This window comes from Perna viridis, chromosome 13 (genome assembly GCF_037379345.1).
Source record: "Perna viridis isolate PV_CMFRI_1.1 ecotype Kerala chromosome 13, ASM3737934v1, whole genome shotgun sequence".
Classification (NCBI taxonomy): domain Eukaryota; kingdom Metazoa; phylum Mollusca; class Bivalvia; order Mytilida; family Mytilidae; genus Perna; species Perna viridis.
In genome coordinates this window covers 28747629-28805529 of record NC_142457.1, presented here as the reverse complement: position 1 = coordinate 28805529, position 57901 = coordinate 28747629, and the positions used below count along the sequence as shown (strand labels likewise).

General features: G+C 33.8%; 1 protein-coding gene across 3 annotated transcripts; it reads left to right on the top strand.

Moving 5' to 3' along the window:
• Window positions 1–9244: 9244 nt before the first annotated feature.
• On the top strand, window positions 9245–42670 carry LOC148600229 (peroxisome proliferator-activated receptor gamma-like). Of its 3 annotated transcripts, none has more exons than XM_088557335.1 (8): window positions 9245–9477; window positions 18143–18321; window positions 19945–20055; window positions 23143–23287; window positions 25311–25492; window positions 26475–26681; window positions 29270–29468; window positions 29983–30104. In XM_088557335.1, the coding sequence occupies exons 1-8, from the start codon at window positions 9414–9416 to the stop codon at window positions 30012–30014; spliced, it is 1119 nt and encodes a 372-aa protein (XP_088413461.1). In that variant the 5' UTR covers window positions 9245–9413; the 3' UTR covers window positions 30015–30104. The 3 variants fall into 3 exon arrangements, with proteins under 3 accessions (XP_088413461.1, XP_088413460.1, XP_088413459.1); XM_088557334.1 differs by lacking the exon at window positions 29983–30104 and adding an exon at window positions 33881–42670 and having other exon boundaries at window positions 9247–9425; XM_088557333.1 differs by lacking the exon at window positions 29983–30104 and adding an exon at window positions 33881–42670 and having other exon boundaries at window positions 9259–9477.
• Window positions 42671–57901: the final 15231 nt, after the last annotated feature.

The window sequence follows — 57901 nt, the reverse complement described above, 5'->3', positions numbered from 1 at the left end:
TTCGTCTTTACGTTCTGTAATTTTGTCTTTACGTTCTGTCGTTTCATGATTACGTTATGTCAACATATATTTACGTCATGTGGATTTATCTTTTCGTGCAGTGGTTTTCTTATAACGTGAGGTCGTTTCATCTTTACGTTATGTCGATCTCTAAATACTTTATGTGCATTTTCTTTTCTTTACGTGCAGTGATTTCTTCTTTACGTGATGTGGACAAAAAATTCATGATGACGTGTGACCCCGGAACTTTTCGATCCCGTGTAAACTTCAAATCAGTCCGTAAAAGGCAAAATAGACGTCACAACGCCGTCTATTCTAACCACTAATAAGTAAAAAATGTTACTTCTTTACCTTATAATAAATAAAATGGATAACCGAACAAACTTTTTCTGTGCAAATAAGTATTGCAATGCAGAAAAGAAAGTCAAAACAAGCCTTTTAGTACCCAATCTTAAGTTTTGGGAAAACTCCATGATTTTTCTATACTTTCATACTCATATGCTATTTTTGGGGTATGAAAACCAATGATGAGATTAAAAAAACATCAAATAAATACTGTTTTCAGTTCCCAGAGTGTGAACAAAACCTGTGTCTTAATGTGTTTTCTCATTTTTGCCATGTATACAGCCTTTTTCACTATATGAATGCATGCAGTAGAACACAAGGCAGAATTATCTCCGATCTGGGAGAGCAGACCCAAGTATTAGATTTGCTCTAGAATCAATATCCTATGTTCAATTGTAATAAATCTGGCATTTTTTAATTCCATACAAATAGAGCTTTCCAAAAATCACAAGACATACACCACTTAAAAAGTCCCCTTCTTCTTAAGGGTGCACTATACAGTTACATTAAGGCGCACTGTTTCGCACACCAAGTTACCCCGGTCAAAGTTTATAAAACTTAAAATTAGAAGTTGAAATTTGGTAGATATATTGTTTAAATGTAGTTAAGCATTTATACATAGACAGATGTAATATATATAATGGTAAACAGGTGTAATTTAAAGGAATAATGGTATCCGGAACGTTTCAGTCCCCTGCCGTATTAGGTTCTCTCCTCAGCATCAGACGACTGATTTTCAAACCTTATTTCGCACGAACTTTTGGAAGTAAAATTGTGAGAGAATGAATCGAAAAGGCTCTTATTATTTTTACCCTTTTTCCAACTACTCCATACATGCTTTCATCCTGTGGTGGCGTCTAAGTGCCTGATATTTTATAAAACATAGTAATTGGCTGTTAGTTTTGGAAAGGCACCCCTGATTTGTACTAAAACTCAGTAATATTTTTTCAGTATGTTACCATGGCTACTGGATTTTATAACAATAATCACTAAATTACTTATAAATGACTTGAACCTCCACACACCAAGGATTTCAAAAAATATGCACTTTTTTATGACAAAACACTAGAAATTTCTGTGCGGAATGCCTCAAAACAGTTTTATTTCAACAAAATGAGACCAAATATTCAGAAATGACCTAACTGTATTGTACTACCTAAACTCCACAAGAATCCATACAAACAACGTTACATTGCTGGATCTGCAAAATGTACCATCAAACATCTTGTAAAACTTTTAACTTCTATACTCACAGCTGTCAAAGAGAGTCTCCGGTCTTACCACGACACTTGTTACTCCCGTAGTGCATTAATTCAATGTAAATCCTGAAAAATTCGAAAGATCTTTTGGAGACCCTCAATTCAAGATTATTATCAGAATATAATAGCATTAAAACCTATGATTTTTGAACACAGTATACATTTATTCCCCATCCTCAGTTCAAATCCCGACTCAAAATATACATCGTTGTTTCTCCAAAAACCAAAACCAAAACAAAAACAAAACAAAAACGGTATACCTAGATACAAATATATAGTTCTTGGTAGAGATTCCTCAGACTTTGTTAAAAACAATTCCAAATCATCTTCCAAATATACAGAAGTAGATGTTTTCAAAATACTGGAATTTATGCTCGACAACATATTTGTCCATTGTGGTGGGCGCGTTTTTCAACGAACGGTCGGCATTCCAATGGGAACAAATTGTGCTCCTCTACTTGCTGATCTTTTTCTTTACTATTATGAGTCTGACATTATAGCTGATCTGATCCGAACGAAAGAATATCGTTTAGCTAGATCTTTTAATCTCAATTAACGCTATATAGATGACACATTATCTTTAAACAATTCTAATTTCGGGCATCTATTCAAAAGAACTTGATATAAAGGATACTACAGACACTGTTAAGTCAGCCTCATATCTTTACCTACACTTAGAGATCGATGGTAAAGGAAAACTATTGACCAAACTTTACAACAAACGTGATGACTTCTTTTACAGAATTGTCAACCTTCCTTTCATCTGTGGCAACATCATATCAGCACCTGCGTATGGAGTTTTCATATCACAACTCATACGTCACGCCAGAGCTTGTCGAAATTACGCAGACTTATTGTACCGCGCTAGACTTCTAATAAATAGGCTTTAGGAACCGGGTTATGTTGCTACAAGATTGAAGTCATCACTAGAGAAGTTTTAAGGTCGTCATCATGAACTCATGGATCGATACGGTGTATGCATCTGCACCATGAAAACTGATTTGTTCAGCGCGTCATAGTTTTCCTTTCATCTTTCGTCTACCCCGGACTTGACTTGTTATGAGCAACTCGGTGGGTGTTTCTAGAAAAGCAGAGGACGCTTCACTACCGGTGCACCTGGTCCATGCTCCAAATTTTAGTGGAGTCGAGTAGCTCATTTACTTTTGTTACTTTGTATGTATGATTTTAGTTACTCTGTTCTTTGTTGTGTATGTCTGTTTTCCATGTCTGGTCTTTGTTCCTGGATTACGTTCTTTTGATTTCCGCTAGAATCTTGGTTCCGTTGGTTACTCTTCCAAACATATTTACAGTTATATCATGTTTCGTACCGTGCAAAAAAATGAATTGTAATATGTCAAATAGTAGAGGTTTTTGATCTATGGTTTTAAAAGTGCATGTTCTTGTCAAGTGGAAATTGTAGTTGTGTTAAATTGTGAGTATGGTATTTTGGAATCAAAGTGTTCTGTGGAAATTATGGCTTTCAAACAAAAATTAAGTATCCCATGATCAATGTCTGGTTTCTGAAAAGAACAAATCCTTAAGGATATTCAAGACTCAGGGCGTATTTGGTACTTCAGCTGTAAAATATCTCCATATCCGGCTACGGATATGAACGTAACTTATAATATACCAGTTTCCAACTATTTTCTGAAAATATCAGCGTATTCAATGAAACAACTTACTGACACAACGAATTTTGTACCGTTCAAGTCAGAGACAATTCAATTTTTAAAACCAAAAGGTATCGTGTTTAAAAGGTTTCTCAATCTGGAACTAGTGGCCACCAATTAACGCTTAGACCAACTAAATATTTCGTCGGAAGTGTCTCCATATTGTCCATTTGTCTCTTGTCCAAGTTTTCAACCCACATGACCAATATTTTCTGCATGGAAATAATATAAAATAATCTCATTAAGGAGGTAGGCCTAGGGTAATGGGCATAACTCTTAAAAACAGTGATATGTTTGTATCATATTCAATTTCACCTTTCACTTGAGACAGCTAGAAAGACATCAATCCAAGTTACTTTGATGCTTGCATGAGATTGATATAAAGAGCCTGAATACAAACGTTCCAATGATTTTAAAGAGTTGTCTCCCTTACCTTAGGTCTACCTCCTTTACCGTGCATATTAAAATATGATAATCTTATTTAATTTTTGGTTTAATAATGATGTTTCATGAGTCGATGAAATACGTCTTCTTGCTATTTATATAGGCCACGCCAAGAATTACTGATCATTAAGTATTGCCCTTTTTATATGTAAAATAAGAGAAATGTATGTATAAGAAATAAATGTTCATTTTATACCCATATTAATTGGCGATGTATTATTTGATACTCTCCCGAAAATGTGTGCGTCCATTCGTCCATCCACATGTCCATCAGGTTCGAGTTAGGCCATTTTGAAAATATTGCCATCCCCCTTTTTTCAATAGTACGTAGTGGGGTATCACTAAATGTTCCATTAAAGCCATTTTTTCGATGTCATTGGCGCGTAAAAGAATTGACAGTCGAAAATTTTGGACATGAAGCGTTGACGCACTTCATTGAAAATGTGCTATGGTCAACGCAATTTACACGCCGATGAAACAAAAAAAAAGCATTTTTCACTTTGTGTATTTTAATGATTTAGTTTTAATAATGCATTTAAGCGTCTTTTTGCTCTCCAGTTTCGATGATATGATATGTAAGAACTACAGAAAGGTTTTGTTTAAAGCCTAGTACATTTGACTAAAATGTGTGCATTATTTCTGAAGGTTTTACAGTTTTCATTGTCCCCTTACGCAAAGCAGAAATGCCAGGCATTGTAATTATTGAGATCAATTTACTGTTGAAAATGTAATTAAGTATTGAGCGCACATCTTTCACTTGATAGAGCTTACACGTTTTGGATAATATTAGTATTTCATTGTACAACTGTGAACTATAATAATTAATGGAATTCATTTTATTTTTTGATGGTTATGCTTCTTTCTTCTTGTAAATGTAAAAAAATAATGTGCTGTACTAAAATACACAGGTAAGATCATTACCCATGGTAAACGAAATCAAGATACAGAATAAAGGAACCTAAATGAAAACAATGCATAGAAAACAATGTATTTCATGAGAAAGAATTGGAAGAGTCGGGCGTTCTTATGAACACCCAAGTTTCTGGTTTTTAGGAAAAGGGGAAAACAATATATGACAAATGAAAGTGAAATTATTCTTATTGTGGAAATTGATGCAAATGAAATTCACACTCCATTTTGTCCCATGGATTTTGATTGTAAGGACTTTTATGATTTCTTAAATTTATAACTAGACAGGCCTGCTTTGTAAACGGAATAGATATCTTGATTTCTGTATACTTCAGAGTGTTTATTTGCTCGTTCGTTGGTCCGCACCTTTTGGTTGTACAATGTATTAACTAATTAATACAGATGGATATTAGAGGGTATCACCCCTCTTTTTGGACCTTTTTTTTTTTTTTTTTTCATTTTTTAGAGTGTAGTTTAGACATAGGCACACAAGTCCATGGACTTAACATTTCAAAACAGCCGTACTTTGTATTTCAAATTTCATGGAATTTGGACTTTACCAAAAAAGTAAAATTGTACTTGGGACTTCACCCAAAATATAGAGTATACTTTAGACTTGAAGGGGGAGGGGTGATACCCCCCTATTCGAGGTATACCGTATTGTGGATGTTAAATTCAGACTTAAGCGACATCAACTTTCTATTTGATGGCTTTGCTTATATTTTGATAGAGCTCTACTCTATTATTAAATACATCTTTTCTTTGAATGGGTTATAAAGTGTTTAATAGGCAATTCAAAACGGTCATTTTATAAAACATCACATGTATGAGCGTTCATAAACTTCAAAGTACTACTGTTACTAGTTAAAGGAGACAGACCTAGGGTAACGGACATTACTCTTCCAAATCAATTGCACGTTTGTATAAACCATTTTACATAGATATTATGTAAACATCTACGTAACCATGTTTAATTATGTGATATATTTTACTAATTAGTGCAGATTTTCACGTGGAAAATGAGGATCCATATTTGTGGTTAAGGATAGTTACATTCAAAGTATTCTTTGTATTAACTCCACTCTTTAGAATTAGGGTCATACTGCAATTACTTTGTTCGTCAGTCTGTTCGTCAATTACACTTTTCGTAACAGATTTCTCAGCTACTGCGAGATGACTCTTAATTTGTCTCCCCTTTTAAGGTTCCTCGCTTATCTACTTTTCGTTTACCGATCGACATAGTAATTTTTCAGGTGGTACATATACATAATGGACATTTTTGTAGATGCATTCTTTTTCTGTCAGAGGGAATGCTTAGATATTTGATATTATACCTTTGCATGATGTATTGTACTGTGTCTCCCCTTTTCAGGTTCTTTGGAAGCTCATTCACTTCCTGTTATCCGATTGAATGAGTAATTTTTCGCATGGTACATGTACATAAGGCCAAATAAAATTATTTCTAAGGTTTTCTGTTACATGTCAGAAACAAAACGGGTCGTTGATCGGAATTTTTTCGAATTTATGTACAATTTTTCTCCAGATTTCATGGAAAACAACTAAAAAACATCTTATTAACCACCCTGACTTTGTGGAAACCGAAAATTGACTACCATATGTAAAATGTCGGGTCGTTTGGTGGTACTTTTTGTTGTTTGTTAACTTAAAAAAGTCGGTCGGGGATAAAGGCACGAGTCGGTCGGGTAACGGGAAACAGAGGTATAATTTTATTTGGTCTCATGGAAATTCTCAGCTCCTTTGAGAGTGCTAGAATGCTTAGATACTTGGTGTAATGCTTAAAAAATTGTATGGTGACTTTTACCATGATTGGGTTCGGGTTTTCTAGCATGCAAAATTTTGTTACACCTTGTGCATCATTAGCAATATATTATAACAAGTTTAATTTAACTTTTAACCAGAAACGGATCCAGAGATTCTTAAAAGCGGTTGTCTCTTGACTGGGCTAAGAAGGGGGGGGGCGGCTCTGTCTAGTCCGAATTTCCTCTGACCCAGTAACCCTCCTCTTTTTATTTGTATATTGATACGTCACCCGACATATCAATATCCAAATAAAAAAGAGGAGGGTTGCTATGACAAGCCAAAGTGGACAAAAGTCATATTTTTTAATATTAAAAATGATTTTTTTAATATAAACTAGAGGCTCAAGAGAGCCTGAATCGCTCACCTGGTTATCCATTTGCTTATTTGAAAAACTTGAGGAATGAGACAGCCTAAGTTAAAATCAACTAAAATTATTCATAGCATTTTCATGACCTGAACCAGAATTTTTCTAAAGGCAACAATTTTTGAATTTTTTTTTAGAAACCTGTCTTATGACCCCTAAGTTCCATTTTTAGTATAGACAGCCATATCTATTCATGGATTAAGAATCACAACAGTCATTTTGAACGCAATACACTAAAGAACTATTATGCTTATTTTCATTCAATGATCTTAAATGGTTTTAGAGAAGAAGATTTTCAAATTTGTACATGTGAAAAAAAAAAAAAAAAAAAAAAAAAAAAAAAAAAAAAAAAATGCAAAAAAAAAAACTGTTTCAGGGGTCGTATCTCCTACATTAGTGAATGCATGGTTTTGAAAATTTCGGCGTAGGCAACGGTTTTTGAGTTATTTGCAAAAACTGCCATCTGATCCCTATGTTCTATTTTTAGTAATGGCGGCCATGTTTTTTCGTGAATCAACAATACCATCTGTCAATTTGTGTGGGATATCCTAAGGAACATATATGTCAACTTTCATTAAATTCTGTGCAATGGATTTCGAGAAGGTTTTCAAAGTTGCACTTGCGTAAATACAAAAAAAAAAAAATCTGTTTCAGGGGCCGTAACTCCTACATCAGTTGACCAATCATTTTGAAAATTTTGGCATAGGTCCGCTTCATGATGCTGAACAATATTACCATACGCCAGAAATTTGCTGAAGGCAATGGTTTTTGAGTTATTTGCAAAAAACTACCATCTGACCCCTATGTTCTATGTTCATGAATCAACAATCCCAACGGTCATTTTGGGTGGGATACCCTAAGGAACATATGCCAACTTTCATTTTGCACATGCCAAAAATGCCAAAATATCAACTTTCATTGAATTCTGTGCAATGGATTTTGAGCAGAAGATTTTCAAAGTTACACAAGCGAAAAATGCAAAAAAATGTTTCAGGGGCCGTAACGCCTACATCAATTGACGAACTGTTTTGAAAATTTTGCATAGGTCCGTCTCATGATGCTGAACAATGTTACCCATGCCAAAAATTTGCTAAAGGCAATGGTTTTTGAGTTATTTGCAAAAAAAAAACCTGCAATCTGACCCCTATGTTCTATTTTTAGTAACAGCGGCCATGTTTTTTCATGGATCAAAAATCCCAACGGTCATTTTGTGCAGAACACCCTAATGAACAATTATGCCAAGTTTAAAACCTGTCAGTCCAGTAGTTTCTGAGACGATTTTTGAAAATTTGTCGACCACGACGACGTCCATGACGACGAAGACGACGAAGACGGACGCCAAGTGATGGCATAAGCTCACTTGGCCTTCGGCCAGATGAGCTAAAAAGACGGCTTTTGTCCACTTTGGCTTGCCATTGGTTATAGGATCAGAGGAAATTCGGACCAGGATCTGTCACGACTCATTGATTTCCAATATAATCCACTATTTTTTCTGACCTAAAAGGGGTCTGCCCCCTCCTGATCCGCCTATCTCAACATTTGATATTGATGTGATAATCTGGTTAAATCGTCTGAATGTCATTGACCTAGCTGACTCGAGAGTATTGACCTCCTACGTCCCTTGATGGACAGTGACCTGAATTGACTTCAGAGGTACAAAAGGGGAGTTTGATATGGGATCCATGAATAACCTTGAAGGCTATTCATTAAGGCTGATAAAAATCAAAGGGTGGAGATCCAGAAAGGGGATAGTTTATTTATATTATCTGAAAATAATTATATCTAAAAAAAAAGAAAAAAAGAAAAGAAAACATGATTGGTAGTTTTTCTTTAAAAATAATTTTACTGGTTGTAATCTCGTCTTTCACATGAAAACCTTTAAATGCCCCTGTCCTTAATCAAGAATATTTGATCTCCAAACAGTTTCTTTTGGTCAATTTGTGAGTGTATATAAGTCGACGAATTACTGGAACATCTCAAACATGATTTTCCCACCCAGACTGACTAGGGAGTTAAAAGCATTGTTATTGAACTTTTTCAACATTAGAAGTAAATAATTGTGTAAAAAGTCAAGCAAATGGAAAATTTTGAGAAAAGCTAGGTCAAACTGCTTGGGTGTCTTGATATGACCACAAAAGTCTACATTAACAGATTAAAACTGGTTAATAAGCGATTATAACAAAACGATTATTTCAATACATTTATACATATCATTTTGTAAGGAATGAGAACTACAATTCATTGCCTACAACAACGACATGATCTATGTAGTAATTAATCAAAGATAGAATAAACCATCAATAATTCAAATTTTTTTATTGTTGATTGCATCTTTAGACAAAAAAAAATCTTATGGAAACTTTACCTTCGAATAAATTGATTTGAATATTTTGATAGTACATGCGTACTAAATAATAGTTCATTTCAGGTCAATGTATGCTGTTATGACGTCATAGAAGGAAGGAGGAGCTAAAGTCAATTTCTACTATAGTCTGTTGTGGAATAGTAGTTTTTGTCACATTGGTCTTCATTTTGGTGTCAGATTGACACAAGATCAAGTGATGAGTTGTGGTGACATACTTTAGTCCAGCTATTGTATGAATGAACAAAATGGTTAGTTACATTGTTCCTGGAGATAATGATCAGAATCTATATTCTATGACAGGTAAGGTCGCAATGTTTAGCAAAGTAGAAAATAATTTATCTAATCAGTTAAGATAATTTGATACATTTTTAATTAAAGTTGATATATACTTATATTTCCTGACTTTTGACTACTTCAACATTGAGAAGTTTCTCATATGATTAAACAAATTCAGGGAATTTAGTCAATACAGTTTGTTTGTTTATTAAGTGTTATAGTTTTGTATTTTCCAGTGCATGGACTGTTGGGGATCAGAATGAAATTTTATATATATATATATGTACCATCCAATATAGATTTCTATATACATGCATCAATTTGACTTGAAACACATTTTAGGGAAACAGTATTTTCAGAAACTTCCATATTTAACAATGGATATATCCATTCTTCTTCCAAAACTATATTTGTTCTTTATTTGTGTAATAGAGTGTGAATTAAGATTAAGACCTTGACTTGAATTATGAAAAGGACTCCTTTAAAGTTTAAAATGTCTATGTGAATATAATTATGACAAGAACCCTTTTATTATGTGAAACAGACAGGGTAATTACTTTTTACATATACATGGTATTATGAATTCAGGACTTGAGTCTGTTCAAGAAATTTAAGCAGACAGAAAACATGCCTTTCATAAGGAGTGATATATAGCCTACTGTGATAGGACCCTTCAGTGGAGTAAATCAGATCAATACCTTCCTATTAGGAGTTATTTGGGCAGGACAATGGACTATGCAAGGCCTAGGTCTTCTTTATTGAGCCAAGCAAATGTGAGAGAGTCTTTACTGCTGTTTGTGACTTATATCAAGTTAAGGATAAGTTTTTATGGTTCGGACATTGTCTCCCATTAAAAGATATATAATCCTGCTGATATGACTAGTACTTCTTTTTTGTGATTAGCCCACAGGGCAATGCGATTGAACTTCAAAGCCTGTTCAAGGAATGTAACTGATATTGCCAGTTTAAGTTCAGAAGATAGGATAAGGGCCTCTTTTGAATGTCAAGTTATGAAGCAAACAGGAACACCATCCTCATTCTATACAACAGTGATATTACTTGGCACTTCATCAATGCTTTTGTAAGCCCTGTCTGTGATAAATCATTCTGATAGTTATGTGAACTTTGATGTCTCTGAAATTGCAATGGAATATGAGTTCAGATGCTAAGGAAGATCACATACAGCAGTAGAAATTTGCTGTTTCAATATTCATGTGTCAATAGTAGAATCCTTGAACTGATCTGCACACCTATTTCACAGATTCATGACTGATTATTGACTGATTGCTGATTGATTGAAAACTGATTTGATTGGGGATAACAAATGATTGATTCATGTAAATTTCAATAAAAAATTTCATTGGAAAGAATTAGATACATGTATAATGCTTTTGTAAATTAACTTTGAATTTTAAACATGACATTCACAGTTTGTATCTCATTATAGAAAGCAAATATTAAAGAAAAGTAATTGAATTTACTTACAAATCTATTTTGTTTAGTAAATTGCATTTTTAAAATATCAATATTGAACAAACCATTCCATAAGTATATGTACAGGTCAGCAGTCATAAGTGTTATACCAAAAGTGATCACTGAGTGTACAAATCTGTTTGGTGGATTGATGACTGATTGGAAACTGATCAATGATAATTTTAGTTGCACAAATTGGTTCAGGTACTGTTTAGTGCAATTTTTAATTGTGAACCTGATTTTACAAGATGTCTTGTAAGGGTAACATATCTCTGTTGTCTACCTGAGAAATGATGTGTTTGAACCTAGGAGGAGAACATAAGTTTTTTTTTCTCAGGAATGTGATTAGTGGTATTTTTCTCTTCTAAAACATCAGTCCACAGGAAATTGAATAGCAGAATTTCTCTCTCCTACAAGTCATTTAAAATCTTCAATAACAAAATGACATACAAAATTATTAAGAGGATGCCCACTGAATTCATTGTTCCAATGTAATGTATTTATCATATTTATGTCAAAAAGTATAAAGTTTGTTTTAAATCAACAATGGATGATTCAGAAAATGTTTTTAAAGCTTTGGACAAAGCAACAAAATTTTGTTCAAATTAAAGAGTTATCTCCCTTTCTTCAATGAATTTCAGTGCTTTCTATAAAATTTATAGCCTATGTTTTTTTAAAATGGTTGAAGTTGATTAAAAAACAATTTTCAACTTTGAGAAAGAATGCATCAGTGAAATGAAATAGGTGAGTTTGTTTTAAAACCAAATTCACATGTGCAAGCCAATGCCTTGTTTTTGCATGTACTCCCTCTTCAGAAGTTTTGGAGAATCCTAGAAATAATGTGACACATAAATGATGGACTACTATCTTTCTTACACTGAGACAATAATTTGTTTATTACATATGTATACAAAAATGACATATAAGATAAATCTGAATTATGGTCTCATTTTGATCTACTTTTCTGCCCACATCAGATGTTCATTATGATTTGAAATTCCAAATATATCTGGCCATAAAGTATGAAGGATCAAGATGTGTTCAGTGGATGTCTGGTAATTTTTCAATGAAGTTGCCTTTCAATGGACCACAGGCAAAGAGACCACATTGAAGATCATTAAAGAATGATAGAGGCAGAGCATCTGAGACATGTGCTGTATATCAAAGTCATATGATGAACTTGTGATCCAGCTAGGAGAAGACTATTAGTAAATTGTTAATTTTGACAGTTTTATACTAATTCATCAAATTAAATGGTGCTTTAAAATTATTACACATTCAGGTCACATTGCCCCCCACATATTAAGTGTCAGACTGACATCACTTACATGAAACAGAGCATATGTGTTCGCTAGTTTACCTTTCTGGTTAAAAATAGCTGTTTATAGATACAAGGGACCATCTCAGCATATGTTTTAAGAGTTGAAATGAGGACAGGTTATTGATTTTGATTTCTGTGCTCAAATGACCTTGTACAAATGATACAGTCTGTAATCTTTGCTATCTATATTAGACTTGTATAGCTAATCAAAATGATAAAAAGCTGAAGATTGGTTAACCTATGAAATGCATAGGCAAAATTTTAACTTTAATTGGGAATTTGTTTGTAGAATCAGAAGAAGTTGAGCATCCTTTTTACTCAAATTTATAAATTTTTTGGACTATAGCTGAGTGTATTTTATAAATCAGTAGTCTAAAGCCCAAGGCTTTTATTACTCCTTATATCTGCTTTACTGGAGGTCTGCGGAGATTTAGATTTGAATTCATTATGGATGAGTTTTAAGTACATGTAGCTAGGGCTTTCATTATCTTTTCAGTGAACACTGGCTTATTAGAGAAAATGGACTGTCTACACTTTCAAAATGTACCAAAGGGGGAATGGGACCAATTGTGATTTTGAACATTTCATTTTCACTTTTCGAACGGTAAACATTTGAACAGTAGCCGGTCCTAAATGAAACCTCTGTCATGCATGCATATGATTTAAAAATGGCTTTAATGTAAACATTGTTTTTATCTGGAGAGGAAGAATATTACTATGATTAATCCAGACTTTTAAAAGCTCTCATATTAACTTTAGTTTTGGTGAACTTTATCACATTTTTTGCTTCAGTAATTCCAAGATCAATCTCAATCTGAATACAGATTTGCTTGGTAGAACATTTATTTCAGTTGATCCTTATGGTAATAATTAATGGCGTCATACATGGCAGTGTCAGAGAATATGACACAAAATATATAATCATTTGATTCATGTAATAAATAAAAGAATTGAATACAAGTGTTGAGGACCAAAGTCCAGATTTTCAACCTTTTTAAAAAAGTTCATGGAGAGTACCGGTAAATAAACATAAATTGTTTTATGAAATCTTTGAGAAGTCTGAATTATTTAATAGTAATATTCATTCTCTTCAGATAAAAACAATTTTATATTAAAGAAATGTAAGCCATATATGAGCCATTTTGAAGTTTGATATTTTTTCATAGATTTTTGTACAACCTCAAAGATTATATAATACATGGCATGATAATATAAACTAAACTTTGTACTCCTATAATTTCCATATCATATGAAAATGATCCCAACTGCTTTTGAATTAGAAGTAAAAAAGGAAAAAAAAAAGCATTTTATAAAATTGAAATATTTAACTCAAGTGTAAGCATATGTATACCATAATGCACTGTGCCAGAAAGGTCAGACTGGGTGTGATATGGATAAGGTGAAAAGCAACAAATACACCTGGCGTTGATTTCACAAAAAGTCATTTTTGTGAAATTGATCGTAAATCATGATATCACATAGCTATTTTAGGTTGTGACATCATTACTTACAATCAATTTTACACTTATGACTTTTTGTGAAATCAATGCCAGGGTCTAAACAGTAAATTAAGTCACTATAAGATCTACAACAAATGTAAACTCTACTTTAAGTAAGCTCTGAATTGTCCCAACAGCAATGATAAATACAGGGTATCAGATTTATGGCAATTATTAACAATAAAAAAAAAATATCTATAGCTTATCTACATGTGTTTTAATCTCTTTGAAATTGTTTCACTTAGGTCCATACCACCAAAGTAATGGTGGGACTGACTTTAGCTTAATAACTATAACCGTATAACAGAATTATGTGCCAAAAAATATATTTTTCTGCTTTTTGAACAATAACTTGAGTAATTGTGTATGGATTTCTATGAAGTAGTACTGAACAAGGGTTATATCCCATACCTTTTAGGAATTAAAGTTAGCATTTTCTGCATTTTGTGCAGTACCTTCTCATCTATACGATTTACGATACACCATAAGATGTGGGATACACAGTATAGGATGCAAGGATCAATGTTATCAGTAGTCCGGTAGTCCTGTTCCACCTTAATTTTTGGAGAGGCCTACTGGAAAATTTTCATGATAGTCCTTTGGGCTATCTAAATATTGTCCTATTTTTCACAATATCTAAGAACCGAACCGTCATTACCATCTGCAGACTTCCTGTTTTACCTTTGAAGTAGTCCTATTGACCACCAAACAAATGAAGTTCATGTCAAACCCTGTTGGATTAGGAGAACATGATACTGTAAAAGTACTTTAATTCATGGATATGACTTTTGGTGGATTAGGAAAGAAACACAAGTTTGTGGATTCATGAATTTGTGGTTTTAAGGTTTTCAGTATTTTTTTTTTACATGAGTAAAGATTAAATTTGTTAGATGATGATAATAAAAAAAGAATGATTGGATACAAATGTGAGTAACCTGTCCATTGTAGCCTATTGAAAGTTAAGGTACATGTAAAGTTGATGGTCAATTTCTATTTTACAATTTATAAATTGGTATGTTACACATGTTATAAAAGCTGTACCCTTTTTATGTTTAAAGATTCGTGTAAAATGTAAACAATCTATATAAAATATGGCTTTAAAATTATATATTGACCAGTTAAAAATTTTTATAATTTTAACATTTCCCATGTGCAATGCATGATGTGCTATGCATGATTTATGTTAAATGATGTACAATACAGGACTTATCTGACTGAAAGGAAAGTTTAGAATCTTGGTTCCCTTGATTACTCTTACAGGATTTGAGTACTGTAAAGTCTGTTTATTTCTTATCTCTAAATACAAATTCTAAAGTACTAAGAACACTTCCATTAGGGTCAAAACCTAGTCATATATTTTATCAAAACTCAAATAAAGAGCTGTATGCTTGTCCTACCTGCTCAAGGTTACAATTACCCATGTGGTTATATTAATAATATATGCCTCCTGTAAAGCTTTTAAGTACAGATGGGTCTGTCAAATTGTTTTAAATTCCTTAGAAGGAATTAGAAAATAACCTTTCAATTTTTTAAAGAAATTTATGGCCCTGTAACTGAAAGTCAAAAAGTATCTTAATTTAATCCTGTCCACCCTTCCATTTGTCTGTGTGTCCATTCATCTGTGCAGGTAGTGGATATATGGTTTGTCCATTCATCTGTCCAGGTAGCGGATATTTGGTTTGTTTTGCTATCTCCTCTCACATTTTTTGAGCTGTATACAGCTTTGAAATTTTGTGGAATGTTTCTACACATGATGGAGATGTACAAGGCCAAAGAAGGTTGATTTTCATAAATTATTGCCATGATTAAAGATAGTTGAACTTAGATTTCAATATTTCATATGGGTACAGAGATGTCAGTAGTAGCAGAGGTAGACTGATGAAATTTTGCAAGAGTTCACCCATTTGTGAAAAAAAAAGAGTAGCCTTCAAAAGATGAGCTAGTAGCCATCTACTTTTACCAGCTGACAGCTTCTATTGACATCCCTGGGGTAATAGGTGTTACTTGATTTGTCCAGCTATCTCAACCTACAGATTCTGAGCCATGACCTTGAAATTTTGCAGGATGTTTATTCACATATTTGAGATGTGCATGCAAGGCCAAAGATATATTATTTCATAAAGTTTTTAAAAAATTAAGGATTTTTGCACTTATCAATACACAAACCTATTAACTGGAAAGGACATCTCGGCCTTCATTATCAGGAGCTCCATGAAGGACTTAAGCGTAGAATTATAAATGGGAACAACTGACTGAGTCATTCAATGTCTTTACTGGAGTCTGATGAGGCTTCCTACTTTCCCCATTTCTTTTTCTTTTGACAATGATTGGATATTGAAAACAACAATGAACCAATCACAGAACACAGATGATCTTTTCTTTTTCTTTTGACACTGATTGGATCATAAAAACAACAATGAACCAATCACAAAACACAGATAAATCTTTTCTTTTTCTTTTGACAATATTTGGATCATGAAAACAACATACCTATCACTAAGTCCAAATACCATCAGCTACAAGGAGTTATGGGAAATCACACAAAAGCTTCCTGTAGACTAAGAACTTTTGCAAAGATGTGGAGGTGAATAAGCCACACATTAAGGAAGTCACACACAAATATAACATGGCAGGTCCATGGAATTGTCAAGGAGAAAAGAAAAGAGGTAATACCTTGCAACAGCTGGAGAAGGGATTAGGAGGCAGAAATTAAAAAAAATGGAGAAGAGCTGGAATAAATAAGGACAAGGTTGCCTAGAGGCATCTTGCTTGGGGGCCAATGAACCAGAAGGGGTAAAAATTAGATTTATGTGGGAAAGTAATAGGGACTACATGTTTTTTTATTCAGATATCACTTCAATTTATATATGCCCAATTTTTGATATAATACATTTTGTTATCCCCTCCCCTCTGTAATGCAAAGGGGACATATAAATACTGGTGCCCGTATGTGTGTCTGTCCATCATAAAATATATGTAGTTGATTTTATTGTGCTACCATTTTGGTTTGACAAATTTTACTTGAGTTATGGGACTTTTGCTCTTCAACTTTTTTGCGGTTGGTTAGTTGCGGGGGATAAATTTGTATGCCAAGCTATCTTGTTATGATAAAAGTGACATACTTATCTGTGCACAGGTTGTATGGTAACACATGTTATCTATATATCACTAAGTTCTAAAAGGTGATATCAATCAGTTTTACCCTGCCATGTTTTTTGTACTAATTTTCTTATAGATTTAGTTTACTAAAGCTGAAAACTTGTCCAGTACAGGTCGTCTTTGTAAATTTTGACAATTTAGTATATTACTTATTTATGAATGCTTTGTATATGTAATTTATTTTGATATATTCTAAGGAATAAATATGTTAGCAACATATTAATACACATTTTATCTCCATTTTTATATTTTTCTTGATTCTTAAGACTTATATATACGTAACATTTTTTTGGTTTAACAATAAAAGGCATTTTTCCTTTCGTAATTAGTTAAATTGTTATCCAGTAATATAATAATACTGATTTTCCAACTGACAATTCAATATGGATCTAAATATTCTCCATAACATTGCAACACTTGATGGCTGTTATCATAATTTTACTTGCTGGATAATGTGACAGTGAAGAATTTGATAGTTCTGTGATCACACTCATTTGATAAATTGTTATCCAGTAATATAATGATACTGATTTTCCAATAGATAATTCAATATACATCTCCTTAAAATTCTCCTTAACATTGCAACACTTGACGGCTGTTATCACAATCTTACTTGCTAGACAATGTGAAAGGGATGAATTTGTAAGTTCTTTGATCACACTCATTCTGTCTAGAAATTTTCCTGACTTGGCAGTAACTTGAATAAAAGTATATGGATGGCTTTGATATTACTTGTACTACAAGATGTAATTTACGGCTAGAACTTTTTAGGAACAAGGGACAACTTCTCCATAGCATAAGATTTCATCTGGACAGTAATATGTCTTGTATAGAGTTTTTTCTTTCCTTCTCTACGTTACACAAAGGGGTACCCATCTCATTACCCAATCCTCCTGCATTACTAAATGGAATGTAATGAAACTTTCACATAATCTTTATTGCATATTCTGTGCACCTCCTATTTCAGATTTTGATTCAAATTGGTTTGGATGTGCATATTATCAAATGGGGATTGTGGGTATCAAGTTATTGAGCATTGATGCATTGCTCACTGTAGTTTTCAAATTAGTTCCCATTTTTTTAGCCCTTGGACATGTTAAACAATATTGTGACTTAAAAATGCTTTGAGGGATTTTATAATATATGTAGAATGTTAATGTTGATGTAAAGTTTTTGGTCTATTAACACCAGAAAAGATAGTTGATGTCCTACCGTTTATTCTGCTTTTTTATTACAGAATTTGACATGGATCAGACTAGTACTGAATACTTTGGTAACTTATTACTTAATCTCCAGGAGAAAGCCCCTGCATCACCACATACTGAATCATCCTGTCCACAAGATATAAATTCCTGCAACCCTTCCACACAAGAGGATGTTGTGATGTCAACAGAAAAATCAGTTAAGCAGAAAAAGGTACCATAACTATTTATAATATATATTTTTATATGACCACATTTTTTGCAGTTGTATTATGTTATGATGCTGTTGTCATTGTTGTCGTCATTGTCATCGTTCTCTATGTCATTATTATTTTTTTTAATTCTGTGTGATAACTTTAGTTGCATAGTGAAATAAATGTCATGAAATTTTGATATGTTGTTACTTGTTGCTAGAGGGAGTGTTCTATTAAAAATGGGGTCACTCAGGCCTCTAAAAAAGTGGCCAAAAGTGATAAAATAGATGTTTATTATACCCCTGCAAACAAAGTTTGGGTGTATATAGGATACACCCTGTCCGTCCGTCCATCAGTCTGTCCCCATTTCTTGTAAGAGCAACTCCTCCTTAACCTCTTAAGGGATTTTAATGAAATTTTATAGAAAGGTTGGGTATCATATGTAGATATGCATGAAGGAATATAATTACTGTTAGTGTAAAAGAGAGATAAATACAGAATATTAGACAATTGGTTTTTGATACTGGCTTTATCACAGGTATCTCAGGTTGAGCCTGAGATTCCTGTGAGAAAGCCAGTATCAAAAACCAATTTCCAAATATTCTATTTACAGGTAATTTATAGGTTATTTTCATTTTTTGTGTGTTAGAAAAATGCAAAAATCATTATTTTGACCATGAAAAATAATACTTTTAAAAGACCTGTTCTATTGGGATGAGCCAATGTCATTCAACTCCACTGATACGTTACGATTTTTCATGCATGCCTGTTTTTTTGTATCAGGGCCAGTACGCTGTGACAAGCATTATCGATCTGATTACATCACAAATAACCAATAAATATAGAATATTAGGCAATTGGATTTTGGGTCGAGCCCCTAATGCTTTCAAATTAGTCAATTAAAAAAATAAAAAAAACATGGATAATAAACAAAGTCAATAGTGATTTACAAAATCTGACGGTTATCTTTCCTACTGAAAGTGTTCTACCACTAATATTTCTTAATTATTAACCGCTGCTATTAAAAACTTTTATTGATAATTTGTGACAAGTTAACCATGATTTTGTAAACAATGTCTGTGTACTTAAGTGTAAGTGTTTGTAAGATCAGGTAAAATGGTAAAAATCAGAAACATGCATGTCAATTAAAACCCCGCCAATCTGATAATGTAATATCACTCAAGGATACTTTCTCTCTTTAAAAAAAAGACCATTATTTGATCTCTGCATCATTGGATTTGCTCAGAAATTGTTCAATTGAATCTTAGAAAAATGAGATTTTTGACGTAGTTATCTGCCCTTGAAATGTTTATTTTCAATGCATTACAATCAAACTGTAACTGTAACCATTGTCCAGCATGATTTGGAAAATTGTGTCTGCTTTCCTTGATTCTGATTGTGCAAATAGTCAAATTACATTATCAAAATGATGGTTTTTTTATACCATGTTTCACTTACTGCCTGATTCTTACAGGGACTAACACTTAATGCCCAAGCTATTAAAGGGTTTAGTTGTTTAAAGTTGTACTAATAAATCATTTTACTTTTTTTTTTTTTTTTTTTATAAAAACACACATGTATGCATACTAGTTGTAATCATTGAAGTTTCTTCTACAATGTTTGATCTATTTCCTGTTTTGCAGCTACCTCCAGTAAAACCCCTGTATACGACTGAGCTTGCTGTGTTATGTAGGATCTGTGGTGACAAGGCTTCAGGGTTCCACTATGGGGTGCATTCCTGTGAAGGTTGTAAGGTTTGTATAATTTGGTTTTATACCTTTGTATGTCTGACACTTTTTTATGCTCCTGTAACGTTCAGTTGGGGGACATACTGTTTTACCCCTGTCCGTGTGTCCATAATTCATCTTCATGAATAGTTGGATTTAGTCATTTTGTCACCATTTTGAGCAAATAGGATACATGTCTATTCCAGGTAATTCCTCCTACAGTATTTAGGTTAGGAAGTTGATACTTTGCAGAATGATTATATATATAGATAGAAAATGTGCGTATTATCAGGGTTTTGATTTCTTTCAATATTTGACATTTTCATGAATAGTTAGACTTAGTCATGTTGTCTGATCAAAAAATTGTCGCCATTCTAAAGAATTTAAGCATGTAAGTATAAATTGGCTTTCATATATGTCAATACATGCGGGGGTATCAATCTTCAATTTTCTCATAAATGAATTTTGACAACCAGACATTATGCGGTAGCTATGTTAAAATGGAGTGCAGGGGCAGCCCTTTGTCTAGTTTCAAAATGTTTTGATCAGCAACTACTTTACTTGTCAAAAAACATATATATATGGGTGTGGTATATAGTGGGTGTGGCATATAGTTGGACATAATTTCAGATTTTCCTTTTTTTTGTTAGTTTTAATACTATGGTATTGATAATATAAAATGACTGAATGTTTTCTTTTCTGCTACTTGTCACAACTACTTGGTATTTATGTCTGTCCCACTTTGTTGGGGAGACATGTTGTTTTTGTCCTGTCTGTCAGACTGTCTGTCCCACTTTGTTGGAGAGACATGTTGTTTTTGTCCTGTCTGTCAGACTGTCTGTCACTCCTTTGTAAGCACTACTCCTTGAATACAACTGAACTAAATGGCATAAAACTGTGTACTGCTTGAAGGCAGGAAGGACATGACATGTAGTTTTGCATGTTACCAAGATGTTTTATACTATAAATATTCTTTGATTTATGCCCCTTTGAACTTAAGAATTCCCAAAATATACAACTGCAGCAGCTTTTCCTCACAACTCCTCTGAAACTACTGTACATAATCTAATGAAACTTTATAGGTAGCACAGTATGAAATAGGACCTGTAGCCTGGCTAATACACTTTGTGTTCCAGGAATTACAGATGCTTCTTTTTTACTTATTAAAGTTATTTTTTTTTATAGTAACTCAATTCATTTTCATTACCTTTTTGTCATGTCATGGAATGAGAGAGAAATATGTTTTTGAGGACAAAACCAACTTTAATCATACACTAGCTTAGAGAGGGAGTCTACTTACCTTTTCCTTCATTCAGTTTATCTGTCAGTTTATTATTCTGTCTATTTGTCTGCCTGTCTGTCACCCTGTTATATGCTCCATCAAACTTTTCTAGGCATGTACAGATATGGAGTTGCTGAGAAATAGACAAAGTTAATAATTTTCTGCTAAACTTTTGGCAAAATAAAAAGCTTTAATGCATTTATGAAAATTCATTTTTAGCTCAACTGGCCGAAGGCTTATGCCATCACTTTGCATCTGTTGTTAGGCATCTGTTGTCAGTTCGTTGTCCATGGACACATTTGCAAAAATCTTCTCTGAAAATACTAGGCTGTTCACTGTTCAGAAAGATACTTATCATGATTATTCTTTAGGGTATTCTGCAAAATATTACTGTTGTTTTTATTTTTATCTGTGAAAAAAACATAGTCGCCATTACTACAAATAGCACATAGTGGTCAATCTCTAGTTTTTTTTTTTCTCAAATATCTCCAAAACCATAAGGTTTAGTTGAATTCTGAAAAGGGTTTAAGTGCTCAGCATGATGAGATCTATCTGTGTACAAATTTTTGTTAATATCCATTGACTGATGTAGGAGTTATTGCCCTTTTTAGCTCATCTGGCCCAAAGGGCCATGTAAGCTATTGCCATTTGCATCACTTGGCATTCATCGTTGTCGTCTGCCGTTTTTTTTCAATGCTCTTCTCCTCTGACATTACTTATCCAATTAGAACTGAACTTGGTATAAATATTTCTTCGGGTGTTCAGCATAGAGCTGTTGTGGGGATTGTTGATTACTCAAAAAACATAGTTACTGAAAAAAGAACATAGGGGTCAGACAGATTTTTTTTTGCATATATCTACAAAACCAAATTTAGCTAAATTCAGACTGCGTAAAGTTGTTTAGTATGATAATTTCTATAAGTGGTCAAATTTTCATGTAAATCTGTTATGCCATGTTGGAATTATTGCTCTCTTCCAATGTTTTTTTGCTATTTTTAATGTTATTTCTTTCAAAAATGTTCTCCTTTGGCACTACTACTAGACCAATAAGAACTAAGCTTGGTATGAATGTTCTTAAGGGTGTTCTACATAGAACTGATATGGGGATTTTTAATCTGTTGAAAAACATGGCTGCTGTTTCTAAAAATAGAACATATATGGGACAGTGAGAAAATATTTGCATTTATCTCTAAAACCATTAGGTTTGGCTAAATTCTGACTGTGGGTAAAAATGTTTAGCATGATGAGATCTATGTGGTCAAATTTTTGTGTTGATCTGTTCAGCCATGTTGGAGGGACATTTTGTCACTTTTTTTCACTAATTACATGTACAAGTAGATTCCGCTTAATTGCATAGCCTATTTGCCAGTAAAAATTATGCAAATAACCGGGCTATTCCTATAACCGAAATTACGATTTTACCGGAAGTGTGAGTTCAGGTAAGACGATGATACTGTGGATCAACCAGGGATATCACTGTTCAACATTTCTGATCTGGTATTTAATTGTTATAGACCTTCACATTGTATTGTTCTTTTATCAATAAATAATAATGTACTTCAAAATTTTTTTTCCTCATAAACTACTGGACAGATTTTATGAAAATTAATATAATTGTTCATAAGGTAATTGAGCATAAGGAGTTTTTATCCTAGAAAAAAACCTAATTGATTTTACAAAAATAGAATGTTGCTTTATAAAACAAGGTGAGCAATTCAGACTCTTTAGAGCCATTAGTTTGTATTCCAAAACGCATGTGGGTTATGAAATCTATAAAATTATTGTAAATAGAATAAGTTTTTTGCTTAAACTCTGATTGATTTTAATTGTAGGGATTTTTCCGTAGAACCATTAAGAAAAGTCTGGTCTACAAGCCTTGTCGTGCAACTAAACAGTGTAAACTGTCAATGGGATCTCGTAACAAATGTCAGTATTGCAGGTTTCAAAGATGTCTGCGGGCTGGCATGTCACAGGATGGTAGGATTTATATTATAGTGATATCACATGGGTATTCTCATATTAAACCTGTTTAAAGTCCAAGTACACCAGTATTGGGTTTAAGTCACCTGTTTTGGACTGAGGCTCAGCTGATCAAAACCCAATTCCACTGTATGATGACTTTGTACAGGATTAATATGGAAATACAGATTTTGGACACACTTCATAGAAATTCAACTTTTTCTTTTGAGAGAAAAAATACTGGTCTATATACATATTTATTGGTCTTAATATGAATTTTAGTGTTCTTTATACAGAATTTACTGGTCTTGATATGGATTTTAGCTGCTCTACTGGAAGTTGATAAATTCCAACTACAATCTATATTTAGACCAGTAAATTCTGTATAAAGACCAGAATTTTTTTCGTAAAAACAACAGTTGAAAGATGATTTTCTATAAATCGGTCAAGTTTTATTGTATTTAAACACATTAGTTAATAAATAAGTTCATAGTCATATGATATTATGGCAGTGTTGTGAAATTCCATATGATAGATAAAGGTTTGAATGATGGGGTGTCTTAGTAGTAGACTATTGTACTCTAACATACTAGGTCAATCAAACTTTTATCATATAAAAATTAAAATAACCATAATTTATTTACTGTCCATTAATAAAACATTATGATTGATAATTCTAATTGGACATTGAAAAAGTGACAAAAACAGATTGTGCTCTATTATCACAATTACATAATTTCTTTTAAACATAAGTATCATTCCATATAAGAATCAAGCAATTGGTGGCACATTATTTTTCTCATTTTGGCCTTTTTTTTCAAATATATTCAATACATGTAGAAAACAACTGAAAAGGTATTCAAATGAACCATGAAGCCTCTGTGATGTAGGTATTTTTTGACTGCTCATATAGGAAAAAGTGAGGGATAATTTTCCTGCTATGAACATAACATACACTTCAGTGGAGGGTATGCTGTATAAATACTTGAATAATGCAATAAAATCTCAGCGTTTTTTCTTCTTGTGCGACACCTTACACACATTTTGCCTGATTCTTAGATAGAGTACTTAAGTTACAAGTACAACATTAAGTTTAACTTAAAAAAAAAATCAGATATTTTGTTTTTTCAACTCTCAGTGATGAGAACTCCCTCTGACATCCTGATGTGTTTTTATGACAAGTTATAGCTAAATCGTTTCAACAAGTTTGGAATTTACTTATGGTTTACTATTTTTGAATTAAATTATACGTTAGGGCGTTTATTGTGTTTCTATATAACTGCTCTTTTTCCATTTTTGAAACGAAGTGAGGAATCCCCACATGAACAATTTCATTGACTTTTTAGCTCTCCTAGCCAAAAGCAGAGTGAGCTATTGCCATCAGTTGGCATCTGTTGTCTGTTAACAATTTAAAAATCTTCTCCTCAGACACTACTCTGTTGTTATGAGTGCTTCTAAAGGTGTTCTAAACAAAATGACCATTTGGATTTTTGATCCCTGAAAAAACAAAGCTGCTGTTACTGAATAGGAACATACTGGTCAGTGAGCCATTTCCAACATATTTCTCTAAAACCATTAGGTGTAGCCAAAATCTTACATAGGATAAATAGAGTAATAGTGTTCAGCATGATGAAATTTATCATTGGTCAAATATTCATTAGAAACTGTTTATCAATGTTGGGAGTTATTATCGGTGCCCTTTTTTAGGCTGCATATTTAAAAAAAAAACAACAGTAATCCTGTCCAAATGTATACCTGACTCCTTAGAAAGCCCTTTTTTACATTGGAAATGTGAAGGAGGATAACTTAAAATACCAAAATGTTTTCTTTGAATAAAAAATATCTTTCATATTTTTTAACTTAAAAGAGCATTAATTTACCCAGGATAATAGTATCAATGAAGTTAATCATCAACCCTGCTTTATGAGATAGGGGATGTCTAGTTTCACAGATCAGACATTACATATTTCCATATTCCAAAACTTAGAATTTGGGGGTACAAATCTTTTTTTTTTTAATTATAAACATGGTTAATTTTCAGCTGTTAGATTTGGTAGAATGCCTAAAGTTGAGCGAGAGAAGTTAATGGCTGACAAAGAAGAATTAGAAGAAAACAGTACAACACGTATCCTAGAGTTACGGTCCTTGGCAGATAGTATTAAACAGTTGTTTAATCAGCATCTCATTGAAGTTTTACATAATTTCCAAAATGATGAGAATGAGGTATGATTTATTTCTGATGACACATAAATGGCTTTACACAGCAAGCTATGATTTATTTCTGAAGACACTTGAAAGGTTTTACATAGCAAGCTTTGATTTATTTCTGAAGACACTTGAAAGGTTTTACACAGCAAGCTTTGATTTATTTCTGAAGACACTTGAAAGGTTTTACACAGCAAGCTATGATTTATTTCTGAAGACACTTGAAAGGTTTTACACAGCAAGCTATGATTTATTTCTGAAGACACTTGAAAGGTTTTACACAACAAGCTATGATTTATTTCTGATGACACATAAAAGTCTTTACACAGCAAGCTATGATTTATTTATGAAGACACTTGAAAGTCTTTACACAGCAAGCTATGATTTATTTCTGAAGACACTTGAAAGTCTTTACACAACAAGCTATGATTTATTTCATTCATTTTTTTATTTATGATTATACTAGTTACTATGAAGTCAGTGATTCGCCCATGCCAGCAGTGTATTGATGGAAAAAAGAGTAGTTGGAAAATAAGGTTTTTTTTTTTTTTTTTTTTTTTATTTCCAACTTGCTACATTTTGTGCAATGACACAAATTGAACTTACATCACAAATATTGTAGTTTTGGGTACTTTGAATTGCATCCGAATTATGAAAAAAAAATCACCATTTGTCAATTTAACAGCCAATCTAAAAATAATTAGAGATTAGGAATCAGTTTCATTGATGTATGGTTAAGCTGTATGTTATTTATGGCAAAAATGTCTTGAGTTTTACATGGTTTAGTTAATACTTTATTTTTTTTATTCTGTATCAATATTCTAACAAGGAGATATTATCATTCTGTATCAATATTTTAACCAGGAGATATCATTCTGTATCAATATTTTAACCAGGAGATATTATCATTCTGTATCAATATTTAACCAGGAGATATTATCATTCTGTATCAATATTCTAACCAGGAGATATTATCATTGTATATACATTTTTTAACCAGGAGAAGGCAGATATGGTAATGACTGACATAGAAAGTGACGAAGATTTTGAAAGATTCAAAATTTATCGTAAATACCAGGAGCTTTTACTTCCTCTAATGGAAGGTACTATAAGATTTGCTAAACAGTTGCCTGGATTCACAGAACTGTCAACATATGATCAAATAACATTGATGAAACAGGCCTCCATGTCTGTATCTCTGGTTGCTGTGAGTAAAAAAAATATTAAATTAATTATATACTGTCTAAAATTTTTGAATAAATGACAAAATAAGGTTCAAATTTGGGACCTGAAAGTACCCCACCTTATGTATAAAACAAATGCACACAAACCATCATAAAATAGGCATATGCTTAAATAAATTATTTATGCATATGTGTAATTTGAATTATGTCTATGCATAAATAATTTAGCAAAGGCAAAAGTTGAAGTTTGCGTATGCATGAATAATTTAGCAGAGGAAAATTTGAATCAAGCATATACATAGATAATTAAGCATTTGCAAAATTTGATTTAAGCATATGCATATATCGAATTAAGCATATGCTTACATGCCTATTTTTTTAATATTCTACACAATCATGCATGTATATATATTTGAATCTTACAATCATGATCCTTAATGATTTGATATGATGATTTATGAATAGGCCTATGTATTATATAATAATAAATTTGTAGACAAAAAATCTTGTATTATATCCCCACTTGCAAAGTGATAGGAGTGTCCAGCCCTTTGTACTTACTGTCTTCCATCTTTCCTCCCTTTCATGGGGAACCTATCTCTTATTCATTTTTCCTCCTATACTCCAATGAATGGACTTGAATGAAACTTTCACAAAATCTTTATGAGATGTTCTCACTTTCTGCAACTCCTATTTAAGATTTTGATCAAAATCAATTTTAGGGGTTTCAGATAACAAATAACAGATATCTACACTCCATCTGTCTGTCATGTTGAGGGGTGTTTACACTCCATCTGTCTGTCATGTTGAGGGGTGTCTACACTCCATCTGTCTGTCATGCTGAGGGTTGTCTACAATCCATCTGTCTGTCATGTTGAGGGGTTTCTACAATCCATCTGTCTGTCATGCTGAGGGATGTCAACACTCCATCTGTCTGTCAATCTGAGAGGTGTAGACACTCCATCTGTTGGTCATGCTGAAGGATGTCTACACTCCATCTGTCTGTCATGTTGAGGATTTGCTACAATCCATCTGTCTGTCATGCTGAGGGGTGTCTACAATCCATCTGTATGTCATGTCTAGGGGAATCTAAATTCCATCTGTCTGTCATGCTAAGGGTTATTTACAATCCATTTGTCTGTCATGCAGAGGTTTGTCTACAATGCATCTGTCTGTCATGCTGAGGGGTGTCTACAATTCATTTGTCTGTCATGCCTAGGGGTATATAAATTCCATCTGTCTGTCATGCTGATGGTTGTCTACAATCCATCTGTCTGTCATGCTGAGGGGTTTCTACAATCCATCTGTCTGTCATGTAGAGGGTTGCCTACAATCCATCTGTCTTGTCATGCTGAGGGGTGTCTACAATTCATTTGTCTGTCATGCCTAGGGGTATCTAAATTCCATCTGTCTGTCATGCTGATGGTTGTCTACAATCCAACGATCTGTCATGCTGAGGGGTGTCTACAATCCAACTATCTGTCATGCTGAGGGGTGTCTACAATCCATCTGTCAGTCATGCTGAGGGGTTTCTACAATCCATCTGTCTGTCATGCAGAGGGTTGCCTACAATCCATCTGTCTTGTCGTGCTGAGGGATGTCTACAATTCATTTGTCTGTCATGCCTAGGGGTATCTAAATTCAGTCTGTCTGTCATGCTGATAGTTGTCTACAATCCGTCTGTCTGTCATGCTGAGGGATGTCTACACTCCATCTGTCAGCCATGATGAGGGGTTTCTATACTCCATCTGTCTGTCATGCCTAGGGGTATCTACACTATATCTGTCTGTCATGTTGTGGAGTGTCTAAATTCCATCTGTCTGTCATGCTTAGGGGTGACTCACTCCATCTGTCTAACATGCTGAGGGTTCTACTCTCCATTTGTCTGTCATGGTGAGGAATGTCAACACTCCATTTTTCTGCCCTGCTGAGGGGTTACAACGTCTATCTGTCAGTCATTCTGATTGGTATCTACGCTCATCTCTTTGTCATACTGAGGGTTGATTACACACCATCTGTCTGTCATGTTGTGGAGTGTCTACACACAATTTGTCTGTCAGGCTGAGGGGTATCTACATTCATTGAATCTGTCATACTGAGAGACACTACACTCCATTAACATCTGTCATGCTCAGGGATTTTTACACCCCATCTGACTGTTATGCTGAGGGGGTCTATACCTCGTCTGTCTGTCATGCAGTAAGACAAGAAATCTAACTGGTGATATCTTGTCTCATCCAAGTGTAAGTACCCCTTTGTGGTTTGGAGCGTTACTATAAGTAATTGTAAATTAAAACAGAAAATATTTCATAGAGATAACAACTTCACCATAGAGTTATAATCAGCTGTTTTTTTCTGCAGACGCAGTTGGTATAGTTTCGCTTTTCACCCTTTGTCCTTAAAGACGCTCTTCCATGGAAACACGTCGCAATTCTGTTTCTTGTTTAGACAAATACTGGTAACCGAGTGGCATTCAAAAAAACTATGGAAAATTGAAATTGCGTGCCATGTGCTATTTCCTGAATGAAATGTAAGAAGAACAAATTTTATTGTGTCTTTTTCTTTTTTAAGACAGTACTTGTTTTTCCTCATAATATGTTTCCTTTTTCAGATGATGTCTTTGGTGGATGAATCAAGTTTCAAGATTCCATCAAAGGAGGAAAATTTTGTCCTTAGTCGAAACATTATCCAGGAAAGTCGGTTCATTAGAGCAGCTTATGGTCAGATGATCAGATATTATGATAAATTGAAAAAATTTGACCTGTTACCATCAGAGGTTGCATTGTTCTGTGCTACTATATGTTTTTCTGGTAAGTTAAATCTTTTCTATTTTTTTTTCCATTTACAAATAAATCAGTGGGTTTTATTCAGACATACTTAATATCTGAACATGAACAGGTGCATTAGGTCAAGCTGGTGCATCAAGTCTTATTTGATTGGCTGTTGTACAAACTGCATTAATACATTAGTGAGTTTCATTAGAAAATTTCCCTTTGAAGCCATATTGTGTGCATGTGCATGAGCAGAAGATCAGTTGGGTGCTTTAAGTCACTTAACACAACATTCTTAAAAAAATCTTGCATTGGAAAAGGCAAAAGGAGTCAATGAGTAACTGATTTACAGGTATTGGTCTTATAAGGTCTTATTTCTTGCTGCCAATCCAGGCTGCTCTTACTCATTTTCAAATCTGACATCTAAGATTCCCTTAAAGATGTCTCTGAACCATATACTGTTAAAAAAGTGTTGTCATCATATCAATTGACATGTGATTCCCCATTATTATCCATAATGCCTCTGATCTGACAGTTTTTTTCTGTTTTAAAGATAGGAGTTCCACACAAATAATAAAATGGTAGGGAGATAATGGATCACCCTGGTGACAGCCTGGCTGTAAATCAAAAGAGGTTGATATGTGTCCATTATTTATAACACAACATTTAGCATGTTTATATAATTCTTCAAACAAGTGTCAAATGGAAAATCCAAAGTTAAAACTTTTTAGTGCATTTATAACAATATCTCATGCTACAGAATCAAAATCTCAAAGTCTATAAACAAAAGTAAACCTTCCTTATTATTTTCTTCCAAAATAATGCATCAAAAGATCATTTAGAAGTCATATATCTCTTTAATCTTTCCCCTCTTTTGGAATACATGTAATCACACTCTCTGAGGCCATAAAAAATGTGTGTTTACTGTCACATGCTGAAAAAAAAAATAGGGTTAGTAAGTTGGTTTTTTTCGGGGGATGGGTGGGGGGAGTTCAGTTGTAGTTTCTTCTTCATAAAGTGCTGGCAGTGCTGACACCAGAATTTCAGAAAATTGCCAATAAACAAATTTCGGGTCACGGTGATGAAATGAGAGTTGGTTGGGTGACCATAAACACACATATTTTTTTTGGCCTGATATTGAAAATCTGAAAAACATCCCTCCTCATAACTAAAACTCAGGGATCTGTATACAAATGGAGCTATATCTCCCCAAAATAATTCATAGAATTCACAAGTGAATCCATCTGACCCTTGACTCTTCCCGTTTGACTTTATTTTAATTTTTTTTGAGTTCAGACACAGTTTTTGATAAGAAATTTCTTTCTTATAAAACTACGGAAGAACTTGAAGCATTTTTCTCCATTCTCATACCAGTTAGCCTTTGATCTAAATGTAAATATTACACCATCTACTATCTTCTCCCACAATTTAATTTTTTTTCTGATAATTTGACCTTCACCTCATCTGATGGATTAATATAAAACTCATTTTCTAAACATAGATTATCATCCTCAATATTTTTCATATGGTTTTTTTCTTCTTTAGATTTTACAATACTGTAAGAAATTGAAATGCTATGTATTTTCATCTCTAAAATTTAAAAATAAAAAAACAAACAAAAAACAATTGATCATTACATTTAAAGCATCATTTATATCACCAGAAGTTTTGTATTCAAGTAAACAATCCTTAACTAAACCATTATAATCTATATCATATAAAAGTTGTGTTTAAACTTCCAATAATCTCTGCCCCATTTAGCTAATGACACAGAGAAAGAAAATGCAATAGCAGAGTGATCAGTCCTGTATCCAGGTATTATATCAACATTCTTTAATAATGAATAGAAATCTGCTGACACCAAAAAATAATCTATTCGACTTTAAGAATGTTGTCGCTATGTAACTTTTCTTACCTGAGGATTACAAGTCCTCCATGGATCTACTAATTAAGATATTTCCATAATTTCTTGAACAACCTAAATTCTTCTCAAATTATGTCCATCATGTAAATTGTTCTGTGTCTAATTATTTCTCTTGTACAAAATTTCAATCACCACATAATATAAAAGATGAATTTTTAAATAATTGGAATATTTTGGAAAATATTACTAAACACTTCATATTCATCATTGTTGTAAGCATAAAGGGATCCTAGTGTTAATCTTTGGCCTTTTTAAGTTAGATCCAACAAAATATATACACCACCAGAGTCAACTAATGTTTCATGGATGTCTACATCAATACCTTGTCCTACCGGTACACCTGGTCCATAATCCTAATTTTTAGTGGAGTCTGAGTTGCTCATTTACTTTTGTTACTTTGCATGTATTATTTTAGTTATTTTATGTTCTTTGTTGTGATTGTCTGTTTTCCATGTCTGGTCTTTGTCCCTGGATAATGTTCTTTTGATTTCCAGTAGAATGTTGGTTCCCTTGATTACTCTTGCATGCATTGTTCTGCTAGCTGTATCTTACAAGAAGCTGATATCAGAAAGCTGTATCCCCACTCTTACAGAAAGCACCCTAAATCACAGCATATTCCCCATCTATTTAAAGCCTCACATCAAAATTGAAATCAATGGATCCATTGGGAAGCAAGATTTTGTAATGAAAACTTTCTCCATCATCTCATTTAATAAACTAGAGACTCAAGAGAGCCTGAATCACTCACCAGGTTAACCATTTGCTTTTTTGAAAAACTTGAGGAATGATACAGGCTAAGTTAAAATCAACTAAATTGTCATATGCAGGAAATGCTTTTAATAGCATTTTTATTACCTGAACCAGAATTCTGCTAAAGGCAACAATTCATGAATAAATAAAAAAAAAAACTGTCTTCCATGTTCTATGTTCCATTTTTAGTATAGGGAGCCATATCTATTCATGGATTAAAAATCACAGCTGCAGTCATTTTGAACACAATACACTAAAGAACAAATATGCTTATTTTCATTAAATGATCTTAAAAAAAACCAACAAAAACTCTTTCGGGGGCAGTAACACCTAAATCAGTTGGCGAATGGATTTGAAAATTTCAGCATAGCTAAGTTTGTCTCATGATGCTGCACAATATTATCATCTGCAATAATGTCGCTACAGCTACAGTTTTGAGTTATTGGCAAAATTTGCCTTTTGACCCTTATGTTCTTTTTTAGTCAAGTGGTCTTGTTTTTCACAGAACAAAAATCCAACAATGTTTACTTTGAAGTTCCATATAGAATAGTTGTCTTGAATACCGGTACTCCAATCAAATTTCAATGTTATGTACAATAGCCAAATGCATCATCTTGTTTTTATGTATCTGTGTTTATGTCTGTTATTTCCTATTTTGTATTTGCTCTTTATTATTATGTTTATAGTAGTCATGACAGAAGAAATCAAAATATTTTCCATAAATGTTAGGGTTTTTTTGTTAAAACAAGAAAAGGAGGATTGATGTCTTTATTTTGGTTAGGGACAAATTTTATGATTTATTTGTTTCTAAGGGACACACAGTACAAAGAATATTGAAGAAGATTTTGAGGATGAATGGGTTTTTAAAATTAATTTCAGTCATTATATGTATATTGTTAAAGAGTTATCAAGGGAACCAAAATTCTAGAGGAAATCAAAAGAATGTAATCCAGGGACGAAGACCAGACATGGATGTCAGAAAAACACAACAAAGAACACAAAATAACTAAAATCATACATACTAAGTAACAAAAGCAAATAAACAACTCCGACTCCACTAAAAACTGGGAGCATAGGCCAGGTGTACCGGTAGGGTAAGCATCCTCTGCTCATAAAAAGTCGAGTTCGGGGAAGACGAAAGAGGAAAGGAAAACTATGACATGTTGAACAAATCAGTTTTCGAGGTGCAGATGGACACATTGTAACTATCCACGAGTTCGTTATGCAACTTAAGACAAATTTTCTTTAAGGACCAGACTATTTACATATGGGGTCAGACATTAACTGTAACCTCCATGTAACAACTTAAAAACTTTCATAAGTAAAAAAAACCTACCGTTGCTATGACAACCAACCTTGGGAGTTCGCCATGACACCCATACATCATCATATTCTTCTAGCCAACAGTGTAACTTTCGGATGATGTTTCAGTAAATATTTACCGAAAGATTACCTTAACCTTTGAATTCTTTGAGCATGTTCACTACCACAATACAGTATTATAAATTAGAATCTTGGAAAATAGAATTGAAGTTATTATTCAGCATAATTTGGATGATATTAAAATAGTAAAGTAAAGTTGTATGTACTAATTAGGAAAAGGATAAAGTTATTTTTACATGGATATAATAAAGTCACTTTTATATTTACAATTCAGAATTTTCAAGAGGAAAGATTCCAATTGGTACTGTATAAATGTGTTTAAATGTGTTTATAATCATGCCAAGCTTATACATATGTCTGCTATACAAATAATATATATTCATTTGCTTTGTAGAAAATCCATTCCTGCAAAATGCTGAGACAGTTGATAAGATGCAGCAAGAACTTCTGCAGGCACTGAGGTTAGAACTCAAACACAATCATCCAAAACAACGTCATCTATTTCCTAATTTGGTGATGACTGTGACAGACCTTCGTCAGACAGTTGAAGCTTTTGGACAAAATATTAGGATTGGCATCATAGACAGAACAGAAGATCTTTCAGATACTGCTCCACTTATCAAAGAAATGTTTAATTTATCATGAACTGGTGACCTCACACAATTATTTTGCTACTGATTTACATATATCATTGATTTAAACAGAAACTTGCATTTGACATTAATATATATATAGTGCTATATTTATGTGTGAAACAGATCATAGATTCAAGATCAGATAGATCCTATCTTTAAATTACTGTCATTATTATTATGAATATAGTTTATCAGAAACATTTATGGCAAGCCAAAGTGGACAAAAATCAATATTTTGTAATATTAGAAAATGCTAATTTTGTCCACTTTGGCTTGCCATAAACATTACTTTTTACGAGAACTGTATAATTAACTGAAATCAACAGTCAGTTGAGGAATGATAGTGATATAACTTGCTCAAGCTTCATATGATATCTTGATTCTATGGTCGTAATTTGACCCTGACCTTGCCATGTTTGATCTTAAGTTCTGGTGACCTCAGACATATTACCTCAAAGAGGCATTTTACAGTGAAATAATTACTTAGTAGATAAGTTAAATATTTATTTTTAGATACTTTTTGTGATTATGTGAAAATGCTTTTGTTTTAGTATCTTATTTGGGTTTGTAACAAGGAGCATGTATATAAGTGGGTCGTCCATGCTTGCGTAGAAAAAGTCTTCTACTTATGTTGTGTGTAAAATATATGTAATATACCTCTACAATAGTTGTATAATAATATTGGTGTTGATATTTAGATAAGTGCAATCTATTCTTCCCGGTGACAAAATGTTTTGTATTATTTGTATTTGTTAACTTTACTAAGCTCCATGCAGCGGCAGGTGTTCGTTTTCTCTTTTACTGACCACTGCCGACAGGCCTTTTGAAATTCTCGGACATTACTCAAATCAAACGTTGTTTGACAATTGGAGAATGTCGCCTAAAATCATTAACTTTTTCCTGACTGGTCAAGATTCTTGAAATTTCTGAGCGGGCTGGCTGCAGTGTTTAGAGTGAATTTTGAACGTCAGACGTTGTTTTGGAGCTTGGTACTTTACATGTTATTGTTATAATCAACCTGGTGATTTTTGATATACCCATGTTTTTTACAGTTTATCCGGTGAAAATCTTTACTTTGTTAAATACTATTTTGTACATGTGTATATACTCAAGAAATATGGTCTTAGGGTACCCCTATGATGGACAAAGCTCAATGTCATATTTTAGACAAAACAGCGCCTCCGCACTTTCAGCTACTTCCTTTTCAACAATTTTCGTCACTTCTGTCACAATAGTTTTTAGCCATTCATAGTTCTGGTCTTACAGTCTACATGTAATATAGGACATCACTGACACTCCCTCCATATAACTTAGTACTTTACTTTACTGCAAGAGTTAATAAATTATTTTCAAATTGTAAATATTATTTAAGATATTTTCAATTGAGGTGAAGTAATGAAAAATTAATACACCTATTTTTGTAGGCAGGATTTATTATTGTGTTTCCTTGTCCACACATTCTTTTTTCTCAATTCACACCATATTTTAAAAATACTTCTACCAAATTGCTTGAGTTTTGGGGAATTTTACATTCTATTATTGTCAATATTTATGAAATTCAGAGTTTTCATTTTGAAGACAGGGACTTCATTAATTCATAAAAAGGATTTGCTGTTGTTGGACTTTCAAAAACATTTGAAATAGTTTATTTCTACTGCCAGGTTTTATATAAATATCTGATTTTATGTTTTCAAGTTAAAGGATTTTATTCATAAAAAAAATCTTTATTTCTATTTATATAAGATATCCCTTTCTATTTTTGTAGATAATTAAAGTCAAATTATGGGAATTAATTCATACAAATATTGGGCATTTTCCATTGTATTTGGACTTTCATTCAAAGACACGTCTATCAAAAAGAGGCCTGAAACAGGCATTTGCCTTAAGTCTGGACAATAACTTGAATTTAAAGTGAATGGATCTCATATAAATTTTACTACAAGGTGTCATACCACAAAATGAAGACTGTGATTAATATTTGTGGTTGTTAAGACAGCCTAGTAAGAACTGGTGTCCACTAAGGGGCTGGAAATTACAAGGTGCCATACCCCCGAAGGAAGGTCGGGATTGATCTGATGTTTAACTCGAACCAATTAGGAATAATGGCCAAAATGTGACAACATCGATTCTGGTCAAATCCTGTGTCAGGTGTCTAATTGTTATCAAAGCCATATCAAGTATGAATGGTGTGTCCATACTTGCCCCAACTGGTCAGGAGTTGCATCAAGCTGCGCCCTTCAAAGCATGTTATTTTTCAGATGTTTGTGTTTCTTTTTGTGATAGATTGTGTATAACTGATAAAAATAGGTACATGTATTTGGAAAATGACCTACCATATAATATCGAGTACATAATCATTTGCTGTTTCTCCTCTTCTGTCAAAACTAAATGATAACATGTTAATTCAATTACTAATATTCACAACTATTAATGCATTGTTTTGCTATTTATAATGTAAACTATGATTGCTCATTAGTAACATTCCTTGTAATCTTTGTTACTAAATATATGTATCTGTATAAAATGAAAATGTGATGTTTGTTTAAGGATAGTTTGTAGATTAATTTAAGTGAATGGATTCCTCAGAAATGGAACCAGAAGGTTCCATACTACAAACGTAAGGTTTGGTATTGAGGTATTTGGCCTTAAGCTACGGTCAACTTCATTAAAAGCTGTAAGTGTAAAATTGATCATAATTTCAGCAATGACCTCACAAGGATATTTTCAATCATGATGTCATTTATTACGATTAATTTGACACTTAGCAACTCGGTGGGTGTTTCTAGAAAAGCAGAGGACACTTGCCCTGCCGGTGCACCTGGTCTATGCTCACAGTTTTTAGTGGAGTCCGAGTTGCTCATTTATTTTTGTTACTTTGTACGTATGATTTTAGTTACTTTATGTTCTTTTGTTGCGTATGTCTGTTTTCCATATTTGGTCTTCGTCCCTGGATTAAATTGTTTTGATTACCGCTATAACCCTGGTTCCCTTGATTACTCTTTCTGAGATATAATAATGTAGCTCGTGGTGTCTAAAGGATGTGAGTACCAAGCTAGATAGATTATATATAGCCTGATGACCTACTAATATTTATTTTTAAAGAATGTTTTGATAAAAGACATATAAAATTACAATTTGTACTTAATTTGTAGAAGAAAACTAAATGGACATCCTAATTATCCTCACCTGAATCCTTACCTTAAGTAAACTTATTCTGTTATCAAAATAAAATTCTGACAAGTTGTTACAACATCAAGATCATTTTTGTAGGCCAGTCTGTCTAGACGTATGATACTGGTGTAAGTTCATCTGTCCGTACGTCCATTGTTCACATTTTGCACAATAACTCAAAAATGTTGTCACCAATTTTCGTGAAACTTCGTGAAATGGGGTGGTTTTATGTTTTTGGAATATAACTCAACAACCCCAGCATTAGTGTCATTTAAACTTGGGTGAATTATTAACTTGTATTGATGTATGGTCCTTTTTTTGGAGATTTCTGATTTTATTATTTATAAAAAGGGGAGGATTTCAATTTTTAGTGGAATTTCAGAATTGCTCATTTACTTTTGTTACTTTGTATATATTATTTTAGTTCTTCTATGTTCTTTGTTGTGTTTGTCTCTTTTTCATGTCTGGTCTTAAAATGTCCCTGGATTACATTATTTTGATTCCCTCTAGAGTCTTTGTTCCCTTGATTACTTTCAGTTATAACTCAGTAGTGGATGCACATATTTTCATAAAACTTGAAAATACTTTATTACTGTTGAAGTTAACTCCTCTTTTATTTGTTTTGAATTTCTGTTATTGAGTTTTTGGACTTAATTCATTAAAAAGTGGGAATTTCTCTTAATAAAGTCAAAGCACTTCAATCAGTCTTCATGTAGCTTTGTGGATTTTTTTTCTTATTTTATTAATGTAAGCTTCTTTTAGTCTTTTATATATTTTCTGTCAAATATTTAATCACAATCAAATTAAGAGCCGTATCAAGCTTTTTATTTTTTTTGTCCATATTTGTCCCATTTGTTCAGAGTTCGACCTCTGAGGATGTTTCTAGGTGCACTTTGTGAAACATTTTATAATTTTTATATTTTCAGTTTTTTCTTGGTTGGGGTGATGGGGGATGGGGGTTGATAATGGTTGTTTTAAATACTGTTTGTATAAAAATCATGATATTAATATTAACATTGTGATTGAAACTAAAACTTGATTTGTTGTTGTATGCAGTTGTCCATCATTGACCTTTGTTATTTGCTATTGAACATGGTTATCAACCATGTTGTCTACCGTTAAACATTGTTGTCATTCATTGACTTTTGTTGTCTACCGTTAAACATGGTTGTCATTCATTGACTTTTGTTGTCTACCGTTAAACATGGTTTTCATTCATTGACTTTTGATGTCTACCGTTAAACATGGTTGTCATTCATTGACTTTTGATGTCTAATGTTAAACATGGTTGTCATTTATTGACTTTTGTTGTCTACCGTTAAACATGGTTGTCATTCATTGACTTTTGTTGTCTACCGTTAAACATGGTTGTCATTCATTGATCTGTGATGTCTACCGTTAAACATGGTTGTCATTCATTGACTTTTGTTGTCTAATGTTAAACACAGTTGTTGTTGTCTATTTATGGATTTAGGCATAAAACTATTTATGAAAGTCAATGTAGTCTCCTTAGAAATAGAGCTATGATATCTTTTTTTTTTCCTGATACTTGTGCATTAGGTCCCTTGATTCAATGCAATGAAGGTGCAATGAATATAACCACGAGTGACCTTTTGTCCTCTGTTTGATAGTAAATATTGTGTTCTGGAAATGACATATATGACTAAAATATAAAAAAAAGTAATGTTAAAATTATTTGGAAATTTATCAATGTGGCTTGGGAATTTCAAACCCTTCCCCCATCCCTACATTCCTACCTTTTCTCTTACTTTCCTCGTTATTCAAAAGTTAAATTGAAAAAAAACTGAATTAAAATAGGTAATATACCAACCCTCTGTCCTGTCACTGGAAAAACACTGCAATACAAAAACAACAAGAGTGGAAATTGGAATTGGTGACAATTTGAACGAGGACCAGTCATACAAATCCAATGTAGCAGCAACCCTGTTTGAACTTGATAATCTGCAAATTTGTCTCATTTTACTGTAACCAAACATTCTGCATATACCTTAGTTTTCTCATCTTTAATGTATTGATATGAAGGATTTAGGTAGATCAACCTAAATTGATGTGCTGCGGTCCATTATTGGTGACCTTAAGCTTTGACTTTGAACTCAAGGTTAAATTAATCAATTTTGCATGACTGATTCCTGTCCAAGCTGTAACTTTTTTCTATATTTAAAATTTTTATTGCTATTAGACTTTTGACACAGGATAAGAATTGACTAGAATCGGAGTGGCCACATTTCGGTCCCTTATTCCTATGTGGTTCTAAAATCAATCCCTTCCTTCTTTTGGGTTACGGCAACTTAATTGTAGTACAATTTCAAAGCGCTCCATTCTCTTTACTCAGGTTACCATCCAGATGTCAGAAAAAAACGGTTTCTGTGTTCTTATTCTTACTTAACTCAAGTCACAATCCCTACAAACAATCTATCTTGCACTTCTTTTCTGTGGTGTGATGGGACCTTGTAATACAATGTCAAAAGATACCAATTAAATAATAGTCAAGTTATTGTCCTACTTTCCCTAAACGTAAAGTCTTCGACCTCTGTGGTCATATCAATTTTGCCATGCGAAGCATTCTATTGTCTTTTGGTATATGCTTTTGAAATTTTGCATGATGGACGAGACGATGTGCCAAGAATCACGTGGTCTTTAACCTTGAACTTTGACTCAAAGATAAAAAAAATGTATTTATAGAGGATATACAACACTTTCATCGGATTCCGAGATGGAGTACAACTCAATTATATGAGGACGCTTACCCTACTGGTGCACCTGGTCCATGCTTCCAGTTTTTAGTGGAGTTCGAGTTGCTCATTTCTTTTGTTAATTTGTATGTATGATTTTAGTTACTTTATGATCTTTGTTGTGTATGTCTGTTTTCCATGTCTGGTCTTTGTCCCTGAATTACATTCTTTTGATTTTCGCTATAACCTTGGTTCCCTTGATTTTACTCTTTGACTGTCTGTATGTAGTAAATTTCCGGAAGACATGACTTACTTGCGTACAGTTTGTAATGTAGTATGTTTTTGTGGAAGAAATGCGTGTTAAGTGCTTAAAGTCTGTTTATATGTAGTAAGAATTTTTGGAAGACACTTTTTTTCCGTCACAGTTTTCTCAGCAACTACTCATCACAGCGTTTGAAATATTCTTTCTGTATGTATGCCATAGGAGGGGATTTATTTTCGGAAAATTCGACACCTACTTCCTGTTTACCTAAGTCTTTGTTTATTTTTGACATAAAACTTCTCGAGACTATGACTTCCCTTGGAAGGCATGACTTCTGACTTTATATATAAAGCTTAGTCTGGACACTTGGAATAGACTAGGTTTTAAAATATAAATGAAAATAGTTATTTATCCCAGTATTCTGTTATTGATTGTATAGCTTAGTATCTTTAACCTTTTAACCTACATATCTTCATCAGTAATAATCAATATCTTGAAGAAAAACATAAAATTAAAATAATAATAATAAAAAAAGTATTTGTTATCGGGAGAACTTGATCACAGTCCATTAGACCAATTTGATTAGAGGACTCCATGATGCATATGATGCAGTCTGTAAGCTTCATTTTAAAAAGCTTCCTGCAGATTTCAAAATTTACCTTTCCCAATGCCTGATTTTAAACGTTGTACCTTTTTTTACTACCTTTTTAGTTCTGATTTTTCATAAACTATTTTTATTTTAGCAATCAACAATTGTGTAATAATTGTCTTAAATGTTAGTCGAATTGTTTTCTTTGATGATTTATAAACCATTTAATGAGATAAAATTATATATATATATTTACATATAACTTCAACAATTTTACTTATGCAGTCCTCAATATATGTAGTTCGAATCAAAGTTGTATGTTCATTATAATCTGTTTGTAACATTTTTGTAGATGTTCAAATCTCAAACATAGTTATTACTTCAAATTTGGAGAAGCTTAAGAAGGTAGACCTAGGGGAAGGGATACGACTCATTCAAATCATTGGAACGTTTGTATTTAAGCATCAAAGTAACTTGTACTGTTTTCATTCTTTTTCAAATGAAATGTTGATAGGCTTTGGTGAAATTGAATATGATATAAACATATCATTGATTTCAAGAGTTATTTCCCTAACCCTAGGTCTACCTCCTTAATATATCTAAAATGAACCAACTTTGCTATATTGTTGTTAACCTTTTCATTCTGACAATTTTGGGACATGTAGTAACATTATGGGGTTATTACTTTTACTGTTTAGAAATAAGGGGTATTATAGACATTTACTTATGTCCCTACAATAACTGAAGGAAAGTGTATGCTTCAACGAAAAGAAGCTGTTGGGGGACTGCGACTTGAATTATTAAGGCAATGTTAGTCAGTAAAAAACAACCACGAGGTTAATTTAAAACTTTGAAACTATTAGGAAGGGGTTTATACAAGATGTAACATGTAATTAACCATTTGAAAATAAGGGACTAAATATAAAAGTCTTTTTTTTATTATTATTTCAGTACAAATTCTAAAACAGTGCAGGGATCTCTTTAAAATTGAACCCCACAAGTCCCCCATTAATTCACTTAGTTTAAAAAACTTATTTCTTGACAATTTTCTATGGGATTATTTTATCTTGGAAAAACTAAATCTCAATATGATTTTATTTTATTATTTTTTGTAGATATCTTTTGAAATGACTGTTAAACATTAAAAACCGTAAAGTGGTCTGGGGTTTTGTCGCTTTTGTGCCCTGACAATGGCTTGAGTATAAGTGTATAAGATAAATCTCTATGATATTATAGTGCCACACATGGAATGATGGGATATATTTAAGGGGTTGTGTTTTGAACTGTTTAGGAATAGGAGCAAAAAGGATCAAAAACATTTTCCTGGTGCTCTGACAATAATTTAAGTAAAAGTAAAAGTATGGATCTCTTTGAAACCATACGACAAAGTGCCATAACACGAGGTTAATTTGGGTGTTGTGGTATGAACTGTGAAGTATCAGGTCGAAGATGGAATACAGCTTTTTTGAAACCCTGGCGTGAAAGTCCGAATATCATTTGTACATATCATTAAGATCAGATGATTTCAACGAGTTAGGGCCACTGTGTATACGACTATATCTAAATTACTTAAGTATTTTTTTTGTGATTTCAACTTAAAGATTAAGACTTCCTGTTTTTTGTTTGTAGCTTATAAAAATTGCAAATTTAAGCCAGGAATGTAGTGAATTAGATTATCCAGGCGTATTTTTTCCATGATATAAGTAGATTGTTTTCATAAAATGGTCGGAAGGTGTAATGTATTAAATTTCTGATATTGCTCACATTCTATAGTTATACAAGTGTTAACCATTGTTTAATGTCTGTTTCATCGAATAAATACTTTTCTACAGTATGCATTGTGTCTATCAAATATAAATGCCTATTCATCGTTATATATAAATAATATATTTTTGACTTAGATTTATGAAAAGGAAACATAAGGACAAAAAGAATCAATTTGTTAGTTTCTTATCAATTACTTAATAAACTTGCAGGGCGCTCTATGAAATTATACTACAAGGTTCCGTTCTACAATAGATATTGATGGATTTAAAAGGCATGGTCCTTACATTGAATTACGGACCAGGAAATAAAAAGGGTAAAAGGGAACATTTTTGTTCAACTTTACAAAAGTTCTTTGACCAATTTTATTTTGGTTAGAATTATATGCTGTTCTAGACAAGTAATTATATACATAATTGAGATTTGTATCAAACTGTAATGACAAAAGGCATGTAATCCGACTGGGACACCTTACAGACTGCGAGTCTTGTGATTTGTGTGCATTTAATATGTGTTGATTATTTTGGCTTAAAGTTACTGTCAGTGTCAACAAATGTTTTTTATATGTGTACCATTTTATATGATGAAAAAATCATTGAACTTGGTCGTATGTATAATATATATATTAATATTAGATCAGCTAAGAATGTAGGTAAAAGAAATTCATTACACCGCATGCATTCAATGTGATGCGATTCAAATAAAAAAAAAAATTAAAAAAACAAGAAAACAAGAAATTTGCAATTTAAAAGCTCCGAAACAGCGTCTGACATTCGAAATTCACTTTTGACGCTGCAGTCAGTCCTCACAGAATATGCAAGAACTGTGCAAAGTCGGGAAAAGTTGAATTAATTTACGCGATTGTATAATTTCGAAAGGTCTCTCTGCAGCGGTTAGTAAGAGAGGACACGAACGTCTGCCGCTGCGTGGAGCTTGAAAACTTGCGAGTTGTAGAATATGCTATTGATATTGTATTTTTTTCAACATTTGACAAAAATGCAGTATTTGTGCTAGTATGAAAAATGATATATCGGGACTAAACTATTTTTTGCTGAATAACCCTCAGACATATGACAGAATGCGAAATTGCCTCGAACTGACCCATCCCGCCTAATTTTTCATATACTTGGTCAAAAGTTTTCATTGTATTTACCTAGGTTTTTTTTATGTTCAACAGGTCTACATAAAGGGCTTATTTAAGACCTTATACATACACATTTTACTTTATAAAGGTCTGGCGTGGCGTGGAAAGGCTGTGGATTTGCCAGGTATTTGGCTCACAAGTGGCAAAAAAAAATCACATGTCACCAAAAAGTAGGTTTTGACCATTATCGTCTTTTGGCATAATATGTCAATACGTATATATGTCAGTTTACGTTAAAAATGGACTTATGCCTCAACGATGCACAAAACGTAGCCAAAAAATGCAAAAATGAATCAGTTTATTTTTTTGGCGACAAAAAGAGTCGTAGGTGGGAGGTATAAGGGTTCCTAAAATCATATTTTCATATTTTGGTTGATGAATTGGCCGGGGGGAGGGGGTGCACGGGGTTCTCTCAGGCAACGTACTATATGTTTGATTCACCAGGGGCAATTATGGGCGTGCCACAATGTCTCAATTTGTTACCATTTTTTGTTTTTTTATTTTACAGCATTTGTCGTATTTCTGCAGAATTGGGCCTGTCCAATGCAAAAATGGGTGTTTCACCCCCAATGAAATTCTTACCACATCTTTGTCATTTTTGACCATTTTTCATCACTATATGGCAGCTGTTAGACATCACTATGGATCAACTAGGCGTGCCAATAAAGAAATGGTGATTTTTGTCCATTTTAGAAGTTCCTTGACAGAGATTTGGCACGCTAGAAGCAAAATATGAGGATTACCTTAAAAACAGCAGTATGCAAAAATGGATGTGAATCAAAGAGATCGTGATTTTTTTTGTCCTTTTCATTACTTTTCACCATTTGTCGTTGTTTGTTGTAGATGTGGGTCTCAACAGGGGCAAACAAATTGGTATTTCACCAAAGAAAGCTATGATTTTTTTTCACCAGTTTTATAATTTATTATATCATTTGTGGTCTTTTTGGCAGATATGTTGATCAGAAGATGCAAACAGGAGTGACAACTAGAAAAGTGGTATTGTTTACCATGTTCTGTCGGTTTTTGGCAGATATCTTGTTTATACAATATGCAATTATGGTACCAGTATCGTATTGCATATCCCTGAGTGGGTGTACGTCAAAACATTGATGCTATAAAAATATAGTGCATTTTCTTTTTGCCTCTCTACAAACTAATGTTTTGTCAAAAGATATGAACAATGACTTATAAAATAGAGCAAACATCACACTGTAACATGAAGAACTTTTTTAAAAGAAAATCTAACATAATATCATATAAATGTTCCACTGAAAAGGTTGGTTTGGTGAGTGCAAAACGAAAGTGAAAGTAGGGAAAATGGCTATTTTTAGTTCAAGACTACTTTTCTGTCCGATCTTCGTGGACTCACCCTATTTTCTTTGCGGGAAATTATTTTTTCACATGTCCTTAGAAATGCTACATAAGTGAAAGTTTTATTGAATCAATTTGCATATTTTTTTAAAAATCCTAAAAATATGCACTTCACTATAGAAGTCTATGGGAAAATTAATACGATACTGAGACCTAGTAGGGCGCGTCAACCGAATATGTGGTGATTTTTTATCGTTATCTGGCAGACATTGAGCTCACAATGTCAAAAAAATGGGCGTGTTAACTATGTGGTTATTTCCAACCATTTTTCGTCATTTTTGAATTTTTTCTTCAAAATTGAACGTTTCAATACAAACAGTAGTGGTTTTTACATATTTTCGTCCTTTTCGTCTACTTTTCCTTGTTTGTTACAAGATATGGTAATCAAAATGTGAACGGATGGGCATGTTAATTTAAAAAAGTGGTGATTTGTTACAATTTTTCGTCGTTTATTGCAGAGGCAATGTATACTTATCAAAAGGTGCAAAAATAGGCGAGTCAACTTAAAAAGCAATTTATTACCATTTATCGTCATTAAAGGCATATAAACTTGTCAAGATGTGAAAAAATTGTCATGTCAACTAAAAAAATGTAATTTTTTACCTTCTTCGACATTTTTGACATTTTTTTTGTCGTTTTTTTAAAGTGATGCTGGTCACAATGTGAAAAAAATCGGCGTGTCTACTCAGAAATGAAGCCTTGGGCTCGCTGTGGGAACGGCGTGTCATTCGAATTGTTTTACAAGTTTTCTTAATTTTCACAATTTATAGTCGTTAAAGTGCACACATATAGATCACAATATGCAAACTGGAGATGTAACCCTAAAGCGTGGTGATTTTAACTAAATTAAATATTTCTTTTAGGATACGTGGGGTTCGCTAGACGCAAAAATTGGCATTTCACTACAGAAATTGGTGATTTAATTTTTTTTCGTTTCTGTTAGATATACTGCTCACAAGAGGCAAAAATTGGGGGGGGGATGTCCACATCTAAAAAAATATATATTTTTAGTAATTATTCGTCAGATTTCGGCAGATATGCTACTCACAAGGGGCAATAGTGGGCGTGTCAAACCAGTTTTTCGGCATTTTTTCGTCTGTTTTCGGTGTATTAATGGTAAAAAAATGGGTTGTCACCCCTTAAAATGGAAATTTTTGACATATCGTCATATTTGACCAATTTTCGGTAGAAATGGTGTCCTTAAGGCCACAAGTGGGCGCGCCCCACCTGAAAATGGTTGTTTCTGAAAGATTTTTGTCATTTTTTATCACTTTTGGCATAGTTCTCGAAAGGTGCAAAATTGGGCTTATCATACCTGAAAAAAGGTAATTCTTGACATTTTTTTCGACATTTTTGTCCGTTTTCAGCAGATATGGTGTGATGTATGTCTATTTTGGATGATTGTCAGTTCACATAACGGTACTTTACGTTCCTGGAAATTCGATGTCTCCTCCGATTTTCGGATTAAATTTAGGTTGAGCTTTGAAATTGCCGGTAGCAGACGTATATTTTTTTTTTATTGTTTCCTTTTTTGTGTAATAACATTATGGAAGCTTAAATTTGTCGTATAGCCTTTCGTTTGTTTATTTGTATCCTAAACGAATGTTCCCCATTTGATAGAAGGACACAAAATGGTGGAGAATTTAAACTTATGAAGATGTGACAGAATCGCTGTTCGAGGTCGGTGATTTGTAAGGTGAAATTTTGTTGTAGACGTTTTAATCAATTTGAATTTAATTCAATTTTTTCAACCTCCACAGTTCATCTTACAAAAAACCTAGTCGTTTTATCAGACAATAAGGCTGGCTACTTCAGTGATGCGGTTGACCGTAATGTTGAACGGGCGATTCATTGTTTTACTGAGATGGGGTACAATCACGTGGGTGCATCCATCCCGCATTTAGGTCAATCATGGTTGTTGTGATTTCACAAGTGTGTGATAATTGACTTTATTAACTGATGACTTACAATACAATGTAAATTGCCCCTATAATACAACAGGAGGTTTTAGCAACCATAATTTATACAGGGCAATTGCCCTGTATTAATTTAATACAGGGCACATGCCCTGTATTAATTCTGGCCCTGTATAAAAGTTAAACTTGTCCGCTATTTTGTTTGAAACAGACTATAGAATTTTGTTTGCCAAAATTGAAAAAATATGTCTTTTTTTCATACATTTAATTGATCTACATGTATGTTTCATAAAGGGATCACTTTATGGCTAAGTTCTATATGTGAAAAAAAAACACATTAACACACAAAAAATCAAAACTGTATAATGATCTACACATTAATAAAATTCGTGGGAAAAGCTGAAGAATGCATTAAAAACCTAATTTGAGAAGGTATCAGCAAACTTGGTATATTAATATAGATCTATATAGAAAAGAACAGTTGGGGTGAATAAATGCATCAAGAGATCTGGAGTGTTACAGTCTTCACTAGGAAATATGTCATACTGAGCTGTATTTAAAGGTTTGTACAGATAACTCCTGTTATTTTAAATCATCAGTTAATAAAGGGATCATAAAATGGTTATTTTCATATTAATCCTGTATTATGTCCTCGTACAGTTGTATTGGGTTTCGACCACTTGTATTGGCCCGAGGCTTCGCCTCGGGCCAATACAAGTGGTCGAAACCCAATACGACTGTACGAGGACATAATACAGGATTAATATGAAAATAACCATTTAATAACCCTATAGTATTGCTGAATGACTGTTTTATATTTGTAATATCAATAAAGTTCCAAATCGGTGAGATTTGTCTCGCCAAGCTGAGTGAACATATATTTGTATTTTTCGGAGAGATCTTTCTCGCTATTGTTAGTCAACAAATTTAAGGTGCAAGGTGAGATTCACAGTATTGAAATGGTATGAATTGTCATTCAAAGCGCGACAACTCTGACTCAGTTGAAACATGCCAAGAACTTCCTATCCAGTATAAATCAAAATAACTTTTAGATGACTCGTTTTTAGACAAAACGAAATTTCAATTTCTGACTCAACTAATACTCCAACATCTGCTTCACACAGGCTTCCTTTTCAACAGTTTACGACAGAAAAACTTAAATTCAGTTTTCCCGTTTCACAAAATACACCGATCCCAAAATTTATCATCAATATCAGAACAAAGTGACGTATTTTAGTTTCCTACATGTACATGTAACTTGTTTAAAAAATTCACATAAAACGGTTAGCAAAATGCACTGAATTTATTGGATACCCACAAGATAACGGACAAATATTCTTAGATAAGTTTGAGTCGTTTGCTACTTTCCTCGTTTGTCTACTCCCGGACTTGACTTTTTATGATCAACTCGGCGGGTGTTTCTTGAAAAACAGAGGACGCTTACCCTACCGGTGCACTTGGTCCATGCTCCCAATTTTTAGTGGAGTCCGAGTTGCTCATTTGCTTTAGTTACTTTATGTTCTTTTTGTTGTGTATGTCTGTTTTCCATGTCTGGTCTTTGTCCCTGGATTACATTCTTTTGACTACCGCTATAACCTTGGTTCCCTTGATTACTGTTGCATGAATATGACGATAAACGCATGATTGCCGCCTTTCATCTCCACCTCCGGGGACCTGCATTGACATGGTACAACTCTATAAGGGATTCAAATAAAATTCTTTGGAAAACCTTACGTGACCTTTTCACTGAAAAGTTTGTTTCATATAGCGGTCATAGTGCCTGTGTCTTAATGCACAGTGAAATTTTCCAAAAAATATTGTTTTATCACCAGGTCAACACGTAGATGACTTTTATTGTCAGGTATACGAAAAAAGGGAAATTGCTAGAAAAGCCGGAACATGAAATGTTCACTAAGTTTACGAGTGGTTTGAGCAAATGTCATTTTCCCTGTGCAGGGTTACCTAAAGATATGCAGTCTGCACTTACCTTAGCAAAAATGGCAGAGGTATGTGGGTCCCGAAAACATGATGATTCGATCATTAATGCCATTGGGGTATGTAGGCCAAAATCAAATAGAAGTGGTACTGGTCAAAGTGAAATTCAATACCTTAAATGTCAAACACTAAGATTGTAAGTGACCATAAATCTTGTAGGAATGATTTTCCTGGTAGTAGTGATCAGTTCAATGTTTCGCGCATTAAATCAGACGTTATTGAACTTAGAGAGTAGGTTCAAATGCTAACCACATTAATTTCGGAGATGAACACTAAAGCAACATCCTCGGATTGGTAAGAAGTAATGTTACAAGTGTAAGGGGCGAGGTCGCCAAAAAGTAATTGGAAAGGCGATGGCCACAGTTTTCTGTCTGCAAAATGTCAATTGTATATGCAGAATGGACATGCAGCAAACAAATGTAAGCGATTAACTTGGGGAAACCAACCAAACCGTGAGAACAGGCACGGTTTTCCGGGGTCAACTCCGTAAGTTCCGCCATCATAAGTTTTCAGTCTAGGAAAGATACAAAATTTTTGTACATATTTGTGTACAGACGTGAATTAAAAGTTGCTGCGCTTGTTGATACAGGTAGTTCTATAAATATGATGTCAAAAAACTTTTATGATTCGATTTCTGAAAAGAGTAAAATTTTGCTTGAGAGAATATAAAATTCAGAAGTCAGACTAGCTAACAATTAGACCATCTAAATGATTTGGATGGCATCTATTAGTGCAAAAAATTGAGTCACAAGATGAACTCTGTATTGAAGTGTACATTCATTGATTTTGGGAACGGATTATCTGATGAGTAATGGTGTGATACTTGATTTTGCTAAAATGAATTTAATGATGAATAATGCAAATGTAAAGAGTCTTAAAAGGTTAAACTTAGACCCACAAACTGAGACAATTGTGTTTGCAAGAGTACCAAAATCAAAAATCACGTAACTGTAGATTTACAGGGTGTATGTTCTAAAAGCAAGTTTTCATGTGGCAAGGGGCTGTTGTTGGCAAAGTCGGTGGTAACTGTATCACTCAATCGTAAAGTGCAAGTAAAATTATTAAACCCAACAAATAAGGCCAAAGATCGTACGGTCGCAGAATTTAGTCTTTTGAATGACGCTGATGATAGTTCCATATTTTACGATGGGGTTCCGGAAGTGCACATATGGAATTAATTGAATGACTCCGTTGCTGAAAAGAGCAGCACGGGTAATTAAGGAATGCATGTTATGGAACAAGTACGGGAATAGGCGGACGATTTTTCGGAGATAAGGGCTTTGTTCAAAATACCCGAAAACTTAGATAAACCACAAAGTGAAACACTTGTTAATTTCTTGCGCGAAAATTTAGACCTGTTTGTTACAGAAAAGAGTACAAACCTTAGTTTCACTCGTATGGATGAGCATAAAATATCATTGAAGCCTAATGTCTGAGGGAAACATCAGAGACCGTATCGTTTACCTCTCTACAAGAAGGAAATTTTGAGGGAACATCTAGACAAATTGCTGAACGAGAAATCATTGTTCCAGTTCAAGAAACCGAGGACTTATTGATCACCAGCCCTATAGTGCTGCTTTCTAAGTGTTCGAAGACTGAATCAAAACTATCAGCACAAGACTTCAGGTTTTGTTGTCACTACCGTTATACATGTTTCGAAACTTATACATTTTTACGGCTACCCATGGCACTCAGAACAGCACCGTATACATTTCAATTACTTGTGGATAAAGTCTTGCGTGGCTTGAAATTAAAGTGTTGTCTGTGCTGTTAAGATGATGTCCTCGTAACATCAGATACATTGGGCAACATCTGATTGATTTGAAGAAAGTTTTGATCGTTTTTGAGCAGCTGGTCTAAAGTTAGGAGCCAAAAAGTGTTCTTTTGCAGCGTCGTCATGTGCTTTTTGGGGCATTTGATTTAGAAAAACAAAAGGAATTCGACCTCCGCCAGATCTCATAAAAGTAATCACGAGTATCCCCTCTTAAAGCCATCAAGGAAGTACACAGGCTAATAGACCCATTAAACTGTTTCAGGCGATTTATTATCAACTATAGTGCTGTAGCAAGCCCTTTAACTGGTTTATTAAAAAGAGGCAAAAGTTTAAATGGAACACTGACCAGGAATCTGACTTCCAGGCACTAAAGCCAGCTTAGCCAATTCTGCGCATTAAAATTTCCTAGATATGACTTGACATTTCATTTGAGTTTAGATACATCAGTACGTGGCATAGGCAACATGCTTTACCAATTAAACCCCAACGACGAATCCAAGAGGCTTTGCATAATCTGGTTTGGTCCCTAAGGGCCCGGGCAACAATCATATTGGCCTACCAAATTAGAACTTTAGAACTGTCAGGCATGGTAGTCAGCATTTTAGATTGCTCTGACTATTTGCGAGTAAATTCATTCGTAATGGAGTGTGACCACCAAGCCCTGAAACCATTGTATCAAAGCAATTTAAAGGGGATATATAAATATGTACGATGGATGGCAATACTGCAGCAGTTTTCGTTTGAAATTGTGTACAAGAAAGCCAAGGAAATGCAAGTTCCCGATGCATTGCTTTGCTGTAAAAATGAGAACACGGACATCGTAGAGAGCCCTATGGAGGATGATCTATATTTCATGTTCGTTCCAGACAAAACGGGCGAATTGAAAATGCCCGCCGGCAAACATTTTCCGACTTAATCAACAGTCAGTTCGATGTTCAAGCAACCGATTTAGTTTCAACTAATAAAAATGAAAGTTTCCAACGCCAACGGAACCGTTTCATGTATGGCTAGTTGATCTATGTGGTCCGTACTCTGTAAGTCATATATTTTTACATCAGTTGATATGTTCAGCAAAATTTTATTTGCTCAACCGATTAGAAATAAGGATGCACTGACTGTCTGTGAAGCTCTTTATCGCTTATTTACAAGCCCTTTAACACATGGAACATGTCAGACACTCATCTTCGACAGTGGCTCGGAGTTAAGTAACAAATTTACAAATGAACTAGTAAATTTACTAGAAGTAACTCGAGAATTCGTCAGTGAATAATAGTACATGTATTGGTTTTTCCCCGTTCGAAGTAATTTTCGGAAGACGGCCTATTTTATGCATTTAATGACATACATTAAACTTGCACAATTACTTCAAACAGTTGACATTCAAAATTAAAACTCTTCATGAAACAGTTACAGAAAATGCAACTGAAACAGCATTCCACATGGGACAGAAAGAAAATGGCAAAACGCATGAACTCCGTTTGAGCATTGGGGATTATGTGTATATGCAACGTGATCCTATGGGTGCTGGAAATTTTCAGGTCATATTTAATGGACCATTCATTGTTAATAATAAGCCAAGCCTGCACTTAATCAAACTTAGAGATCCTACTGAAAAAAGAATTTAAAGGATCCAGTATTCATATACAGATTAAAATTTCACATGTGCGCGCACCTCATCCAGCTCGTTATATGGTTTCAACTAGTAGTGTTAGTTCCGACTCCACGAGTAGTGCTAAAAGTAACTGTAATGATGAGACCCAAGTGAGTAACAACAGCCGAAAGTAGAAATTGTTAACACACAACCTCAAATGCACTCTACAAGATTAATTAAAAAACTAATACGTTAAAGAGACGTAAACTTTGTAAGCGGTGAAACAGGTTGTAAGGCAAACTGCAATTCCGTAAAAATGTTTAACGGATTCTCGCTAAAAAGAGAAATGGAAACTTCTTTCTTTACATGGTACAGCTTGTTGGTGACAATATGTAACGTCGGTGGAAACATTTTCGTCAGCACACGCACGCACGCACGCACGCACACAGACACACGCACACAAATGAACTGTCCAGTACAACCATACATCGTGACTAAGTTACAACCCTAGATTAGATTATTCATACGAGAAGGAATGACCCCGCCAGCGAAAGCTTTATTTTTATATAGCCTAGCTGGTCGAGTGGTCTAGGGCACTAAACTTTGTGCACCACAGCGGTACGAGTTCGAGTCCCACGGACGGAACGATAATTGATATTTCTAACATCGATGGGAATTTTTCAGACCTTTCTATGCTTACTTTATCTTCCCTGTATCAATTTGTTACGATGGAGCAGTGTAGCGAATAGAGTCGTAACATTCAGAGACTATATAAATATATATATTTGATGTTAGTAGCTCCGAAATTCGATGAAATCATTTTCGCCATTCTTGTCTACATGTATAGTGGGTTTCTTCATTTAACTAAATATTACCCCGTGCAGGTCTGGGTGTTAAAAGAATAGGCCTGCAGCAGCGCTAAGGTTGTCGTAAAAGGCGACTAAATAGTGCACAGAACCCTAGCCGGGGGTTAGGGCGCTTTACCCACAGAGCATCTGGGATGTGTGCCCCAGGTGGTGGAATGGGGTACCTCTGGCGTGTTGCATGCTGGGGTTGTCAGGCTATAATACGGAAAACCTGACCGCAAACCATAGTGGTGCACCGTGTTGGGAAAGATACCACGTTCCTCGCACGTTAAAGAACCCTACTGTGATATTCTCCCGGAGTAGGAACCATAGGGCTCTGCCACAGGAGGCTAAATTGCCGGACCCTGCCCACCTCTCCCTATTTCCATTGGCAATCAAAATTTGTCGACCCCCCATTGTCCTTGTGTCCCATCCCTTTTTCATTTCATCATCATTTTATGTTCATTTGATCATCAATTTCATGTTCATCGTCTGAATATAGCTTAAATATTGCTGCTCGGACGTTAAACCCCAACAAATAATCAAATATTAACTTACAAATATTATAGTATTATTGCTCATCTTTCTAGCCGAGGACCAATAACTATGCAAATATGGAAAACCTTACGCAATTATAATTAATTGACTAACTAGTCCAATACGTCATATTGACCTAGGCCAATATGGATTTTAACCAGGCCAATATGACGTTTTGGACGGGTAAAATATCTAGGTTAATATTCTAACGTTAGTCAATAATATGTTGAATAATTTCAATACTGATTGAGTTTTATACATAGTTCGGCTACCTCTTATTTACATATTGCATTTTCATTCATGTTATGATTATTAATAGAGCAATAAATTACATGTCATTGAATGATCACAGTAAAGTCATTAAGGAGTGGTGTGGGAGATTTTCTTAGAAGTAAAACCCTTTATAGTGTGGTAGAGTGTTTAAAGCTGCAAGGAGTTAAGGGTCTCCACTGAGAATTAGTAGTACTTCTGGTTGGTTGAATCAAAACTTTTTCTTATTCACTATTATAGCTCATGTTTGCTGAATTCTATTGCATTGTACTATAATTGAAACTTGATCACGTAATTTGCATATGTTATAGGTATGGACAGGGGATAGTTAGTATGGTTCTGATGAGAGTATATATAATTTTATTCACATAATTTCTTCGATCTTTATTATTTTTACATGTTGTGGAGCAGGCGATCATCGAAAAATTAGAAATTTCTTTTGTTTGGACGGGATCTTGTATGCCTATTTTGGATGGCTGTCTGTTCACATAACGATATTTTACGTTTCCGGAAATTCGGGGTCTGTTGCGATATATTGCTGCTCGGACGCTAAACCCCAACAGTCAACCGATTTTCGGATGAAATTTAGGTGTTGTTTTTTACTTGCCGGTAGCAGACGTACATTTTTGTTGTTTACTTGTTAGGGTAAAAACATTATAGAAGCTTAAATTTGTCGTATAGCTTTTCGTTTGTTTGTTTGTATCCTATATAAATGTTCCCCATCGATAGAACGATACAAAAGGTGTTGAAGAGTGATAAAGTGAGCACGTCACACCTGAAAATGGTGATAAGTGACAGTTTTTCATCATTTGATTGTGACAATTTTTGTAGGCATACATGATGCTCAAAAGGACCAAAAGAGGGCGCGTAACACACTCAAGTTGCAATCTTTGGATATTTTTTGTCAAATATGACCATATTTGTCAGTTTTCTGCAGATATGGCATTCAAAATGGATAAAGTTGGTGTGTCACACCTGAAAATGGTGATCGCTGACAGTTTTTTCGAAATGTTTCTTCACTAGTACTAACTGAACATTACTGGGTGAATCGTGTCGGCTTTAATACGAGCTGACTTTCAATGGGACAAAGATATCGTTACCCCTGTAAGAACTAGAATACGAGGTAGTTGACGAATCTATCTTATACTCCTAGTTAGCAAAATATGCAATGATTTTTTAACATAAATAAAACCACTGATAACCCCTTGGTGTTCAAAAAAATGACACCGTATAAATTTTAGCTTACTAGTAAATGAAAATGGCTTTATAAATAACATCACATAAATGGTATGCTGCTGATTCAAGTTTACGACCTGTTAATTTTTGTCTTAGTGACTAGGTTTAGTGTTACAATCGAATACAAAAAAAAATGAATGTAAAAAATAATCCAGCTGATTTTCTGAAAGTATACAAAATATTCTCTGTATGTGTGTTATAAACTATTATGATAAAATATATATGTGTCTGCGTATGATATGCCCCATAAAGTTGAGCATTCCATGTGAGACGATCCATACGCCGTCTACGTTCTTGTGCATGTCTAATGTGGATCGAAATATTTCGAATATAATCATTTTAAATACAGTCTGGATGTTGCTTGTAAGTTTACTAGGATTAAAAGTTTTCAAAAAATTATACTGTTCGAAGACTGAGAACACTGACCATTATCAATTACTTCACAAACTCATCATGCAGTTTTCGAAGTAACAGCTCATTTAGAAGATTTATCAAGCAGAAACCCCAATGCAAAATTCATCAAAATAATTGTGCGATTAGTGAAACCTTCATTTTTTTAAACTGGAAAAACATAAAGGAAATACCAGTTTTGCTAAATGACTAGTAACAATGGAGCTTATGGTCATTCATTAAACACCTTCACTCACGCAGTTAACTGATGTATCTTTACATGGTAAAAAATACTTGATAGGAGTTTCAGTAGGTGGGCACTGAAGTGTGGTAGAATAAAAATAAACAACTCTCAGTGTTCAAATAACAATATTCTGTTTTCTCAATAGTTACATGCAGTTCTCTAGAAACTAATGTTACATATGATAATATTTTAGAGGAAAATAAGTCATGACACACTCTGGACAATGTGACCATCCTGCAACCAAATTTTGAAATGTTTATTTTCATGTAATAAAAGTACTGTGTGTTTTAGTGTTTTTATTTCACATTAGCTAATGCACACTTCCAAAATCTTATTTGCATTTCAGTTAATTTGATGAGAAGTTAGTCCATGTTTTCGTATAGGTTTAGTATGAAATAGTCTGGTAGTAAAATAAATTTACAAAACTGATACAGCTTTGATCATTCCCCTTTTAATCAATGTTATTCCTCTTCCATTCTAAAGTTATGACAATCTTAAGCTTTTTCCTAAGTTGACAACCACCAGGTCTTTTACTTGAAAGTAAAAATCTCCTATTTTGTAGGTAAGAATCTCCTACCTTATAGTAAAAACAACCCCTACTCTCAGCTGCTTAACTGCTTGAATGAAAGTGTCTATTCAAATTACCTCAGACATTTATCTCCATTGTTATTCAATATTAGAGGAGTTTAGTCAGCAAAACTGGTATTTACTTTGGGCTATTCCAGTTCAAAAAGGTCAGAGGTCACAGTCAACTGACTAACCATGTTTTTTTCAAAAAAAAAAAGCTATGGCAAATTTGAAGTTTGCACAGAAAAAATATCGCTCTGTGTGAACTGCATGTCTTTTTTCTAAAATTGTTTTCTCTCGTCAATATTGTTCCATGTTGACGTTGTGATTCACTCTTTATGTATTTGTCCTACATGTATGCATCCAAAGACCTTCTCACTAGCCTTGCTGTATATTTCTTATACCTAATGCCAGTGCTCGTCTACCGAATCGAAGTCGTCCCCATTTCTATTTTCAAAAGTTGATATCTGTTTCTAAGTTTTATAATGAGGTTTTCTATCTTTTAACGAACCAGTTTTATACTTTTTCACTTGTTTTGGGGCTGCTGACTTTTGCATTTTCAGTTTGATGTAAGATGTGATATGATTACTTCCTACACCGGCTCCCCGCCTGTCTTCCAGAGTAAAGTATTGGTTTCTCCTGTCATCGTCGTGTTCTAACCAAACCCTGTCCATCTACATTTACTCATGCCTATTATGTGCAGCTTGTTGTTTCTCATTTCAATACCTGGGTTTGTTTTCCTGTTTCATACATACTACGAACATTTTAGAATTCTAATCGGAGTTTTGTTCTTGTATTCATGATACTCTTCATTTGATTATCTTCCGTTTGTCTTTACTACCCCCAGTCAAACGCGCAGAGTTCTGCAGGTATTTTGGTGCACAGAGAACATTCGAGTTCCTTCGAACCCTTGTTTCCATAATCAGATTTGTTTTACAAGGAGGGAAGATTGTCCCTTGTTCAACCTGATGGACCAGGGTGATTTGTGTATTGTTTTCTTGTGTTCGTTGTTGTGTATGTCTGTTTTCCGTGTCTGGTCTTTGTCCCTGGATTGCATTCTTTTGATTGCCGCTGTAGCCTTGGTTCCCTTGATTGCTCTTTCCACTAGATAGTAGCCTTTCTAGGCTTATGAACGCTTTCTGCCCGGTAATTTGATTTCAGACAATTCTTATCTTAGATGAGATGAGTTGCCTTGACTAGGCCATGACTTTCTATCAAAGAATTGCTACAAGGCAGTGGTTCCATTTGACCCATAGCTGGGAGGAGCTACTTTATTCGTGTGCAGAAATACAACAAATTTGATTGTACGAGTGTAAATGTATAACAATATATGAATTTAGTGAAACTAGTTTCAAATGCAGCAAAACTTGAAGATTGAATGTCTTTTTTGTAAATTGTTCTTTGTGCAGATTTGACCGCTG

Bases quoted from the DNA above. Each gene is read 5' to 3' on its own strand.
- LOC148600229 (XM_088557333.1), top strand. From the start codon at position 9,414: ATGAACAAAATGGTTAGTTACATTGTTCCTGGAGATAATGATCAGAAT. The intron at 18,322-19,944 runs GTACCATAACTA...CCTGTTTTGCAG, and splicing joins AATCAGTTAAGCAGAAAAAG to CTACCTCCAGTAAAACCCCT. The intron at 23,288-25,310 runs GTAGGATTTATA...GTTAATTTTCAG, and splicing joins GGCTGGCATGTCACAGGATG to CTGTTAGATTTGGTAGAATG.